The following is a 72,089-nucleotide window of genomic DNA, read 5'->3' as shown; positions in this document are numbered from 1 at the left end:
TGCTTGAGAGAATGTTGAAGATCTCTCTGAGATTTTGTGGGCTCATGACACTCGTAGCTCACTTTCTCACTTCCCGAACCCAGGCTAAAACTCTAGGGAACTCACCGGAAACCTTGCACCCATTTTCTTTCTTTTCTTTCTTTTTCTCTTGGAAGGATATGGACTTTCTTCTTACGCACAAGACTTCTCACGCTCCAAAATTTTTCTCCAAAAATCTTCTTCTTGCACACCCCACTCTTCTCCTCCTTTTATAACAATGTCAAACATCTTATCCAAAAGAAAGGATAAAGATGAGTAATTGCACATTAGAATTCAAATCAAATTTTAAATTCAAATGGACACCAACTCATCCCTTATCCACTAAAGGTGTGAGGCATGGCTTAAATTGTGCATGGAGTGATTTTATGAGAAATCTTTTCTCATGTAATAAATGGGGCGTAAAAAAAGGGATAAGGCGCAAAGATTGATTGCCCATTCAAATTCAAATTTTATTTCGAATTGAATGGCCAACCAATCATCCTTATCCATTCATATGGCACACTAAAGTGGGGTGTGGAGAGGGCTTGGCATGAGGAAAAAATTCATGAGAAGTTCCTTCTCATGAATTTAAATGGGTGCAATGGAAGTTAGGTGGCGCATGGAGATTGGGTCAAGGTGGTTTAATTATTTAAACCAACCTAATTGAACCAAATAAGTTAGATCCAATTAGACTAATTTAAATCTAACTTAATTAGGCTTAATTAGGCTCAATAAAATCTTAATCAAATCAGAATTGACTAAGCCCAACCCCTGATCAATCAAGGATCAAACCATCTTGACGATTAGGTCAACTCTTAACCTAATCGGGTCAAACCCAAGTGAATCCAATTCAATTAGACTTGATCCAAAAATAATTACTCAATCAAATTGAGTTAATTAGTGATCAAATCACTAATTAAATCTCTTATAAATATTGAGTCCAAAAATCCGATGGGCAATCGGGCATCAGAATTCATCGATATGTAACCCTGATCGAAAAGTCCCAACCAGTGGGACTCTTGACCCCGGTACCCACAATGTGTGGAACTCATGATCAGAGAATCCTGATTCTCGATCACTGAGTCCTAAATATGTAGGATTCTATATCAGCCATTAGATCAGATAGAACCTCTAATGTACGTGACCCTGCAGGTTCGAACCTAAGCCGGTAGCACAGGAACCAATTCTGTACTAATCGAAGTAACCATCTAGCAATGGTACCCGATGTTCGGATAGATCGAAGAGTCGCAATCGCAACACTCAAAACATACATGAATATGGTTACTGTATAATTCATCCTTTTGACCCCTGTGTTTAGGATGACTCAGGATTAAACTGTCAAATCTGATCAGATCATCCGAATCGTGCTCAACTCAAATAGTCCTGTGACTCCTCACAAGGACTACCCTGGCTAAGATTTTGCTAAATTGAAACATGACTGTACACAGCTCCTAAACTAGAGTGATCAATCCCATCTTGACACACGCACCGACAAGTCAAGTACTTGACTACACCGAGCAGCCTTCCGTCACTGAATTAAAAATTCAGGTAGTCCAGTGCCTAAGTGCAGTGAGTTGCTTGCAAGTCACCGTGGCGGTCTCAGATCGGAGGGATATTTATACCCATATTCCATCGGAGCAAATCTTGACAGCAGAAATAGCTTCGGAGTCGGTCACGTTCAGTGCAGATGTACCCTTACATCTCACCTGTATGCCATACCAGTATCTCCATACTCATTGGTTACGAGGACAACCAACCTATATGGCACACAACGACCTATGCTTGATAAACATTGTCGTCCTTGGTAACAACGTATTATTTGGTCGCGAACAGATTTAAGAACTAAACGATAAATTCTCCTTTGTCGAGTCTAAACAGTCCTAAGGACTTCATCACAACATAGGAGTTCATTAGAAGATGAAACATTTTATGATGAAAAATACCAAAATAATTTTTATTAATTCATAATTCATGTACAAATACAAAAATGAGCACAACTGTCAACAGACTGACGATTGGCTTTGAGACACTATTTCCAACAATCTCCCACTTGGCCTAGAGCCAATCGGTGTAGTATCTAATACCCATCTTCGACTTGTAGTTGTCGAACTCCTTCACCGCAATGGCTTTAGTGAATGGGTCAGCTAGGTTCTCCTTCCCATCGATCTTCTGAAGATCGATGTCATCTCGATCCATAATTTCTCGAATGAGATGGTAGTGGCGCAGAATATGCTTCGTCCACTGGTGTGCCTTTGGTTTTTTGCCTGAGCAATAGCTCCATAGCTGTCACAGTAGAGCAGAACTGGACCAACAAGGGAGGGTGCTACTCCGAGCTCGGTGATGAATTTTCTCAGCCACACCGCTTCTTTGGCAGCATCTGATGCGGCGACATACTCTACCTCACAAACTGAATCAGCCACTGTGTGCTGCTTGGAACTTTTCCAGCAGATAGCCCCACCATTAAGGGTAAAAATAAATTCCGACACACTTTTGCTGTTATCGTGATCAGATTGGAAACTAGAGTCTGTAAACCCTATAAGTCTCAAGTTCGATTCACCATAAACAAGCCACTGGTCCTTAGTATTTCTTAAATACTTCAGGATAGTTTTAACAACCTTCCAATGATTCTCCCTGGATCAGATTGGTATCTACTCACTATCCCTAGTGAGTATGTCACATTTGATCGTGTACATGTCATGGCATACATGATAGATCCCACTACCGAAGCATATAGAATCCTACCAATATGCTCTCTCTCTTGAGGTGTTGTCGAACAATCCCTCTTTGAGAGAGAAATTCCATGGCCGATCGAAAGATAGCCTTTCTTGAAATTCTCCATGCTGAACCTCTTCAGTATAGTATCAATGTACGTGGACTGAGATAAACTAAGCAACCTTTTAGATCTATCCCTATAGATCCTCATCCCTAGGATGTAGGAAGCTTCTCCCAGATCCTTCATGGAGAACTGTGACGACAGCCAAATCTTTATTCCCTGTAATGAAAGACATCATTCTCGATTAAGAGAATGTCATCCACATACAATACAAGAAATACTACTACTGGACCATTAGCCCACTTATAAATCCATAGCTCTTCTCCGTTCTTAACGAAGCCATACATCTTGATCGTCTTATCAAAATGTATGTTCCAACTCCATGATGCCTGCTTAAGTCCATAAATGGACCTCTGTAGCCTGCACACCTTAGACTCATCTGTGAATATGAATCCTTCAGGTTGTATCATATACACCTCTTCATCCAGCTCTCCATTTAGGAAAGCTGTCTTCACATCCATCTGCCAGATTTCATAGTCCAGATGGGCAGCTAACGCAAGCATAATCCGAATAGATTTGAGCATTGCCACAGGAAAAAATGTCTCGTCATAGTCTATACCATAACATTGACGATATCCCTTGGCAACCAGATGGGCTTTATAGGTTTCCACCTTTCCGTCTGTGCCTCTCTTCCTCTTGAAGACCCACTTACACCCTATGGGTTTTACTCCTTCGGGTGGGTCAACCAATGTCCACACATCGTTGACCTTCATGGACTCTATTTTGGATTTCATGGCCTCCAGCCATTTCTCAGAGTCGGGTCTCTACATTGCATCCATGTAGGTGATCGGATCCTCATCATTTTTATCAAGTTCAATAGAATCACTGTCCCAGACCAAGAAACCATAGTATCTATCCGATTGACGTGGTACTCTACCAATCGCTTAAGGGTGCTTGAACAATGGGCTCCGGATCTGATCTAACCAAATCCAGTTCAGGTTCAGCAATTTATGTCAGTTTTTCCACCTGCCGAACTTCGTCAAGTTCGATCTTAGAGGCAACAGTCCCTTCACCAAGGAACTCCTTTTTCAAAAAGATTGCCTTAAGGCTGACAAACACTTTTTGCTCATCAGCTAGGTAGAAGTAATACCCTTTGATCTCTTTTGGGTACCCTATAAAATTATACTTGTCAGACCTAGGTCCAAGCTTGTCCGTAATTAAATGTTTAACATAACCCGAACACCCCCAAACCCTAAGGTGCGAGAGTACTAGCTTACGTCCTATCCATATCTCATAAGGTATTTTGGTTACAGACTTACTCGGAACTCTATTTAGAAGGTAACAAGCTGATTCGAGTGCATATCCGCAGAGGAAGATCGGCAGACCAGCTAACCCCATCATGGATCGAACCATGTCCAACAAGGTCTGATTCTTCCTTTCAGATACACCATTATATTGTGGTGTTCCAGGAGGAGTCCACTGAGAGAGAATCCTATTCTCCCTAAGATATGTCAGAAAATATTGGAAAGATATTCACCTCCTCGATCAGATCGAAGAGTTTTAATACACTTTCTAGTTTATTTTTCTACCTCATTTCGAAATAGTTTGAACATTTCAAACGACTTCGATTTATGCTTCATTAAATAGACATACCCATACCTCGATAGGTCATCTGTGAAGGTTATGAAGTAGAAATATCCACCTCTTGCACTTGAGCTCATGGGTCCACATACATCAGAATGTACCAAACCCAAGAGTTCACTGGCTCGCTCACCTTTTCCAGTAAAAGTTGATTTGGTCATTTACTAAGAAGACAGGACTCACAGGTTGGAAGTGATTCACAATCACCTACTTCAAGAATTCCTTATTGAGCCAACCTGTTTATCCTATTCTTATTGATATGACCTAGCCTACAGTGCCAAAGGTAGACTTCTGACATATTATCTATTCTAGGGCATTTACCAGAGGTTTGAACCATATTAACAGGTTGTGATAGAAAGTAAATTCCATTATTAAGTTGTCCAACAAATATTGTAACATCATTCAAAATGATATTACAAACGTTTCCTTTTATTAAAAATTGATAACCGTTCATGGCCAAAAGGCCTACAGAAATAATATTTAATAAAAAGCTTGGACAATAGTGACATTCACTCAGAATTATATTTCGAGAATTGATTATAAGATTTGTTGGTGCAAAAATCTGCTTGCGCCGGAGAAGCTGGAGTCGGGAAGCTGCGGTTGCCGTCGGGACCTGCAAGGGAAGTCTAAACCGGAGGTGGGGTTGCTCCGACAAGACCCTCCGACGCTCAAGTCAGTTCTCTGCCTCAACAAGAATGGAGTGCTCGAACGGAGAATTTAGCAGAGTTTTGAGATAAGAAATGAGCTTAGAGAATAACGTATCTGAGTCCCCCTTTTATAGGCGGAGGGGGCAACGGATTGATGGTGACACCTGTAACCGTCTAGTAGTGGGCCGCCCGTGGTCAGGGGAATTTATTACGAGAGGTAGTGGAGCGGAATCGTGGCCATCACCACAGCTCGCCACGTGGAATCAGTTGCAGGGAGTGGAGCAGCGCCCGTTGTCGTGACTTGCCAGCGGATGGGAGAATCGCCCGGTATCCGTCGCAGGAGGTGGAGCAGGTTCGTGGCTGTTATCATGGCCTGCCAGGGGGTAGTGGAGCTGTGCAAAATCCGCCACAGGAAGTGGGGAGGGCGGCGACGGTTACTGCGGCTTGTCAAGGAATGATGGAGCTGCACGGAATCTGTCACAGGAAGTGGAGCAGGATCGTGGCCGTTTTGGTGGCCTGCCAGGGGGTGCGGATCTGCTGATTGAAGCTCGCGACGGTTGGACCCGGCCTCTGTAGAGGTCCGGGAGAGGTCCTCTTGGCGCTGGGGTCGTGGCGGAGTCTGACCTCCGTGGGAGCCCGGGCGGAGCCGTGCTGCAGGGGATGTCGGAGGCAGAGCCCGGCTCCGTAGGAGTCCAGGCGGAGCTGTGCTGCAGCTGATGTCGGAGGCGGAGCCCGCTCCCGTAGGAGTTCGGGCGGAGCTGCTCTGTAGCTGATGTCGGAGGCGGAGCCCGGCTCCCGTAGGAGTCCGGGCGGAGCCCTCTCAGAGCTGAAGTTGCGGGCGGAACCCGGCTCCCGTAGGAGTCCGGGCGGAGTCTTCTGCAATCAAAGTTAGAGGTGAAGTCTGGCTCCCATAGGAGTCCGGACGGAGCTTACCAACAGTCAAAGTTAGAGGTGAAGTCCGGCTCCCGTAGGAGTCCAGACGGAGCTTACCAGTAGTTGATACTGAGAGCAGAGCCTGGCTCCCGTAGGAGTCCGGGCGGAGCTGTGCTGCAGTCGATGTCGGAGGCGAGCCGGCTCCCGTAGGAGTCCGGGCGGAGCCGTTCTGCAGTTGATGTCGGGGGCGGAGCCCGACTCCCGTAGGAGTCCGGGCGGAGCTGCTCTGTAGTTGATGTCGGAGGTGGAGCCCGGCTCCCGTAGGAGTCCGGGCGGAGCCCTCTCGGAGCTGAAGTTGCGGGCGGAACCCGACTCCCGTAGGAGTCGGGCGGAGCTGTTCTGATGTCGGCGGTGGAGCCCGACTCCGTAGGAGTCCGAGCGGAGCTGTTCTGTGTCGGCGGCGGAGCCCGGCTCCCGTAGGAGTCCGGGCGGAGCTGTTCTGATGTCGGCGGTGGAGCCCGGCTCCCGTAGGAGTCCGGGCGGAGCTGTTCTGATTCGGCGGCGGAGCCCGGCCCCCGTAGGAGTCCGGGCGGAGCTGTTCTGATGTCGGCGGGAGCCCGGCCCCGTAGGAGTCCGGGCGGAGCTGTTCTGATGTCGGCGGTGGAGCCCGGCTCCCGTAGGAGTCCGGGCGGAGCTGTTCTGATGTCGGCGGTGGAGCCCGGCCCCCGTAGGAGTCCGGGCGGAGCTGTTCTGATGTCGGCAGGAAGAGCCTGGCTCCCGTAGGAGTCCGCAGAGCTGTTCTGATGTCGGCGGCGGAGCCCGGCTCTCGTAGGAGTCCGGGCGGAGCTGTTCTGATGTCGATGGCAGAGCCTGGCTCCCGTAGGAGTCTGGGCGGAGCTGTTCTGATGTCGGCGGTGGAGCTCGGCTCCCGTAGGAGTCCGGGCAGAGCTGTTCTGATGTCGGTGGTGGAGCCCGGCTCCCGTAGGAGTCCGGGCGGAGCTGTGCTGTTGCCGATTCCGTCGAGGGTTTTGACTGTGGGTATTTTATACCCAACACCAGTCTCCCTACTTTCGAGTTTGAATTTCAAGCGAAGGAAGTACGCAGAGAGAGAGATGGGTACAGTCGGAACCGTCCCTTCGAATCTGCGCACTGCCGCCTCCAGATATTTTGGCATTAAATGAGCGCGTGCCGGAGTCTTTTCGAATTGGAGCGGTACGAGGGGATGCTTCAAAAATCCTGTAGGTACACTGGCCTAGGTACGGCGCAATTATGATCCTGCCAACCGTCAGCCGCTTTTAGCCGTCTGTCAGGGGGAGTGGGACACGTGTCGGATGCAGACTGGCCAGGGGGATTCGCGATCATTATGGCGCCGGATCTCAGGGTCTATTTAAACCCGTCCTCCCCCCTTCAGGCGTCCCACTCCATTCCTGAGTTTTTACTGGTGTCTGTCTTCTCTTCGAGAGCCTGCTCTAGTGAACGTCTTCTCGAGCGTAGGTGCCTCCCGTTTTTCATTCCCCAGGTCCCTCAGAGCAATATAGGTTAGTGCCAACCTTCTTCTCACCGCCTAGGGGCTTCTCCTCTCTCCATTACTTTTGTGCCTCCCTCCGAGTTAGCCTTCGGGTCTCGTTCCCCTTTCGGTCTATCTTTTTAGGGTCCTTTAGGCTCTCCCTCCGAAACTGCTCAAAATATCCTCCGACTCTTCTGCTCCGGTAGTTCGAGAGTTCTTCTGCTTCAAACCCCCAGGTCCCTGTCTCTGCGGACGAACCCGCGTCCGGGCTGGGCCTCGCCCGATTTTCGCATCGGGCGCAATTCCATGCTCGTCGACTTCGAATGAACTCCTTCTGATAAGGGTTCGGTATGGGGTTCCTCCGGAGTACGACCTGGAGCTACCTGGCCCCTCTGACCGGGCCAGCGCTCCTCCTCCCGGCCGCTTCTGTTTGTATCAGGAAGCGTTCCGTGCCGGACTCCGGCTTCCACTTCCTGTCTTTGTTGCTGCCTTCTTCCGCTTCTTGGACATTTCTCTCACCTCCGTAGCCCCGAATTTCTTTAGGTTTTTGATAGGGTTTCTCTCTCTCTGCCACATAGCCGAGGTCCAGCCATCCCTCTCCTTGTTCAGACATTTTTATACCTTCAAACGCCATCCTTCGGCGAAGGACTGGTGGTACTTCTCCCCCCAGTTTGGTAAGAAGGGGTTGCTGAAGGGCGCCCCTTCTTCGATTCACAATTGGAAGGGAAAATTTCTCTTTGTCTACTGCCCGACCCTGGAACTGGCCTGCCCCCTTGGGGGTCTCTGAGGGATTCCGTCCGCCGGGCTCCCAGCCTGGGAGAGGACGACCTCCAGGCCGCCCAGAAGCTTCTAAGTTATCCCACTCCTTTCCTTCCTAATCTTCTGAGGGAGCAGCTTCTTTTCAACATCGGCCTGAGCCCTCAAGATCCAGCAAGTACTTATCTTTTCTTTTCTTGCCTTCCTCTTCTTCTTCTTTACTTTTTCCTTCCCGCTCTTTTCTTTCTCTTTCTTTCTCTCTTCTTTTTTCTTCTTCTTTCTTCTTTTTTTTTTTTTTTTTTTTTTGACTCTGGACTGATCGGTGTCGCTTCTTCTTTTTTTTTTTTTTTTTTAGCAATGGACGTCGAAGCAACGCGGATGCTCGCCAAGGGCATGAGAGCTCAGAAGAGGAAGGGCACGACGGCCTCTGGATCGGCGAAGAGGGCCAGGGCGGAGGAGACGAGCTTGGCTGCGCCCATCCAGGGGCCCCGGCCATCGATATTCCTTTAGATGCCGAGCCAGTGGCCCCCCGGGCTTCCTCAAGGAGCCCACCGACTGGGGCTCCCACCCCGGGGGTTCGCCCCACGGAGGTGCCCGCCGCGGGGAGGAGGAGGAAATCGGTGGCTCACAGGGCGAGCAGCCACCGAGCTGCTGCAGACGAGTCCGTCTGCTCCGAGGGGGGATCGGAGAACCCCTTCAACGACAAGGACCTGATCAGGCGGCTGCTCGATGGCTGCATCCTGTTCGATGTCGTGGAGAGGATCGACCGTGCCGATCCCGAGCAGCGGGCTTGGGACTCTTTGGGGTCCTTCCTTGAGGTAAGCAGATGTTTATTTGCACGGTCACTCGGCCTTTGTTGTAAGTCTCTATCCGTCCTTGCAGATTGGGCACCAGCTCTTTGCCTATGTCGAGGCGACGAGCTGCATGAGAAGGGACCTCCTTCAGGCGGAGGAACGCTGCCAGGCCGAGGTTGCTCGCCTTCAAGCGAAGATGGCCGAAGTAGCCACCCTCCAGGAGGCCCTGGAGAGAGAGAGGCAAGCCCGGGAAGAGGAGAGACAAGCCCGGGAAGAGGAGAGACGAATCTTGGAGGAGTCGGCGAGGAAGGCAGAGGCCGAGGTCGCCCATTTGGTCAAGCAAACTCTGGTTCTGGTCTCAGAGGCCAGGGCCCTTGCGGTGGAGGAGTTCAAGGCCTCCGCGGAGATGAGGGAACTGAACGTCCAGTTCGGTCAGGAGGCGTTCACTAAGGGGTTCGAGCTCTGCCAAGAGAAGGTGGCCAGCAGATACCCCGACCTCGATCTCGGCTTTCTCGAGGAGTCTGAAGATGAGGCTGGCCCCTCATCCGCCACCACCGCAGTCGCACCCCCCGCACCAAGTTATCCACCTCCTGCCCCTGAGGTCTGAGACCTCTGATCCTGTGCCCTTATTTTGTCGCCATATTTCTTTTCTGTTTGTCTTCAAAATTATTCAATCAATAAAGTCGAATTTCTTGTTGTGGATGGCCTCTCCTTCCCTCCTCCTCCTTTCTGCTTTTCTTCTTGTAATGAGTCGATCTTTGACGCTTGCACCTTCCAATGGCAGTGCCCTGCTGAAGCACTCCCCTTGCCCCTGGGGGTCCCGCTGAAATCAACAATCCAGCGGCTGAAAAAGGAGGTCCTCCACCTGACGAAGAAGTTGAAGAAGTCGGAAGGCGAGCTCCGCAAGTTGAGAGAATGTCATTCCGAGGCCGCCGCTGAGGCTGCCCACTTTAGGAGTCTCCAAGTGAAGGCAATCATGGATTACAGCCGGAGGAAGGCGAACTTCACAAAGGAGCTCGAGGAATGCAAGAAGAGCGCCAGCGACCGAACTTGAGCTCAAGAGGCCAGGATCAGTGCCCTTAAGGTGGAGCTATCAGCCGCGAAGAGGAAGATCGGCCAGCTGGAGGGAAACTCATCCCGGCTCCTGGCCCGGGTTGATGACGAACAGAAGTGGTCGCAGAGGGTCTCTGACCTCCAGAAGCAGCTTCAAGATGCCGAGATGAGCCACGACGTGCAGCGGGCCAGCTGGCGCCGGCAAGTGGAAGAGTACAAAGGGAGATTCCGGAAGGCGGTGGACGAGGTCGTTCATCTCCAGAGGCAGCTGGTTACTAGGGCGCAGCTTACTTCCGCCCAAGATACCGAAGAGCTCCAAGCCCTGAGAGGCACTGTCGAAGGGATTTCTGTCTCCCTTGGAGAGAAGACAGCCGAGCTGCAACAAGTGAAAATCCAACTGGCGCTTGAGCGGAAGGCCGTTGCGGACGCAGAGGCGGAGTCCGAAGTTTTGCGGAAGTGGCATCGAGAAGCGGAGGCTGAGAGCCGGCAACTTCGTCAGGCGCTCCAGGATACGCTGCGGAAGAAGGAAGAACTAGAAGAAGCAATGGAGAACCTGAGGCAGTCCTGGTTGAGGGATGGAGGTGATAACCCTAGGTCGGAGGGAGCAGGGCCTCCTTAGAGCTCTTTTGTCTTTATGTCTTATCATGTAGTTACTTTCTTTTTGTCGTTTTGTCCTTCTTTCCCTGGCCGTCCTGGCCCTGTAGTATGTATATCGGAAATGGAAAAAAGAGCGCTTTGTGTTACCTTGTCCATGCGTAGCACTGATATTGTCGTCTGTTGAAGCTTTCTTGTCGTTTGGCTTGTTTGACGTAGATGTCGTCGTGGGGGGGGGGCTCTTTCCTTTCATCCGACCTTGTTACGCGGCCGAGTTTCGCCACCATTATTAACCCTTGCTGCAGAAGTGGCGGATGGAGCCCGGCTTCCGTAGGAGTCCAGGCAGAAGTGGCGGATGGAGTCCGGCTTCCGTAGGAGTCCGGGCGAAGTCTTCCTTGGCGTAGGAACCCGGCTCCCATAGGAGTCCGGGCGAAGTCTTCCCTGGCGGCGGAACCCGACTCCCGTAGGAGTCCGGGTGAAGTCTTCCTTGGCGGCGGAACCCGACTCCCGTAGGAGTCTGGGGAAGTCTTCCTTGGCGGCGGAACCCGACTCCCGTAGGAGTCCGGGCGAAGTCTTCCTTGGTGGCGGAACCCAGCTCCCGTGGGAGTCCGGACCTTCCATTTTGCTCTAGCCGGTGCGAGGTTCTCCTCTCGTTACCAGCCTGGCTTGTGGGGGCGCGTTAGGGCGCTGTATGGCCTCTCCCCCCTCCGGTCTAAAAGAACCGGGCCTTCAACTTTGCTCATGTCAGGACGAGGTTCTCCTCCTGTTCCTGACATGGCTGTGGGGGCACATTAGGGCGTTGCAAGGCCTCTCCCCCCATCCGGTCTAAAAGAATCGGGCCTTTGACTTTGCTCAAGTTAGGGCGAGGTTTTCTCCTGTCCCTAACAGGGCTGTGGGGGCACATTAGGGTGTTGTAAGGCCTCTCCCCCCATCCGGTCTAAAAGAACCGGGCCTTTGACTTTGCTCAAGTTAGGGCGAGGTTTTCCTCCTGTCCCTAACAAGGCTGTGGGGGCACATTAGGGCGTTGTAAGGCCTCTCCCCCCATCCGGTCTAAAAGAACCGGGCCTTTGACTTTGCTCATGCCAGGACGAGGTTCTCCTCCTGTTCCTGGCATGGCTGCATTTTTGGAGGGATCAGATCCAGTCATAATACATCCACGCTAGGTGGGAGGGGCACGTTAGGCAGAAAGAAAAGTAGATTCAAGACGAAATAGTAAGTGATACATTTACAGTTTTCCCGCTCCTTCTTGAAGCCCTCCGGTGATGGAGTCGATGGTCCCGATGGGAGGTCGGTCCCCGGGTTGGTCCTCCCTTTTCTGCGGTTCAGGCGGTGGGAGAGCTTTTGGCCGGTCTCCTCTACCCTCAGGCCTGCGGTGGATGAATCTGTCGAGTCGACCTCGCCGAATGAGCTCCTCGATCTCGTCCTGGAGCTGGATGCATTCCTCCGTGTCGTGGCCGTGGTCGCGGTGGTAGAGGCAGAACTTGTTGGGGTTGCGCTTCCCGGGGTGTGTGCGCATCCTCTCCGGCCTAGGGAGCTGCTCCCTGACCTCCATCAGTACCTGGGCCTTCGAGGTGTTGAGGGGGGCGTAGTTGCGGAATTTCCTGGTGGGGAACCCCCCGAAACCTGCGGTCTGGGCTTCTCTGCCCGCATGCCCGGGGTGGAGTAAGGGCCGCTTATGTCCAGGAGGGGATCAGGAAGTGGCTGGGCTTCCTTTGGCCTTTTCTCAATTACGGGCTTACTCGAATCTCCCGCTTGGCGCTCCCTTGCTGTCTCTTCGTCCTTCATTTTGAAGGCTTCTTCCGCTCGGGCGTATCCTTCAGCCCGAGCCAGTAAATCGGCAAAATCCCTGGGGTACTTCTTCTCCAGGGAGTACAAAAGATCATTCTTCTGAAGGCCACCTTTCAGGGCGGCCATGGCAACTGACTGGTCCAAGTTTCGGACCTCCAACGCCGCGATGTTGAAGCGGTTGACGTAGGCCCGTATGGACTCCCCTTCCCTCTGCTTGATGTTGATGAGGGACTCCGAACCCTTCCGGGGACGCCGGCTGCTGACAAAATGGGCCACGAATTGGTGGCTCATTTGATCGAAGGAAAATATGGTACCCGGCTTCAGAGCCGAGTACCAGTTCCTCGCTGCTCCCTTCAAAGTAGACGGGAAAGCCCGGCACAAGATGGCGTCCGGAGCCGTGAAGCAGCATCATCATTCGGAAGGCCTCCAGATAATCAACCGGGTCCGACGTCCCGTCGTAGCTTTCGAACTGGGGAAGCTTGAAGTTCGGCGGGATCGGTTCCTACATAATCATTTGGGAGAAGGGAGGGTTAGTGCAAATATCCTCACCATAAGCGGGAGGCGCGTGGCGGAGTTCTTCGATCCGCCGGTTCATCTCCTGGAGCCTCCGATCCAGGAAATCCTCTCGACTTTGAGTCTCGAGGGTCCTTTGGCAGAACGGGGGCAGGAACCTTCCAGGGGTGGAGTCGTGGTCCGATTGAGGGCTCTCTACCCTCGGATTTGCCTTCCCGAGAAGGACGGGGCGGCTGGCCCAGGTGGCCCCCCCGCCGTCGGGTTCTGGCATTCCGGAGATGCCCCTTCCGGATGCGCCGACGCCTGCGGTTGCTGCTGTTGCATCGCTTGTACGGCCTCGACGAGACCTCTGACCTGCTGTGCCAGCAGGTCAAATTGCTCCGCACCGACCGCCGCCGTCGGAGGGGAGGAGGAGGTTAAGAAACGGGAGGGGAGGCCGGAGCCTGAGATCTGGCCGCGGAGGCCGTGGACCGTCGGGTGGATGCCTTGCGCGGAGGCATCGAGTGTCGATCTCGCGGGGGAAGATTAGGAGTGGGTGACGGAGAAACGGTCGGAGGCGGCTCCGTTGAACACTCCTTTAAGAACAAGGGTGCTGCGAAGACACAGCCCTTCCTCTAGCGCCAATCCTGTTGGTGCAAAAATCTGCTTGCGCCGGAGAAGCTGGAGTCGGAGAAGCCGCGGTCGCCGCCGGGACCTGCAAGGAAGTCTAAACCGGAGGTGGGTTGCTCCGGCAAGACCCTCCGACGCTCAAGTCAGTTCTCTGCCTCAACAAGAATGGAGTGCTCGAACGGAGAATTTAGCAGAGTTTTGAGATAAGAAATGAGCTTAGAGAATAACGTATCTGAGTCTCCCTTTTATAGGCGAGGGGGCAACGGATTGATGGTGACACCTGTAACCGTCTGGTAGTGGGCCGCCCGTGGTCAGGGGAATTTATTACGAGAGGTAGTGGAGCAGAATCGTGGCCATCACCGCAGCTCGCCACGTGGAATCAGTTGCAGGGAGTGGAGCAGCGCCCGTTGTCGTGACTTGCCAGCGGATGGGAGAATCGCCCGGTATCCGTCGCAGGAGGTGGAGCAGGTTCGTGGCCGTTATCGTGGCCTGCCAGGGGGTAGTGGAGCTGTGCGAATCCGCCACAGGAAGTGGGGCCGGGCGGCGACGGTTACTGCGGCTTGTCAGGGAATGATGGAGCTGCGTGGAATCCATCACAGGAAGTGGAGCAGGATCGTGGCCATTTTGGTGGCCTGCCAGGGGGCGCGGATCTGCTGATTGAAGCTCGGCGACGGTCGGAGCCCGGCCTCTGTAGAGGTCCGGGAGAGGTCCTCCTGGCGGCTGGGGTCGTGGGCGGAGTCTGACCTCCGTGGGAGCCCGGGCGGAGATGTGCTGCAGGGGATGTCGGAGGCGGAGCCCGGCTCCCGTCGGAGTCCAGGCGGAGCTGTGCTGCAGCTGATGTCAGAGGCGGAGCCCGGCTCCCGTAGGAGTCCGGGCAGAGCTGCTCTGTAGCTGATGTCGGAGGCGGAGCCCGGCTCCCGTAGGAGTCCGGGCGGAGCCCTCTCGGAGCTGAAGTTGCGGGCGGAACCCGACTCCCATAGGAGTCCGGGTGGAGTCTTCTGCAATCAAAGTTAGAGGTGAAGTCCGGCTCCCGTAGGAGTCCAGACGGAGCTTACCAGCAGTTAAAGTTAGAGGTGAAGTCCGGCACCCGTAGGAGTCCGGACGGAGCTTACCAGCAGTTGATACTGAGAGCGAAGCCTGGCTCCCGTAGGAGTCTGGGCGGAGCTGTGCTACAGTCGATGTCGGAGGTGGAGCCCGACTCCCGTAGGAGTCCGGGCGGAGCCCTCTCGGAGCTGAAGTTGCGGGCGGAACCCGACTCCCGTAGGAGTCCGGGCGGAGCTGTTCTGATGTCGGCGGTGGAGCCCGGCTCTCGTAGGAGTCCGGGCGGAGCTGTTCTGATGTCGGCGGTGGAGCCCGGCTCCCGTAGGAGTCCGGGCGGAGCTGTTCTGATGTCAGCGGTGGAGCCCGACCCCCGTAGGAGTCCGGACGGAGCTGTTCTAATGTCGGCGGTGGAGCCCGGCTCCCGTAGGAGTCCGGGCGGAGCTGTTCTGATGTCGACGGTGGAGCCCGACTCCCGTAGGAGTCCGGGCGGAGTTGTTCTGATGTCGACGGCGGAGTTCTGATGTCGGTGGTGGAGCCCGGCTCCCGTAGGAGTCCGGGCGGAGCTGTTCTGATGTCGACGGCGGAGCCCGGCTCCCGTAGGAGTCCGGGCGGAGCTGTTCTGACGTCGATGGTGGAGCCCAACTCCCGTAGGAGTTCGGGCGGAGCTGTGCTGTTGCCGATTCCGCTGAGGGTTTCGGCTGTGGGTATTTTATACCCAACAAGATTCATGATTCTTAATGCTAGAACTGAAACTTTGCTTCCATCTCCAACGTTCAGGAATCTATCGCCTTCATCAAATCTCCTACTGATCTGCAGATCCTGCATCAAATTACAAAATGATAAAGACTTCCAGTATCCAATACCCAGGCAGTAATATCACAAATGGAAAAGTTGCAAGGTGTTATCATATAAGTACCTTGTTTCTTCTTCGACCTGTTCGGATCCAGGGAGGCAATGTATAGAGGATAGTTCCTCTTTCAGTGCCCCTGCTTCTTGCAAAAGAAGCACTCTGCCTGGCTCGGTCGGGCTTCCATTTCTTGGTCTGACCCTGTGCAGACATCCCAGCATGCAGCTGCACCTTATTCTTCTTCTTCTTCTTATTCTTCTTCTTTTCTTTCTTAAAGGGTTGACGACCAGAAGAAGACCCTCCCACTAATTCACCGACTCCTTATGGAGCTGGTGATCCTTCTCAAAGTTCTGCAGCAACCCCAACAAGCCATGGTAGTTCACTGCAGGCTTTGTCATCCGAAAATGAGTAAGGAAGGGGAGGAAGGACTTAGGCAATGAATTAAGGATCGCATCCTTACGAGCTGCTCGTGCAGGGGAAAGCCCAGTTTACTTAGGCACTCAATCATTTCGATCATGTATAGTACATGATCAGTGACTGAAGCTCCATCCCTCATCCGAGCATTGAAAATGGCACAACTAGTTTTATGCCTTTCAACGTCGTCAGGCGTGCCAAAGGAGTGTTCAACATTTGAAGCATCTCTTGTGGCTGGGCGTTCTTGAACCTGCGACTGAACTCATCATTCATTGCCGCCAGCATAATGCACCGAACGTGGTGCAGTCGTTGAACCACTTCTGATAAGTGTCTCGAACCATCCCTCTAACATTCGGGGCTGGCTCCTCAGGTGTCGGATCCGTTACTACATAAAGGATCCGCTCATGCTCAAGGATGATTTTTAATTTTTGATTCTAGTTATCGAAATTAGGTCCCATGAGCTTGTCATTATCTAATAATGACCGGAGCGACAAGGTAGTGGCCATAGCTGCATAAAGGAAAATCAGACCTCTATTAGTACATAAATTATAAATACTAAAGACTTGGACCTTAGTCTAAAGTTTCTCCCAGTATTTTTATGAACTGATAGCCTCAACCTCCAGTTCGAGGAATTATTTTAATTCCTTAGTGGGTACTAGAATCCATACAGACTACACACGAGCCCAACATTGGTTGGTCAACCCACGTACATCTATGGGTAGATTCATAACCAGTTGTTTCTCTAAACAACTTTTAGTAATTGATTTTGCCCCAAAACCTAATCAGTAGGCTTTGGCCTCCACTGAAAAGATCTGGTTAGGTCCAACCATTAACATGATTTGATTTGGTGAATCAGATCAATAAATGATCAGGCCCGACTTTGGCCGACCAACCTGATCACCATTAGAAAGACTCAAACTAAATTATCATATTATGAATGATAATTCCATTAGTCAAAAAGCACTAGGCCTTTGGGCCTCCAATGATTATTAAACTAATAGACTCATTATCACTCACTTAATGGGAGGCCATGACTTAGTTATCAATATAACTTAATCATTTTTAGGGACTAATAATTTTTTGAGGATTTTATTAAAGGATAGATGAGAAGAAAATATCCAGCCAATTTCAATCCTCCCACTGACTTCACCAAGTCAGATTAAAAAGATTTAATTAAAGCTGGCATTAGGAGCACCTAAATCAGTCAAACTGATTTACCTAATGACATGGGTGAGCCCTAATCACCAAGTGATCTAATCAAAACCTAATTCACCAGGTTGACTAGGTAAGTGAGATCAGTGGTGGGGATAAGCCATTAACTCGTCAGAGATCAAATCACTGCTAGTAGCTCCCACTTAAAAACCACTGGTCAAACTGCCAAACTTACCTTAGACACCAACCAATTTATTAGTTTTAATTTGATCAACTTAGTAAATAGGGTTCCACCGCGTAGCCATGAATTAAGTCCATCTTGGTCTAGTTAAAGACATGGACCCATTCAACTACAACTATTGGAGTTGAGTCTAGAGTATCCTTGACCTAATCTAATTCAACTTTTGATTAGATTTGACCAATTACTCTAATTTAGTCCATTTCTTTAAGCTAACCTTAGGTCTAACCCAATTATGGACCTAATCCATCTAACCCATTGACCCAAAGTTTATGCAATTATCTTAGGTCTTAATTCATAATTCTAGACCTACTAGACAACTCTTAATTCTTTTAATTAAGTATTTGGGCTGATGGATCAGGGTTTGGCATTTTGAAAATAATTTTCAAATTTGAAAAGTTTTATTTTTTGTTCACCAAATATGTTGACTCATTTCACAAATAGATCAGCATATTTCATAAATAGTAATCTTATTGCTAATTACATAACAAAAAATAACTCAATCAAAATAAATCATGAATATTCCTTTAGATCTAATCTAACACATTCATGATAAATTTGTAATTGAATCTTTACAATTAATTCCTTTTGCTGCTTCATCTGTATGGGATATAATTGTAGTGGCACCCCTACCGCCATAGGAGACCCCAATGAATGGAAGGAGAGGGCCTTTAAACCCTACTTTTCTCCTATGACCGGACGGCCATGGCAACCAACCCAATTCGATTACTTGCTACTTGGATCAAGTATATCTAAATATACCAATTTTAAAATTTAAAATTTAAAATTTAAATTTCAAATTTAAATTTTGAATTTCAAATTTTAAATAAATTTCAAATTTTTGAATTTTAAATTTTGAATTTTAAATTTTGAATTTCAAATTTAAAATTTCAACCAAATTTCAAATTTCAAATTTTGAATTTCAAATTTTTGAATTTTGAATTTTAAATTTGAAAATTCAAATTTTAAATTTTAAATTTTAAATTTTTAAATTTTAAATTTCGAACAACTTTCAAAATTCAAATTTTAAATTTTAAATTTTAAATTTTAAATTTAAACTTTTAGATTACAACTTAATCTACACATGCAAATATATATATCATATCTAAGAACCCACTCTGATACCATTATGTGGGAAAATTCGATGCAGGGATAAAATGATAATTTTAAAACTTTTTAAAATCATGATTTTACAGTAAAAAAATATTAATTAATCTAATTAATTAACATGAATTTATCCTACACTAGGATCTAAATATGATATATAGTATGTATATATTTAAATTTAAAATTCGAATTTGAACAATAAACACTTTATTGTAATGTGTTCAGAACACAATACCGTTGTGGGGTAGTAGATCGCTGCAATCTGATCATTGTCGGGAGAGTCTGATCGTTACGATGTAGTCACACAATGTGTCTGACCTCTGTGGATCATCCACACGAAGCTCCTGGTCTGATCACTCCTCACAAGTGCTAGCTCGTTGTAGAGCCCTTTTGACGGCCGATGCTGATCGAACTTCTTCGATCGATGTCTGTCGATTCTTTGGATGCTCTGGATCATCAACAGACATGCTTGAGAGAATATTGAAGATCTCTCTGAGATTTTGTGGGCTCACGATACTCGTAGCTCACTTTCTCACTTTCCGAACCTCAGGCTAAAACTCTAGGAACTCACCGAAAACCTTGTACCCACTTTTTTTTTTTTTTTTCTTGGAAGGATATGGACTTCCTTCTCACACACAAGACTTCTCACATCTCAGAATTTTTCTCCAAAAATCTTCTTCTTCCACACCCCACTCTTCTCTTCCTTTAATAACAACGTCTAACGTTTATCCAAAAGAAAGGATAAAGATGAGTAATTGCACATTTGAATTCAAATCAAATTTTGAATTCAAATGGACACCAACTCATTCCTTATCCACTAAAGGTGTGAGGTGTGGCTTAAATTGTGCATGAAGTATTTCATGAGAAATCTTTTCTCATGTAATAAATGGGGCATAAAAAAAGGGATAAGGCGAAAGATTGATTGCCCATTCAAATTCAAACTTTATTTTAAATTTGAATGGCCAACCAATCATCCTTATCCATTCATATGGCACATTAAAGTGGGGCATGGAGAGGGCTTGGCGTGAGGAAAAAATTCATGAGAAGTTCTTCTCATGAATTCAAATGGGTGCAATGGAAGTGAGGTGGCACATGGAGATTGGGTCAAGGTGGTTTAATTATTTAAACCAATCTAATTGAACCAAATAAGTTAGATCCAATAAGACTAATTTAAACCCAACTTAATTAGGCTTAATTAGGCTTAATAAAATTCTAATCAAATCAGGAATTGACTAAGCCCAACCCTGATCAAATCAGGGACCAAACCATCTTGACGATTAGGTCAACTCTTAACCTAATCGGGTCAAACCCAACTGAATCCAAATCCGATGGGCAATCGGGCATCAGAATTCATCGATATGTAACCCTGATCGAAAAGTCCCAACCAGTGGGACTCTTGACCCCGGTACCCATAATGTGTGGAACTCGTGATCAGAGAATCTGATTCTTGATCACTGAGTCCAAAATATGTGGAATTCTACATCAGCCATCAGATCAGATAGGAACCTCTAATGTGTGTGATCCTGCAGGTTCGAACCTAAGCTGGTAGCACAGAAACCAATTCTTTACTAATCGAAGTGACCATCTAGTAATGGTACCCGACGTCCGGATAGGTCGAAGAGTCGCAATCGCAATACTCAAAACCTACATGAATATGGTTACTGTATAATTCATCATTTTGACCCCTGTGTTTAGGATGACTCAGGGTTAAACTGTCATCCCTGATCAGATCATCCGAATCATGCTCAACTCAAATAGTCCTGTGACTCCTCACAAGGACTACCCTGATCAAGGTTTTGCTAAATTGAAACACGACTGTACACAGCTCCAAAACTAGAGTGATCAATTCCATCTTGACACACGCACCGACAAGTCAAGTACTTGACTACACCCAGCAGCCTTCGTCACTGAATTAAAAATTCAGGTAGTCCAGTGCATAAGTGCAGTGAGTTGCTTGTAAGTCACCGTGGCGGTCTCAGATCGGAGGGATATTTATATCCATATTCCATCGGAGCAAATCTTGACAGCAGAAATAGCTCGGAGTCGGTCACGTTCAGTGTAGATGTACCCTTATATCTCACCTGTATGCCATACTAGTATCTTCACACTCATTAGTTAAGGGACAACCAACCTATATGGCACACAATGACCTATGCTTGATAAACATTATCGTCTTTGGTAACAACGTATCATTTGATCGCAAATAGATTTAAGGACTAAACGACAAATCCTCCTTTGTCGAGTCTAAACAGTCCTAAGGACTTCATCACAACATAGGAGTTCATTAGAAGATGAAATATTTTGTGATAAAAAATATCAAAATATTTTTTATTAATTCATAATTCATGTACAAATATAAAAATGAGTACAACCATCAACAGACTGATGATTGGCTTTGAGACACTATTCCCAACAAGATGCACATGGGTTGACCAACCAAAGTTGGGCTCGTGTGTAGTCTGTGTGGATTCTAGTACCCACTAAGGAATTAAAGTAATTCCTCGAATTAGAGTTGAGGCTACCAATTCGTAAAAATACTGGGAGAAACTTTAGACTAAAGTCCAAGTCTTTGATATTAATAATTTATGTACTAATATAGGTCTGATTTTCCTTTATGCAGCTATGGCCACTACCCTATCACTCCGATCATTATTAGATAATGACAAGCTCATAGGACCTAATTTTGATAGCTGGTATCAAAAATTAAAAATTATCCTTGAGCATGAGCGGATCCTTTATGTAGTGACGGATCCGGCACCTGAGGAGCCAGCCCTGAATGCTAGAGGGACGGTCCGAGACACTTACCAAAAGTGGCTCAACGATCGCACCACCATCCAGTGCATAATGCTAGTGGCAATGAATGATGAGTTCAGCCACAAGTTTGAGAATGCCCAGCCACAGGAGATGCTTCAAATGTTGAACGACTCTTTTGGCACGCCTGACGATATTGAAAGGCACAAAACTAGTTGTGCCATTTTCAATGCTCGGATGAGGGATGGAGCCTCAGTCACTGATCATGTACTGTACATGATCGAAATGATTGAGCACCTAAGTAAACTGAGCTTTCCCCTGCACGAGCAGCTCGGTAAGGATGCGATCGTTAATTCTCTGCCCAAGTCCTTCCTTTCTTCCTTACTCATTTTCGAATGACAAAGCCTGCAGTGAACTACCACGACTTGTTGGGGTTACTGCAGAACTTTGAGAAGGACCACCAGCTCCATAAGGAGTCGGTGAATATTGTGGGAGGGTCTTCTTTTGGTCGTTGACCCTTTAAGAAAGGGAAGAAGAACAAGAAGAAGAAGAATAAGAAGGTGCAGCTGCATGCTGGGACATCTGCACAGGGTCAGACCAAAAAGCACAAGCCCGACCAGAGCCAGGCAGAGTGCTTCTTTTGCAAGAAGCAGGGGCACTAGAAGAGAACTGTCCTCTATACATTGCCTTACTGAACCCGAACAGGCCGAAGAAGAAGCAAGGTACTTATATGATAACACCTTGCAACTTTTTCATTTTGATACTACTACCTAGGTATTGGATACTGAAGCCCTTATCATATTCGCAATTCGATGCAGGGTCTGCAGGTCAGTAGGGGATTTGATGAAGGCAAAAGATTCCTGAACGTTGGAGATGGAAGCAAAGTTCTAGTTCTAGCATTAGGAATCATGAACCATGTAATCAATTCTCGAAATGTAATTCTAAGTGAATGTCACTATTGTCCAAGCTTTTTATTAAATATTATTTTTGTAGGCCTTTTGGCTATGAATGGTTATCAATTTTTAATAAAAGAAAATATTTGCAATATCATTTTGAATGATGTTACAATGTTTGTTGGACAACTTAATAATGGAATTTACTTTCTATCACAACCTATTAATGTGGTTCAAACCTCCGCTAAATGCCCTAAAATAGATAATGTGTCAGATGTCTACCTTTGGCACTGTAGGCTAGGTCATATCAATAAGAACAAGATAAACAGGTTGGCTCAAGAAGGAATTTTTAAAGTAGGTGATTATGAATCACTTCCAACCTGTGAGTCCTGTCTTCTTGGTAAAATGATCAAGTCACCTTTTACTGAAAAAGGTGAGCGAGCCAGTGAACTCTTAGCTCTGGTACATTCTGATGTATGTGGACCCATGAGCTCAAGTGCAAGAGGTGGATATTTTTACTTCATAACCTTCACAGATGACCTATCGAGGTATGGGTATGTCTATTTAATGAAGCATAAGTCGGAGTCATTTGAAATGTTCAAACTATTCCGAAATGAGGTAGAAAAACAAACTAAAAAGTGTATTAAAACTCTTCGATCTGATCGAGGGGGTGAATACCTTTCCAATGATTTTCTGATATATCTTGGGGAGAATGGGATTCTCTCTCAGTGGACACCTCTGGAACACCACAGCATAATGGTGTGTCTGAAAGGAGGAATTGGACCTTGTTGGACATGGTTCGATCCATGATGGGGTTTGCTGGTCTGCCGATCTCCTCTGGGGATATGCGCTCGAATCGGCTTGTTACCTTCTAAATAGAGTTTCGAGTAAGTCTGTAACCAAAATGCCATATGAGATATGGATAGGACGTAAGCCAGTACTCTCGCACCTTAGGGTTTGGGGGTGTCCGCTTATGTTAAACATTTAATTACGGACAAGCTTGGACCTAGGTCTGACAAGTGTAATTTTATAGGGTACCCAAAAGAGACCAAAGGGTATTACTTCTACCTAGCTGATGAGCAAAAAGTGTTTGTTAGTCTTAAGGCATCTTTTTGAAAAGGGAGTTCCTTGGTGAAGGGACTGTTGCCTCTAAGATCAAACTTGACAAAATTCGACAGGTAAAAAATCCGACGTAAGTTGCTGAACCTGAACAGAATTTGATTAGATCAGATCTGGAGCCCATTGTTCAAGCACCCTTAAGGCGATCTAGTAGAGTACCACGTCAACCAGACAGATACTATTATTTCTTGGTCCGGGACGATGATCCTATCGAACTTGATGAAAATGATGAGGATCCGATCACCTACATGGATGTAATGTAGAGACCCGACTTTGAGAAATGGCTAAAGGCCATGAAATACGAAATGGAGTCCATGAAGGTCAACGATGTATGGACATTGGTTGACCCACCCAAGGAGTAAAACCATAGGGTGTAAGTGGATCTTCAAGAGGAAGAGGGGCGCAGACAGAAAGATGAAACCTATAAAGCCCATCTGGTTGTCAAGGGATATCGTCAACATTATGGTATAGACTATGACGAGATGTTTTCTCCTGTGGCAATGCTCAAATCCATTCGGATTATGCTTGCGATAGTTGCCCATCTGGACTATGAAATCTGGCAGATGGATGTGAAGACAGCTTTCCTAAATGGAGAGCTAGATGAAGAGGTGTATATGATACAACCTGAAGGATTTACATCTACTGATGAGTCTAAGGTGTGCAGACTACAGAGGTCCATTTATGGACTTAAGCAGGCATCCCGGAGTTGGAACATACTTTTGATAGGACGATCAAGACGTATGGCTTCGTTAAGAATGGAGAAGAGCCCTGCATTTATTAGTGGGCTAATGGTCCAGTAGTGGTATTTCTTGTATAGAATGTGGATGATATTCTCTTAATCGAAAATGATGTCCCTACATTACAGGGAATAAAGATTTGACTGTCGTCACAGTTCTCCATGAAGGATTTGGGAGAAGCTTCCTACATCCTAGGGATGAGGATCTATAGGGATAGATCTAAAAGGTTGCTTGGTTTATCCCAGTCTACGTACATAGATACTATGCTGAAGAGGTTAGCATGGAGAATTTCAAGAAAGGCTATCTACTGATAGGCCATGGAATTTCTCTCTCGAAGAGGGATTGTCTGACAACCCCTCAAGAGAGAGAGCGTATGGGTAGGATTCCATGGCATGTACGCCATGACATGTACATGACCAGAGTGGCATACTCACTAGGGGTCATAAGTAGATACCAATCTAATCCAGGGGAGAATCACTGGAAGGTTGTTAAAACAATCCTGAAGTATTTAAGAAATACTAAGGACCAGTGGCTTGTTTATGGTGAATCAGACTTGAGACTTATAGGGTTTACAGACTCTAGTTTCCAGTCTGATCATGATGATAGCAAAAGTGTGTCGAAATTTATTTTTACCCTTTATGGTGGGGCTATCTGCCGGAAGAGTTCCAAGCAGTGCATAGTGGCTGATTCAGTTTACAAGGTGGAGTATGTCGCTGCATCAGATGCTGCAAAGAAGCAGTGTGGCTGAGAAAGTTATCACTGAGCTTGGAGTAGCACCCTCTCTTGTTGGTCCAGTTCTGCTTTACTGTGATGGCTCTGGAGCCATTGCTCAGGCGAAGGAACCCAAGGCACACCAGCGGACGAAGCATATTCTGCACCGCTACCATCTCATCTGAAAAATTATGGATTGAGGTGACGTCGACCTTCAGAAGATTGACGGAAAGAAGAACCTAGCTGACCCATTCACTAAAGTCATTGCGGTGAAGGAGTTCGACGACTACAAGTCGAAGATGGGTATTAGATACTGCACCGATTGGCTTTAGGCCAAGTGAGAGATTGTTGGGAATAGTGTCCCAAAGCCAATCGTCAGCCTGTTGACGGTTGTACTCATTTTTGTATATGTACATGAATTATGAATTAATAAAAATTATTTTGGTATTTTTCATCACAAAATGTTTCATCTTCTAATGAACTCCTATGTTGTGGTGAAGTCCTTAGGACTATTTAGACTCGACAAAGGAGAATTTATCGTTTAGTCCTTAAATCTGTTCGCGACCAAATGATACGTTGTTACCAAGGACGACAAGGTTTATCAAGTATAGGTCGTTGTGTGCCATATAGGTTGGTTGTCCTCTTAACCAATGAGTGTGGAGACACTGGTATGGCATACAGGTGAGATATAAAGGTACATCTACACTGAACGTGACCAACTCCGGAGCTATTACTGCTGTCAAGATTTGCTCTGATGGAATATGGGTATAAATATCCCTCCGACCTGAGACCGCCATAGTGACTTGCAAGCAACTCACTGCATTTAGGCACTGGACTATCTGAATTTCTAATTCAGTGACGGAAGGCTGCTGGGTGTAGTCAAGTACTTGACTTATCGGTGCATGTGTCAAGATGGGATTGACCACTCCATTTTAGGAGTTGTGTACAGTCATATTTCAATTTAGCAAAATCTTGGTCAGGATAGTCTTTGTGAGGAGTCACGAGACTGTTTAAGTTGAGCACGATTCGGATGATCTAATCAGGGTGGACAGTTTAATCCTGAGTCATCCTAAACACCGAGGTCAAAAGGATGAATTATACAGTAACCATATTCACGTAGGTTCTGAGTATTGCGATTGTGACTATTCGACCTATCCGATCGTCAGGTACCATTGCTAGATGGTCACTTCGATTAGTACAGGAATTGGTTCCTATGCTACCGGCTTAGGTTCGAACCTGCGGGGTCACACACATTAGAGGTTCCTATCTGATCTGATGTCTGATGAAGAGTCCTAATGCTCGTGGACTATGAGTCCTATGTGTCTGGGACTCTGTGATCGAGAATCAAGATTCTCTGATCATGAGTCCCACACATTTTGGGTATCGTGGTCAAGAGTCCCACTGGTTTGGGACTCTTCGATCAGGGTTACATATCGATGAATTCTGATGCCCGATTACCCATCAAATTTGGACTCAATATTTATGAAAGATTTAATTAGTAATTTGATCACTAATTAACTTAATTTGATTGAGTAATTATTTTTGGATCAAGTCCAATTGAATTGGATTCTGTTGGGTTTGACCTGATTAGGTTAAGAGTTGACCCAATCGTCGAGATGGTTTGGTCCCTGATTTGATCAGGGGTTGGGCTTAATCAATTTCTGATTTGATTAAGATTTTATTGAGTCTAATTAAGCCTAATTAAGTTGGGTTTAAATTAGTCTAATTGGGCCTAACTTATTTGGTTCAATTAGGTTGGTTTAAATAATAAAACCACCTTGACCCATTCTCCCTGCGCCACCTCACTTCCACTGCTCCCATTTGAATTCACGAGAAGGAAGTTCTCATGAATTTTTTCTCAAGCAAAGCCCTCCTCACGCCTACTTTAATGTGTCAAATGAGTGGATAAGGATGATTGGTTGGCCATTCAAATTCAAAACAATGTTTGAATTTGAATGAGCAACCAATCTTAGCGCCTTGACCTTATCCTCTTTTAGCACCCCATTTATTACACGAGAAAATATTTCTCATGAAATCACTCATGCACAAATTAAGCCATGCCCTCCTCTTCTCACGCCCTTAGTGGATAGGGATAAATTAGTTTCCATTTGAATTCAAAATTTGATTTGAATTCAAATGTGCAATTACTCATCTTTATCTTCTCACGTGGATAAGACCTTGGTTGTTGTTTTAAAAGGAGGAGAAGAGTGGGGCATGTGGAAGAAAATTTTTAGAGAGAAAATCTGAGCGTGAGAAATCCTTGTGTGCAAGGTGAAGGTCTATATCCTTCCGAGAGAAAAAGAAAGAAAAGAAAAAAAAAATGTGCGCAGGGTTTCAGTGAGTTCTTCAGGGTTTCAGCCTGGAGTTCGGGAAGTGAGAAGGTGAGCTACGAGTGTCGTGAGCCCACCAAATTTTAGGAAGATCTTCAACATCCTCTCAAGCACATCAGCTGATGATCCAGAGTATCCAAAGAATCGACATACATCGATCGAAGGAGTTCGATCAGTATCGACCGTCGAAAGGGCTCTACAATGAGCTAGCACTCGTGAGGAGTCGATCAGATCGAAAGCTTCATGTGGATGATCCGCAGAGGCTAGACATATTGTGTGACTGTATCGTGATGATCAGACTCTCCCGACGGTGATCAGATTGCAGTGAGCTACTACCCGCACAAAGGTATTGTATTCTGAACACATTACAGTAAAGTGTTTACTGTTCAAATTCAAATTTCAAATTTAAATGCATGCATGCTATATATCATATTTAGATCCTAGTGTAGAGTAAATTCTTATTAATTAATTAGATTAATTAATAATTTCTGCTATAAAATAGTGATTTTGAAAAAGTTTTAAAATTACCATTTTACCCCTGCACTGAATTTTCTCCACAGAAGCCACATGGAATCCGTTATAGAGTGTGGGGTGAGGTAGCAGCCATTATCGTGACTTGCCAAAGAGTTTGGATCTGTCGGATGAAGCTCGGCTGGGATGTCTGATGGAGCGGAATGGCTCTTTATCTCATCGATCTAGGAGAAGCTCGGATGTTTCCAAGGTTGTGATGGGTCTACTGTTGTTGGGTGCCTAGAGCACTGATGCTGCAGGTGGGAACCATCTACTGTAGAAGCTTGGACGAGGACTTTCTGTTGGAGAAGTCTGGTTTCATGAAGAATCTGGCAGAGGGTCGGTCGGCGGTGGACTTCGGATGGCGTTTGGGAGGTTCGTCCGTTGGAGGAGTCTGGGGATCCTATGGAAGTATGGATGGCGTTGTTGAAGTCTGACTGATGCTATTAAAGGTTGATGGCTGGGGAGGTTTGGCAGACACCAAAGGCGATCGATCGTCATAGAAATCCAGCTGCTGGAGCCCGTCTGTTGTAGAAGCTCATCCTGAATCCATCCGCTATGGAAGTTCGGATGGAGTCCGATTCTTACAGAAGGTTGAAAGGAGGCAGCTTATTGTAGGAGCTCGATCGAAGATCGATTGTCGTGGAAGCTCGGAGTGGTGACCTGGTCGGTGGAACCTGTCCCGTTGTAGAAGCTCATCCGGGATTCGGAGTAGATATCCGAAGTAGACCGCCTGTAGTGGGAGATCGGAGTAGACTACTTGCTGTAGAAGTTTGGCTCTCGCAGGAGCTCGGGTGGAATCCGAAAGGCGATCGACCGTCATAGAAACTTGGATGGAGTCTGGTTACTGTAGAAATCTCATCGTTGGAGAAGCTCGGATATTAACGAAGTTCGAAAGAAGTTTGGAGTAGGGTCGTCCGTGGCCGAAAGAAGTCTGGAAGGGATTTGGAAAATAGTTGATCATTGTAGAAGATCGATTGATAGTGAAGCCCAGAGAGCCTTTGGAGCGGCCCAGTAGACAAATGGAGATGCTCATTGTCGGAGAAGTCCAGATAGTATTATGGAAGCTCGGACGGTCGAGGGGGTTCAGAAAGACGCCACACAAGGTCGGAAGCTGAAAAAGTTCTGGAAGGATCGGTCTTTTACAAACTTCGGCTGGGGGTATTTTATACCCAATACCAGTCCCCCTACTTCCAAGTTCATGTTTCGAATGAAAGAAGTATAGAAAAATTCTCACAGCCAAAGTTGTCCCCCTCGATTTTCGCGCTCGATGGTTGCCAGATATTTTGGTGTTTGGCATGCTGGTGCTGGAGTCTTTTCAAATCAAAGCAATCTGAAAAGATTTTTTCAGACTTTCCACTGGGGCATGGCTCTAGGTACGGCACAATAATAATTTTGTTAGCTGTCAGCCATTTTCAGCCGCCTGCCATGATGAGTGGGACATGCGGCGAGTGCAGGTTGGCCAGAGAAGATCCACAATCATAATTGCGTCGGACCCCAGGGTCTATTTAAACATATCCTCCTCTTTTAGGGGTTTCACTTTACCTGAGAGAATCCCTTGGTCCCCCTCCTCTTCTCTGAGAGCTCCAACTTCCTCTAGCATCCTTCTCGGCCTTAGGCATCCTTTGGGTCAACTTTCATCGTCCTTGCCATCTTCCTATACTCCTTGGGCCAACCTAGGTTAGTTTCAGAACTTCTTATCATTTTTCTGTTCTTTCTTCTTCGTATTCCGTTGGTTTAGCTTCCTCGAGAGCTTGTTTTCTATTTTTCTTGATTTTTTTCAAGATTTTTGTGGCTTCCATTTGATCTAAAATATCTTCCGATATCTCTTCTTCTAGCGGTTCTAGGAGTTCGTCAGCCCCAGTTCTCCAAAATCCTTGTACCGTAGACGAACCCGTAGTTAGGATCGAACCTCGTCTGGTCATTGCGTCGGACACCATCCCCAGCTCTTTGACTCTGGATGAACTCTCACTGATAAGGATTCAGTATGGAGTTCCTCCGGAGTACGAGCTGGAGCTTCTCGGGCCAACTAACCGGGCTAGCGCCCCTCCTCCCGACCACTTTTGTCTGTACCAGGAGGCCTTCCATGCCAGACTTTGGCTTCCACTTCCGCCTTTTGTCGTCGCTCTCTTTCATTTTCTGAATATTTTTCTGGTCTCAGTAGCACCGAACTCCTTTAGGTTTTTGATAGGATTTCTTTCTCTTTGTAGTTTAGCTGAAGTTCGGCCGACTCTCTCTTTGTTTAGGAATTTCTACACCTTCAAGCATCATCCCTCGGCAAAGGACTGGTGGTACTTCTCCCCCCAGTTCGATAGAAAGATGTTGCTAAAAGGTGCCCCCTCTTCTATCCACAACTGGAAGGAGAGGTTCTTCTATGTCCGATGCTCGACCTTGGAGCTAGGATTACCCCCTTGGGGCTCTCTGAGGGATTCCGTCCGTCGAGCTTCTAGCCTGGAAAGGGATGACCTCAAAGCCTCTGAAAAGCTCGAGGCCTATCCAGCCTCCCTCCTCTCTGAACTTCTGAAGGAACAACTCTTGTTCAACATCGGCCTGAATCCTCTTAACCCTATCGGTACCATTATATTTTTATTTTTATTTTTATTTTTATTTTTCTTGCTTCTCCTTTTTCTTATTCTATCTCTGAGCCGTGTTGATCTTCTTTTATTGCAGACATGGATGCAGGCATGGCTCGAAGGTTAGCCCAGGGTCTCAAGACCCACAAGAGAAAAGGTGCCTCGACTTCGGGGTCGACGAAGAGGGCCAGGACAGAAGGGACAAGCTCGGCCACACCTGCTCAGGTGGCCATTGCCATCGACGTCCCTTCTGACGTCGAACCCGAAGTCCCCTGAGCCCCTTCAAGGAGCCCCCCGATCGAGGATCCTGCTCCAGAGGCTTGTCCTAAGGGGGTCGGAAGAGCCGCAGCCGCAAGGCTACCGTCGAAGGGGCCGACGGCTCTGAGGAAGACCTGGGGAAAATTCCTTCAACTACAAAATTTAATAAAGAGGCTGGTCGAAGGGTGCATTCTACCCGAGGTCGTCCAGAAGATCATCCTTGCAGATCCTGAGCTGCAGGTCTGGGACTCTCTGGGATCTTTCCTTGAAGTAGGTTAATTCACTTTTTTCTCCTTCTTGCTTCTTTACTTAATTTATTCCTTAGCCTTTATATTGACTCCCTGGCCTCTCTTGCAGATTGGACACCAGTTTGTCACCAACGTCTAGGCGGTGAAGATCGTCAAGAGGGAGGCAGCTCGGGCGGAGGAAGGTCGCCTGGCTGAGGCCGTCTGCCTCGAGGAGAAGATCGTCGAGGTCCTAAGTCTCCAAGAGGTGCTGGAAAAGGAGGGACAAACCTCGTCCGATCTGAGGACCACCTTGGAGGAGGAGAGAAAGAAGGCTGAGGCTGAGGTCTCCGAACTGAAGGTGCAGATTTTCAAGCTACAAGCACAGATCCCATCCCTGGTCTCGGAGGCAGGGGCCTGAGCAATGGAGGAGTTCAAGGCCTCCTCCGAGATTGAGGATCTATAGGTCCAGTTCGGCCAGGATGCCTTCATCAAGGGTTTCGAACTCTGTCAAGAGAAGGTGGCCGGAAGATTTCCCAAACTGGACCTTGGCTTCCTGGATGAGGCATCCGACGATGAAGCCAGACCTTCCGAAGCCGCTGTCGGTCCTCCTCCAGTCGGGACCTCGTCGACCGCTGCGGCCGCCGCTGTCGATCTTCCGGGGATGTCGAGCCCCTTCACTTCTGCTCCAAAGGTCCGAAACCTCTAGTTTTATATTTTTCCTTTGTGGTGACTTTTCTTTGTTTTCTTGTACTTGAAAACTATTTAATCAATGAAATTGGATTCTTCTTTACAGAGAACCCCCTTTTTTCTTCTGTATTCTTTTCCTTCTTTTTTGTCTTTTTGCACTAATTTGAGTCGTGGCGCTCTTGTCTTCCAACGATAGTGCCCTGTCGAAGCTCTTTCCTTGCCAGAGGGGATTCCTCTGAAGTCAATGATTCGAGATCTCTGAAGGAAAGTTCGTCAGTTGACGAAGAAATCTAAGAAGCTGGAAGACGAACTTCACTGACTAAGGAAGAGCCATTCAGAGGCCACTACAGAGGCAACTCGCTTTCGGGACCTCCACAAGAAAGGTTTCATGGAATACACCCGGAGGAAGGCCGACTTCGTGACGGAGCTTGAGAAACTCCAAAATGTGCCAGCGACCGATCTTGGACTCAGGCTTCCAAGATCAGCTCTCTTGAAGTCGAGCTGGTGGCCGCACAGGAGAAGATCGACCAGTTGGAAGGGACCTATCCTGGCTCACAATCCAGGCCAACTGTGACCAAGACTGGTCGAAGAAGTTCTTCGACCTTCAAAAGCAGCTGCAGGACACCGAGGTGAACTACAATGCCTACCAAATTGGCTGGAGCGGACAAGTAGAAGACTACCGAAGGAGGCTCCAGACGATGACCGACGAAGTTGCCCGCCTTCAGAGGTAGCTGTCTGAGAGAGTCCAGCCTGCCTCTGCATAAGGCTCCGACGAGCTTCGCTCCTTGAGGGGGACCATGGTAGAATTATCTGTGGCCCTTGGGCGGGAGGAGGCCGAACTGCAGTGGCTGAAGATTCAGCTGGTCCACGAGCAGCAGGCGATCAAAGATGCTGAGGCAGAGTCCGAGAACCTGAGGAAGAGGCTTCGAGAGTCGAAGGGCAAGAGCCGATGGTTCTACCAGATGTACCGGGATATCCTGCTGAGAAAGATAGAACTAGAGAAAGAAGTCAAAAACTTAAAGCAATCCCTAATAAGGATCAAAACTGAGAGCTCGAAGTCGGAAGAAACTAGACTTCCTTAGAGCCTTTTTTTTATCTTTCATATATTCTTTTTCTTTTCTTGTCATTTCTCTTTTTTGGCCTTCGAGGCTTTGTAATGTACACTTCACTAATGAAATGAAAAAGAAATTTTCCATTATCTTGTCCATTCCTGTATTGAGTTATCGTTTACTAAACTTCTTTTATCTATTTCTCCTTGACCTGTGTTGAGTTTCCTCTTAGCGACTGAGGATTTTTGATAGGAATATCCTTCCTCGTTGAGACGAGGTCCCTCGTGTCTTTGATGCAGTTTGTTTTTCATTTATCGCTGGCATAGTTTGTCACCTTCCCTTCTCATCTCTCTTTTTCTTTCTATTTGGGTGAGAGTTTTCCCTTTAGGCGAGGGTTTTCCCTCTACTCTTAACAGGATTGTGGGGATGTAGAGGAGCCACTGAGGAGGCTGTTCTCCTCATCCGATCCTGATCGATCGAGTCTTTGTTTGTGTTAGGATGAGGTTCTCCTCCTATCCCCGACGTAACCAATTTTAGCTCATGCTAGGATGAGATCTTCTCCTATTCCTAACAGGGCTGTGGGGGCACATAAGGGCCATTGCGAGGGCCTCTCTCCCTATCTGATCTTTAAATAATCGGGCCTTCAACTTTGCTCATGTTAGGACAGGTTCTCCTCCTGTTCCTAACAAGACGGTGGGAGCACATAAGGGCCATTGCAAGGGCCTCTCCCTCCATCCGGTCTTTGAGTAATCGGACCTTTGACTTTGCTCATATTAGGATGAGGTTCTCCTCCTATTCCTAACAAGGCTGTGGGGGCACATAAGGGCCTCTCCCCCTATCCGATCTTTAAGTAACCAGGGCTTCGACTTTGCTCGTGTTAGGATGAGGTTTTTCTCCTGTTCCTAACAAGGCTGTGGGGGCACATAAGGGCCGTTGCAAAGGCTCTCCCTCCATCCGATCTTTAAGTAATCAGGCATTCGACTTTGCTCATGTTAGGATGAGGTTCTCCTCCTGTTCCTAACAAGGCAGTGGGGGCACACAAGGGCCACTGCAAGGGCCTCTCCCTCCATTCGATCTTTGAGTAATCGGGCCTTCGACTTTGCTCATGTTAGGACGAGGTTCTCCTCCTATTCCTACAAGACTGTGGGGGCACATAAGGGCCATTGCAAGGGCCTCTCCTCCGATCCAGTCTTTAAGTAACTGGGCCTTCGACTTTGCTCGTGTTAGGATGAGGTTTTTCTTCTTTCCTAACAAGGCTGTGGGGGCACATAAGGGCCGTTGCAAGGGCTCTCCCCCCATCCAGTCTTTAAGTAACCGGCCTTCAACTTTGCTCGTGTTAGGATGAGGTTTTCCTTCTATTCCTAACAAGGCTATGGGGGTACATAAGGGCCATTGCAAGGGCCTCTCCCCCCATCCGTCTTTAAGTAATCGGGCCTTCAACTTTGCTCGTGTTAGGATGAGATTTTCCTCCTATTCCTAACAAGGTTGTGGGGGCACATAAGGGCCGTTGCAAGGGCCTCTCTCCCCATCCGATCTTTGAGTAACCAGGCCTTTAACTTTGCTCATGTTAGGATGAGATTCTCCTCCTGTTCCTAACATGCTTAATTTTGATTGTATGAGGGAGTTACTTCCTATCGTTATAAGCTCATGCTAAAAGGATAAATATGCAAATATGAAATTTTTATTTAAAACAAAGCTATTGGTAATACATTTGTAGATTTTTTGAATTCCATGGTCATGGAAGCTCTGCTCCTCCGAGCTCTTTTAGGTAGTATGTTCCATGCCAGACTACCTCCTTGACTTCATACAGGCCTTCCCAGTTCGAGGCAAGTTTTTCTTGATTCTGAGGTTGTGAGATAGTGGCACGCCGAAGTACCAGGTCCCCGCCCTGAAGGCTTTGCTTTTGACCCAGGAATTGTAGTAGCGGGCTACTTTCTGCTTGTAAGCCGCCATCTGAACTCGAGCTGTCTCCCACTTTTCTTCTAACAAGTCGAGGTTGGCCTTGAGATCCTGTGGGTTGCACTGCTCATCGAATGCCACGACTCACGTCGATGAAAGCTTGAGTTCAATCGGGATCACAGCTTCTGTCCCAAAAGCTAAGGCAAAGGAGGTCTCCCTTGTGGGCAATCTTTGAGTAGTTTGGTATGCCCATAACACATGATAAAGCTCATCTGCCCAAGTTTCCTTTGTTTTTCAAGTCTCACCTTGATTCCTTGCAACAGAATCCTATTAGTCACCTCGGCCTCGTCGTTTGCCTGCGGATGGGCTACCAAAGTGAAGTTATGGAAGATATTTAGGTCCTCACAAAATTCAGCAAACCTTTCTCTAGCAAATTGTCGTCCATTATCAGTAATGAGGGTTCTGGGTAAGCCGAACCTACAAAAATTGACTTCCAGACGAAGTCCTGCACTTTAGCTTCTGTGATTTTTGCTAAAGGTTCAGCTTCGACCCACTTGATGAAATAGTCTATTGCCACCAGGAGAAACTTCCGCTGCCCGGATGCCATGGAAAAAGATCCAAGGATATCCATCCTCCATTGCGCAAACGGCCATGGGGCACTCAATGGTGTAAGTTCGGAGGTAGGTTGCCTTTGTATATTTGCATATCTCTGACACCGATCACATCTTCTAACATATTCGACAGAGTCATGGTACATGGTAGGCCAGTAATAGCCTTGTCGGAGTAGTTTGTGGGATAAATATCTGACCCCCAGGTGACTTCCACAGACTCCCCCATGTACCTCCCTCAAGGCGAAGTCGGCTTCAGAAGGTCGGAGATATTTTAGGAGGGGCAAAGAGTACGATCTCTTGTATAGCTTGCCTTCGTAAAGGATATATCGGGAGGCCTGGTTCCTAAGCTTTCAGCTTCTTTTGCATCAGGAGGAAGAACCCCATCCTTGAGGTATGCAACCAGTGGGTCAATCCAACTGGGTTCATGGCCGATCTCCATCACAAGCTGTGATTCTTTCGTACTTGGGTGCTTCAGAACTTCGAAAAAGACTTCCTTAGGCAGTTCAGTCGAAGCCAGTGTAGCCAACTTGGAGAGAAGGTCGGCTCTGGTATTTTCTACTCTCGGGATCTGCTTGATGTCAAAGCTGTCAAAGGTAGGGATGATCTCCTTTACCTTTTGAGATACTTAGCCATACTGTCCTCTCGAGCTTCATAATTTTCACTAACCAGTACCACTGCTAATTGAGAGTCATTGTAGGCTTGAAGCCGATCTACTTCTAATTCTTTGGCGATCCTCAGTCCTGCAATCAGAGCTTCATATTCTGCTTCATTATTTGTTGCAGAAAATTTAAGTGCAGTGCATACTCTGCGATAATTTCATCTGGATTAACCAAGATTAGGCCCGTGCCTGCGCCTGACATGTTGGAGGAACCATCCACGTAGAGGGCCCAAAAACTATTAGGGAGATCTGTTCTTTCTTCAGGGGAGTTCGGCTGGAGCCCTGGGCTGTCGGCTTCATCTCGTCCAAGTTCGGCCTCTTCCGGGATAGTGCATTCCATCATAAAGTCTGCTAATATCTGAGCTTTTATCGTCGGTCGAGATCGATAGTCAATGTTGAACTCCGTGAGCTCGACTGCCCATTTTGCTATCCTCCCAGAGGTATTTGCTCGATGCAGAACTGCCTTGATCGGCTGGTCAGTGAGCAGTGTTATGGTGTGTCCTTGAAAGTAAAGTCGGAGCCTTCGAGCTGCAATCAACAAGGCATAAGTTAGTTTCTCAAACTTAGTATACCTGATTTTGGTGTCTCTCAATACTCGGCTTATGTAGTAGATCGGCCGTTGAATTTTTACTTCTTCCTTAATCAGAACTGCTGTAAGGGCCATAGGGGAGACCACCAGGTACAGGAACAACTCCTCTTCAGGCTCGAGCTTTGCCAATAGTGGAGATGAGCCAAGGTAGTTCTTCAGTTCTTCAAATGCTTGCTGACATCCAGCGGTCCAACAGAAGTTCTTCGACTGCTTAAGGGTCTGAAAGAAAGGTAGGCACCGCTCGGTCGATCTTGAGACGAAGCGATTTAGAGCCGCTACCATCTCAGTAAAGCACTAAACTTCCTTTATTGACTTTGGGGCGGTCATTTCCTGGATGGCGTGAATCTTTTTCGGATTTACTTCGATCCCACACCCCGATACCATAAAGCCCAGGAATTTTTCTGAGGCTACTCCAAAAGCATACTTGGCTGGGTTCAGCCTCATCTTGTATTTTCAGAGGGCGCTGAAGGTCTCCTAAAGGTCGACGACGTGGTTCATCGAGGATTCGCTTTTTACGAGCATATCATCCACGTAGACCTCCATGTTGCAGCCGATCTACTCTTTGAAGATCTTGTTTACTAGCCGCTGATAGGTCACCCCTACATTTTTTAGGCCAAAAGGCATGACCCTATAACAATAAAGGCCACGGTTAGTAATAAAAGCAATCTTTTCTTCATCCTCTGATGCCATCCTGATTTGATTGTAGCTGGAAAACACATCCATGAAAGTGAGAAGCTCGTAGCCCGAGGTTGCATCCACTAATTGGTCGATTCTGGGTAGAGGGTAACTGTCCTTCGGGCAGGCTTTATTCAGATTTTTGAAGTTTATACACATTCTCTATTTACCATTCGCCTTCTTGACCAGGACCACATTAGAAACCTAGCTCGGATAGTTGACCTCTCTGATGAACCCGACTTTCAGGAGTTTATCAACTTTTTCGACTATTGCCATTTGTCTTTTCGGTGCATGACTTTGAACTTTTTCCTTCGTCGATCAGTGTTTGGGATCAACAGCCAGATGGTGCTCCACAACTTCAGCATCGATCCCTGGCATGTCCGTCGGAGCCCAAGCGAAAACATCGGCATTCTTTTGCAGAAAATTGATAAGCTATGTCCGCACATCTTTTCCCAAGTTGGAGCCGATCTTCACCACGTGTTCTTCATTCCCATCATTCAAAGAAATTGAGACAAGATCTTCTATTGGCTCACCCCGTTCTTTAGTCAGGTCGTTGCGGGTGTCCAATCTATCAACCGGACAGAGGTCAGGCTGACCACTTCTTTGTAGGGCTATATTATAGCAATGTCTTGCCAGGGCTTGATCTCCTCTGACTTCTCCGACCCCCTGGCTAGTAGAAAATTTCAATTTCAAATGGTAGGTCAATACTACAGCTCAGAGGGTGTTGAGGCCAGGTCGGTCGAGTATTGCGTTGTAGGCAGACGGTGCCCTTACTACCAGAAAATCCACTAGCGCTCTAGATTGTTTTGGATACTGATCTGCAACTATAGTCAAAGTTATTACTCCCTCCACTGGCACAGCATCGCCAGTAAACCCTACCAACAGAGAGCTAATCGGCCCTAGCCGACCATCAAGGATGGACATTTTTGAGAATGCATCGTAAAATAAAATATCGATCGAGCTTCCACTATCAACAAGAATGTGGTGTACATCATAATCAGTAATATTTAAAGAAACTACAACCACAACATTATGGAAGAATTGGATCTCCTGGGCATCTTCTTCAGTAAAGGTTATAGGTCCTTCAGTTCTTTGCCGCTTGAGCGATCCGACCGATCTACTGGCCGCTCCCCTCCGGGGCCCTCCAGAGATGGTGTGATGATCCCGATTGGAGGTCGATCTCCAGGCTATTCTTCCCTTCTTGGCGGCTTCAATTGTGGCAGGGCCCTCGGTCGATCATCTCTACCTTCAGGTCGGCGTTGGATGAATCTGTCGAGCCGACCCCATTTGATGAGCTCCTCGATTTCATCTCGGAGCTGAATGCATTTCTCCATGTCATGGTCGTGGTCATGCTGATAGAGGTAGAATTTATTTGGGTTGCACTTTTTGGGGTGCGAGCACATCCTTTCCAACCTCGGTAGCTGCTCCCTGACCTCCATCAGCACCTGGGCTTTTGGAGCATTGAGAGGGGTGTAGCTGTGAAATCTTTCTGGGGGAGAGCCCTGCCGAACTCTGTGGTCTGGGCTCCTCTACTTACAAGCTGGAGGAGGAGTCTGACATGCCTGTGCCTGGGAGGAGTTCAAGAACGTGGCCGAGCTTCACTTGGCCTTTTTCAGCTGCGGGCTTGCTGGAGCCACCCGTTTGCCACTCCTTCGCAGCCTCCTCATCCTTCAACTTGAAGGCTTCATCTGCTCGGGTATATCCTTCGGCCGAGCCAGCAAATCAGTGAAGTCTCTGGGATACTTCTTCTCCAGGGAGAACAGAAGATCATTCTTTTGAAGACCGCTCTTTAGGGCGGCCATTGCAACTGATTGGTCCAAGTTCTGGACCTCAATGCGGCGGCGTTAAATTGGTTGACATAGATTCGGATGGATTCTCCCTCCTTCTACTTGATGTTGATAAGGGACTCTGAACCTCTCCGGAGATGCCGGTTGCTAACAAAATGAGCCGCAAACTGGTGGCTCATCTGATCAAAGAAAAAGATAGTACCCGACTTCAGCATCGAGTACCAGTTTCTTGTTGCTCCTTCAGAGTGGATGGGAAAGCTCAGCACAGGATGGCGTCTGGCGCGTCATGGAGTAGCATCATTGTCCGGAAGGCCTCCAGGTGGTCAATCGGATCTGAGGTCCCGTCATAGCTTTCGAATTGGGGGAGCTTGAAGTTTAGCGGGATCGATTCCTGCATGATCATTTGAGAGAAAGGAGGGTCAGTACAGATGTCCTCACCATAAGCAGAGAGAGCATGGCGGAGCTCTTCGATCCGTCGGTTCATCTCCTGGAGCTTTTGATTCAGGAGGTCCTCTCGACTGTGAGTCTCGAGAGTCTTCTGGCAGAATGGAGGTAGGGATCCTCCAGGGATGGAATCGTGATCAGACTGAGGGCTCTCTACCCTCGGATTTTCCTTTTCGGGGAAGACAGGGTGACTGGCCCAAGTGGCCTGCCCTACCGTTGGATTTTGGAACTCCAGTGATGCTCTTTCCAACCACACTGATGCCTATGGCTGTTGCTGCTGCTGCTGCATGGCCTGCACTGCTTCGGTGAGGCCTCTGACCTGCTGAACCAGCAGGTCGAACTGCTCCATGCCGACTGCCGTTGCCGGAGGAGGAGGAAGAGCCTGGAAAACTGGAGACGAGGCCGGATCTTGCGGAGCTCGCTGAGATCTAGCTGCGGAGGCTGTGGATCGCCTGGTGGATGCCTTTCAGGGAGGCATCAGGTGGAGGTCTAGAAGGAGAAGGAGAAGAAGATGTCAGAGAAGATGACCAGAGACAGTCTCATTGAGCACTCCTTTAAGAACAAGGGTACTGCGAAGACACAGGCCCTCCCACTGATTTTCATGTAACCACATCATAACCGATATCAGTATAGGATCCTCCCACTGACCTTTATGTAACTATATGATTCCTCATATCACCTCGTTGTAGGTTTTTGGGATCATCCCTATGCTCCCAATCTCTGTCGAGAAATACTTTCTCTAAATTCTTTGTAAGAATACCAAATATCTTTCTAAAGGATGGAAGATTCTACAAAATCTATGATGTGGAGGAGGTGCTACATATACTGGCTCATCTTAAATAGGTTGTACAGATTCTGTGACTCATTGTTCTTAAGAGATTTTCTCTTTGAGTTTACCCTCCCATTATTTTCAAGAAAATAGTATGTGTTGGTGCAAAATTCCGCAGAAGCTGGAGAAGCTGGAGCTTGGATGACCGCAGCTGCCGTCGGAACTTGCAAGGGAAGTCTAAACCGGAGTTGGAGGTGCTCCGATAAGACCCTCCGATACTCAAATTAGTACTCTGCTTCAACAGAAATGGAGTGCTCAAGCAAAAATTTTGGCAGAGTTTCGAGATAGAATTTTGAGCTTAGAGAAGAACATATCTGAGGGTCCTTTTTATAGATGGAGAGCATAACTGATTGATAGCGACGTCTGTAACCGCTTGGTAGTGGGCCGTTCAGAGCCACACGGAGTTTGTTACGGAGAGTAGTGGCATCAGGGGCCGTTTAGGGCCACGTGGAGTTTGTTACAGAGAGTGGAGTAATGTCCGTTATCGCGACTTGCCAGAGAGTGGAGTAAGGTAGTGGCCCTTGTCGTGGCTTGCCAGAGAGTGGTGGTGCCGCATGAAATCCATTACAGAGTATGGGGTGAGGTAGCAGCCATTGTCGTGACTTGCCAGAGAGTTCGATCTGTCAGCTGAAGCTCGGTTGGGATGTCTGATGGAGCGGAATGGCTCTTTATCTCGTCGATCTAGGAGAAGCTCGAATGTTTCTGAGATTGTGACGGGTCTACTATTGTTGGGTGCCTAGAGCACTGAAGCTGCAGGCGAGAACCGTCTGCTGTAGAAGCCTAGACAGGGACTTTCTGTTGGGGAAGTCCGATTTCATGAAGAATTTGGCGGAGGGTCGGCCGGTGGTGGACTTCGGATGGCGTTGGAGAGGTTCATCTGCTGGAGGAGTCTGGGGATCCTGTGGAAGTCTGGATGGCATTGTTGAAGTTCGACTGACGCTATTGAAGATTGATGGTTGGGGAGGTTCGGCAGACACCGGAGGTGATCGACCGTCGTAGAAATTCAGCTGCTAGAGCCCGTCTGTTGTAGAAGCTCATCCGAAATCCATCCGCTATGGAAGTTCGGATGGAGTCCGATTCTTGCAGAAGGCTGAAAGGAGGCCGCTTATTATAGGAGCTCGATCGAAGATCGGTTATCATGGAAGCTTGGAGTGATGACCTGGCCAGTGAAATCCATCCCGTTATAAAAGCTCATTTGAGATCCGAAGTAGATATCCGAAGTAGACCGCCTGCAGTGGGAGTTCAGAGTAGACTACTTGTTGTAGAAGTTCGGCTCTCGCAGGAGCTCGGATGGAATCCAGAAGGTGGTCGACCGTCGTAGAAACTTGGATGGAGTCTGGTTACTGTAAAAATCTTATCGTCAGAGAAGCTCGGATATTAACAAAGTTTGGAAGAAGTTCGGAGTAGGGTCGTCCATGGCCGGAAGAAGTCTGGAAGGGATTCAGAGAATAGTTGATCATTGTAGAAGATCGGCTGATAGTGAAGCCCAGAGAGCCTTTGGAGCGGCCCGATAGACGAATGGAGAAGCTCATTGTTGGAGAAGTCCGGATGGTATTATGGAAGCTCAGACGGTTGAGGGGGTTTAGAAAGATGCCACACAAGGTTGGAAGCTGAAAAAGTCCTGGAAGAGTCGGTCTTTTACAAACTTCGGCTGGGGGTATTTTATACCCAACAGTATGATTGCTCACAATTATATTGTGAACCACCAGAAAGAGAAAGTAACATCCCAAATCCTTTTAGGATACCCCATAAATGAACTCTCAAAGACCTATCCTCTAACTTATCCACCATTTCATATCTCATATGGTGTGGTGAAACCAACTTTAGAGGAAACCTTATTTAGATTTCTGAAATTAAATCTTGTTCCTAAAGAAATAATAATTAAATTAGTGACGTTCACGATGGACTGGATCATAGTTCATACAGCGCCATTGCACCTCATAGATACACCGTTGAGCTAAGGTGTATAAAGAGAATTCCATCATGAAACTATGCCATTCTTTTTAGACAATCGATAAATTTTCTATTTGGTATTGCATCCTCAATCTGATCGAAGCACCTTTAAAATTTTTTTAATTTATCCTTTCTACTTCATATTTGAATTCTTTGAATTTTTTAAAGTCTTTCAGATTTGTATCTCATATACATACCTATACCATGATAGTTCATCAGTAAAGATGATGAAGTAGTGATAATCTCCTAGTCTAGCTCATCAAATAGGCCATGTATATCGTATGTGTACTAGAGTTAGTATCTGAATAGTTCTATTCTTTTAACCCATAAAGAATAGCTTGGTCATTAATCCTCAAAGAGATTATTCATAGACTAGATATGACTTAACAGTCAATGAGCCCAAATGTCCATTTTCTTCAGTCGGTAAATCATTTCTTTTCATACATAATCTAGCTAAAAGAACCATTTGTATACTTCAGGTTATTTGGTTTTGGATTTCTCAGACCTAAGGACATTCACTATTTGCTCAAATAAGTTCACAAATGCATCACCATGCAAATGATCAAGAGCTAAATCCAAAAGATAATCATCGAAGTTAGGTGCCCATGCTCTTAGTGCAATGTTTGCACTATTACCGACTCACAAGAGTTACTTCACCTTCCCTCAGTCTTCTTCCTTCCTTAGATCTTATATTAAAGTATGTAATATGCACTAGAGTCTAATGAAAAAGAGAAAACTGTAAGATCAATTTTGAGCAACTCGACATACCTTCCAAAGGCATGTCAATATTTCTCTAAATTCTCCAGGCATGTACCTCCGAACTTTTCAAGGTCCCTTAATTACCAGCATATTGATCAATTCAGTTAAGGTGCTATAATATTTATTCATATAATAGTTTCACGAACTATCCGTATGAATCAAAAATTATAGGATCAAATTCATTAGCAATTTCTTATGCATGGTCATGTCGAGCCTTTTAAGCTCTTCAATGTCCTTGATCATCGATCATGGATAAATTACCCATCACGCATTTCATGCACTGTGCAACTCTGATCATCTCACAACTATTGCAGATGAATCAATATGTCATTAGCAGCCTACATGTCCTTATGCATACATTGAATTTCGTCAACTATAGAATCTAATTTATAGCACCTAATCTAATTGTCAATGTCTAACCATTTGTCAAGTATAGCTCGTTGATTATAGATTGGACAAGCTGATAACATTGGGTGAACTTGGTCAAGAACATGGCTTAATTTCTAAAAATTAAGAACTATGAGCCAGAATATGTAATTTATTTTGATTAAGTGGTTGATATCTAGGATTCAAGTTAGAGGGTTAGAAGCTAAAGAATTAAGCATAGAGAGTAAAATTTTAATTAGATAATTGTACTTATAATAGTTTATTCTAGAAACTTTAAAATAAACAAAAGGCTTCTACTAATTTTTTGAGTCTCTCACATTCCTCGGATGGAGAAATAAAAAATCTAATGCGATAAGTGGTTCTAGTGGGTGCTGCAGTCCCATCGATGTATGGTACCTTACCTAACAGTTATTGATGACACGCATACCAATATGTGGATAACTCTTTGTCCAGATACTTCTTCAAATATGTTGCAGCAACTTAGTCTCTAAATCTTGTGGCCTCACCTAACTATTATTGGCATATTTTTTAGTTAAGTCCGACCCACCGTTCACCAGTGAGTGCAAAGCCATCATTTAGATTCCTCATCTAGCAGTTATTGGGCCCAACCCCATCTTTATCCTAGAACATCTAATATCAATAGAGTGATTGTACCTTTCTGATGCAACCGAATCACTATAACCAGTCGAGAACGATCAATGTCAGAAAAAGAACCCCCATCTCTACAATAGTGGAAGATCAGTAGACTTAATATTTAGTGAGGAGATTTAGGTTCAAGTCTCTTCTAATTAGTCACATATATCTGATATAATGACTAATCTAGTTTAAGTCAGCACACTTCATGTCTGACCAACCTAGTCGGTATGGGTGAACTCGGATCAACAAGTAACTTAATACAAAACATTATCTCCCAAGATGGCCAAATAAGTGAAGATGAGTGGGGGTCCCCCGTTACTTTTCATAGACACCAATGAATTGATCAGGTCAAATAATAGAATCAATTAAATAATCACCATCTAATACTTTCCTTAGACACCAAATTGGTGGATTAAAATTAATTAGGTTAACCATAGACCCGGGGTCGAACCTTTGAGCCAAATTTGGTCTTGACTTAATCAATTCACATCACATGTGAATTAATTTGACCAACTACAACTAAATTCAATTTTGAGCCCTTTTGATCTAATCTCAACCAACTCTTGATTAGATTCGATCAACTGCTTAAAATCGAAAAGGGTTCTAAACTGATCTAATCAATGATCTTAGTTGTAGTTTAGCCTCTAAACCTAATTTGTTCAACCCATACCCAAAGCCTATATTTTATGTATTAAAATTTAGATCTTAAATTCATAATTTCAGATCTTATAATTTCAAATCTTAATTCTCAATTAAGTGCATCATGTACATGGGTTTAAGTTTAGATCTCAAAATATTTTTTCATCTAAATAATTTTATTGTATCTCATACAATATCGTTGTTTGCAGAATCGAGTCAACTCACTCTCATACATGAATCGATTTGTCACAATGAGTCGGTACAATACTGAGACAAATAGAAAACTATAGACTTCACCTGTACAATTGAGTTGGTTCATCAACAAATGAGCTGACCTACCAGGATCTTGAGTTGACTCCAACAAAAATGAGTCAACTCACCTCAATAACTTGAGTCGACCCAATTGAGAATCAAGTCGACTCCACAGGCATACCAATCACAGTTTCATATTTTATACAAACAGAGCCTAGGATTTTGGATCTAGGATTTTGCAAAAATTAAGTTTTAGATAGTGCGTCAAAACAATATATCACATAATATTTTAGTGATCTAAAATATATCAAAATACATGCATAATCTGATTTAAATCTAAAATATGTATCATATACAAAATTTTCATTTACTATTCATCTTTATGAGAAACATCACAGTTGGCACCTCTGCACATCATAAAAGAGAACCCATTGAATGAGCAAGAGAGGGACTTTAATCCCTTCATCATCTTGTGACCGGACGGCCATAGTGACTATCCTAATTTAATTACTAAGCTACTAAGAATTTAATCTAATATATTACATATGTAATTAATTAAAAATCAAATCTAATTATCTTTCACATGTTAAATATATAAACAATAACATTGAATCTATGCATGTAAAAAAAATTTTAGCAATTATACTAGATCCAAATTAAATCCTAATTAATATTTTTAGATCTAAAACTATCTTTAGATCTAAATAATTAATAATTTATTTTAGATCTAAAATAATTTTAGATCTAAAATAATCCTATAATCATATTACAGCATATAAAAAATTCAGATCTAAACTTAAACAATGTTCTACATCATTCTAGGACAATCGTTCAGTATAATAGGATTATATCAGGACAACCATATTTCAGAATGAGTAGATCATCAAACTAATCTTCAGATCTAATTTTTATAAATTAGATTTTATATTTGAGAGGTTTTCATGTTCATATCAGAACCTATGCTCTGATACTACTATTAGAAAATCGTTACAGTTTCATACGTGAAGTTCAAAAATTTTCTAAGCATCTAAGCTGCGAAAGTACATCAATTAAAATATTTTTAATTAAACTATGTATCAGATCTAATTTGAAAACTATAGTTAGAATCTTGATATGAACATTCAACCATGATCTAAAATTTGAAAAAGAAAAATAAATAGTTAGAAAAATAAATCAGAGATCAGATCTCCATACCTCGGATTCTACGGATGTCCCAGATTCTGATCGAAGCCGCACACGCACCTGACCTCTACTGGTATCCACATAGAGATACCTGATTGAAGCATCGAGATCATCAGTGTGCTAGCACCTTACAGATTCACCCCTCATCCTTGGATCTAGATCTCTTCTTCTAGAACTTGAAGAAGAAGATCGCTACGTAAACTCTTTTACACAGATCCAACAGGATCTGAACGAGATCACCATGAAGAGAAGAAGAACCCTTCTTCTTCTCTTCTTCTCTCTTTTCTCTCCTTTTAGATCTAATCTCTATCAGATCTTAGGCATGGAGGATGAAAGAAGTAAGGAGAGGAAACATTGAAGACCACCCACACGGCAAGGAAGAAGACCCTCTTCTTTATTACACACTCCCTCTCTCTTTTTCTTTTTATTTTTGTCACACAACCACCCTCTTATCTCATGCACACCCTCTCCTTAATGTCCAAAAGATCTCCTCTGATTTAATCTAAGGCATTGAAATTAAATCAAAGATTGAAAAAGTGTGGAGATAATGATGTGATGCAAGAAAGAAATATCTTCTCGCCATAAGCACATGTCCACTTTTCTTTTTTTTTTTGTCATACAAAAAAATAATTTCTTACATGCCCAATTTGATGAGTTTTATCTTATTTTGAATCATATTTAAATAGAAAAAAATTTGGATGAGAAAGAATTCTAGATAAGGTGGGGCACCAACTATTGGCGCCCCCTCTCCTTCATGCGCGCAAGAAGAAAGAAGCAATGAGAAAATCATCACCCACTTTCTTTCTTAGCATGAGATCAGGTGAGAGAGTCTAAGAGAATTTGATCTCTCTGAGTCATGATTCATCAAGTTTAGATTGGGTCTTGATCAGGTTCAAATCGAGTCCGAAATGAGTCGAATTTGAAAAGGCTGTCAAGTCCAATCTAATAAAGCTTGAAATCCAAATCTGATTGGGATAATTGAATTCAATTAATATTAAATTAAATTAAATCTAATTTTAATTAATTAAAACTTAATTTATAATTTAATCGATCTCAAAAAATTATAATATTTGTAATTAAGTCCCTACACTAACAATTAGCAGCTACCAAAACTGTAATGCTTACAAATTAGTAGTTTCTAAAATTCAAACTATTAATTCGATTGATAATTCAAATATGATCCAAGTCATTGGTCAGATCATACACATTTTGTGTGTGACCCCTCAGGTTCTGTTTTATCTGATAGTGAGACATATCATGATCTCCATCACGGCATCGTCAAAACTCTTTTCGATGGACTGAAATGATTTCATCTCACCTCAACAAAGATCATTGATCTGAAAATGATCTTAATGAGTTCTCATGATCCACCAGTGATGTCTAGCAACATGTAGTGGCAATCTAGTAGAATAGAAATATGAACTCGTAGGTGCAGTTATCATGTGATACAATTCCTCTATCATGAATCTTGACTTGACAAAGGTCATGGAAAACTTGTCCAACCCCATCGTCAGTCATATGCTTGATTGGCTTGACTCAAGTTCATCTGTGAATTTCGTGAAATTTTTTTTCAGTATTCACACTTACTTTGGCTAGAGATTTTTTGAACTCAGTCTTATGAATCACATAGGACTTCTTCTTTTCTATCAAGATCTATAGATTCTATCTAGATGCATCTTACTCCAAATAGCGAACCTGAACCTACAATAGCCAAGATATATAGCAAAGATCTGAATGGCTAGGGACCAAGGGAATGTACAGTCAAACTAAGTAGCCTCACTGTGAATAGCCAATACACCATAGGTCAAAGGACCAGTCACACCACTACAGTATCGAAAAAATCACTGACAAGTGAGTAGATATCCAAATGGTTTCTCGTGTTGGTCATGCTCAGTGCAAGTTATTTTCTAACAACCACCTACACTCTCATCTCAATGTCTCTACACCACAAACTCGAGACTCATATACCCTAAAGAGAGGTGATTCATTTATCAATCTTGAATGGATTGATCACTATCCTCCATGATGATTCTTTGATCGAGAGCATTTAAAAATTAACTACTAATAATGTATGTCTCAAATTCTCAACACCTTGAGAATATATAAAATTATCTTTGTTAATTTCTAAGATAAATCATGGACGCATGAGTCATGATTAGTTATTAAGACTACCCATCAAGTATAAAATATATCCTAGAAAAAGATATGTGTCAGTCAAGATTGGCTTCTAAGGCACACATCTAACATTATCAATGCTGCAATCTAGATCTAACCCTTAGATCTATCAAAAATGATTAAACAAGTTTAGAAATGCTTATCGAACTGTAAGCTAATGATCATCACTAGTCCAACACTTGAATAGGTGCTCCTTCAGGTTGCTTACAGCCACATGAAGTCGTTCGACCTCTACAAAATGTCCACATGAAGATCAATGCAGATCAAGCTCCTTGGAAGTGCTAGCTTGCAAGAATCTTTGAGGCTGATTTTTTTCTTCTTCTTTAAAACTCTTAGATGCTCCAAAGGAAGAAAAGATCTAGAAGAGGGAGAGTAGAAGAGACAGAGCTCTAGAGAAAATACAAAACCAGCAAAGGGATGAGTATATGGGGCATCCACAGTTGGAGCCCCCTTTATATAGATAAGGACTAGGGTTTTGGGTCAAGAGGAGGGGCACCGAAGAGTCCACGCTAAAACAAATTTTGAGCATCCCAAAATTTTTAGAAATATATTTTGGCTAATGGCGTTATGAAGGAGATCAGGTCTCTCACACACTCAAAAACTCTTCAAAGAAAATGAGGAAAAATTCAATTGGTGCTACCCTTGTTTCCAAACTTGAAAATCTCTTTCCTTCTCATCTCCTTATCTCTAATTTGAATCATATTCAAATTAAACAGGAGAAAAGATCATGACTCATCACGCTTTGCCACTCACCCTTTCTAGGCCAACTCTCATCACACAAAAGATCTCAAGCCAAAACCAATTTGGCATTGAGTATTAGAGGCATGGGTCTAGGGTGGTGCAAGAGATAAGGATAGAGTCCCTATCGACTTGGACTCTTCATTTTCAAATTAGTTCTAAACCAAATCAAATCTGATTCAAACCCAATAATAGAAATGAACCTAATCTTATTAAGAGCCCAATCATGTCAATAAATTCCTAACCCAATTAGGAATTAGCTGAGCCCAAGTCCTGATCAAATCAGGATCAAATTTTTTTTGCAATTAGGCTTGATCAAATCAAATCCAATCTAAGTCAAACTGAATCTAATTCAATTTGACTTGATCAAAAGATCTTTATTCAATCAAATTAAGTCAATTAGCAATCTAATTAGTAATTAATTCTCTATTAATAGTAGAGTCCTAGTATAGTGGGACTCTCCTCTAGAGTCTCAGTTCCAGTGAGATTCTTCACCAGAGTCACAATCCAATTAGACTCTTCAACCATCAGATCTAATCGAATCTTTTAATGTGTGTGACCCCATAAGTTCAAACCTAAGTCGATAGTATAAGAACAACATTTTATACTAATCGATGTAACCATTTAGTAATGGAATCTGACATCCGGATAGGTTGAAAGATTGCAAAGCAACATTCTAGAACCTACTTGCATATGGTTATCGTATAATTCATCCCTTTAATCTTAATACTCAAGGTGACCTAGGATTTGACTGTCAACCTTAATATAGTCGATCACATTATATTTCAATCTTTCAAATCCATCACATGGATTACTCAAATCAAGATTTCACTAAATTAAAATCCACTGATGCATATCTTCTACTAATTCAGAGGAATCAATTCTATCTTAACTTACACACCGACTTGATAAGTACTTGACTGCACCCAGTTATCATTTATCACTAAATTATAAATTCAGATGGTTTGATATTAAAGTACAGTGAGTTGCTTACAAGTCACCATGGTGATCTCAGATCGGAGGAATACTTATACCCATACCCTTCACGAGCTACTCTTGACAGCAGAGTGCTCGACAAATGGTCATGCTTGGTGTGAATGTACATCTACATTCCACTTGCATGCCATACTAGTATCTCCATACTCCTTGGTTAAGAGGATAACTAACTCATATGGTACACAACGACCTATACTCAATATTGCTATTGTCCTATTAACAACATATCATTTGATCGCGAACACATCTTAAGGACTAAATGATAAATCCTCTTTTGTCGATTAAATATAGTCTTAAAGACTTCATCACAATATAGGAGTTCAAATAAGATGGTTAAAATATGATGAAAAAGTCAAATAAATTTTATTAATAAAAATTTATATACAATTATAAATATGAGCACAATCATCAACAGACTGATGATTAACTTTGAGACATATTGCCCAACAACTTTCACTTGGATTAAAGCCAATTGATATAGTATTGTATACTCATCTTTGACTTGTGACCATCGAACTTCTTGATTCTGAGAGCTTTAGTAAATGGATTGGTTAGGTTCTCTTTTTCATCAATCTTCTGAAAGTCGATGTCATCTCGATCCACGATCCCCTGGATAAGATGGTAGCGACGCAGAATATACTTGGTGCACTGATGGGACTTCAGCTCCTTGGCTTGAGCAATGGCTTTAGTATTGTCGTAGTATAACAGGACAAGGCCATTGACGGAGGGTGCCACTTTGAGCTCGTTGATCAACTTTTACAACTATATAGCTTTCTTCGCAGCATCGGATGCCATGATATACTCCACCTCGCAAACAGAGTCAGCCACGGTGTGCTGTTTGAAACTTTTTTAGTAGATTGCTCTACTGTTTAGGATAAAAATATAATCTGACATACTTTTGCTATCGTCATTATCTAACTGAAAGCTAGAGTTGATAAACCCCACTAGTTTCAAATCAATTTCACCATAAACAAACCATAGATCCTTAGTATTTCTTAAATACTTAAAGATGATCTTTACGACCTTCCAATGATTCTCTCTTGGATCAGACTGGTATCTACTCACTATCCCTAGTAAGTATGCTACGTCTGATCTTGTATATATCATGGCATATATTATAGAACCCACTATGAAGTATATGAAACTCTACTCGTACTCTCTCTCTTGAGGTGTTGTCAGACAATCCATCTTCAAAAAAAAAATTTCATGGCCTATCGAAAAATAGTCTTTTCTAAAATTCTCTATGCTGAATCATTTCAGTACGGTGTCTATGTACATGGATTGAAACAATCAAAGCAACTTTTTTGATCTATCTCTATATATCTTTATTTCAAGGATGTAGGATGCTTCTCTCAAGTTCTTCATGGAGAACTGAGATGATAACCAGACTTTTATTTTTTATAATGCCGAGATGTCATTTCCGACAAAGAGAATATCATTCATATACAAAATGAGGAATACAACCATAGAGTCATTTATCCATTTGTAAATGCAGGGTTCTTCTCTATTCCTAACGAAGCCATACGTTCTGATAATCTTATCAAAATATATGTTCCAACTCCTAGATGCCTGCTTCAATCCATAGATGAATCTTTGAAGCTTGCATACTTTGGACTCATCTGTGGATGTGAAACCTTCAGGCTATATCATATACACCTCTTCTTCTAGCTCTCAATTTTAGAAAAACTGTTTTCACATTTATTTGCCAGATTTTATGGTCTATGTGTGCCGCTATCGCAAGCATAATCTGAATGAATTTAAGTATTGCCACAGAAGAAAATATCTCATCATAGTCAATACCATAATGCTAACAATAATCCTTGACAACCAAATGGGCTTTATTAGTCTCCACCTTTTCGTCTACATCTCTTTTCCTTTTGAAGATCCATTTACACCCTATGGGTTTAACCCCTTCAGGTGGGTCAACTAATGTCCATACATCATTGATCTTTATGGACTCTATTTTGAAGTTTATGACTTCAAGCCATTTATTAGAGTCGGATCTCTACATTGCATCCATATAGGTGATTGAGTCCTCATTATTCTCATCGAGTTCAACAAGATCTCTGTCTCGGATCAAGAAACCATAGTATTTATCCGATTGACATAATATTCTATCAGATCTCCTTAACGATGCCTTTACAATAGGTTTTGGGTTTGACATTGTCAAATTCGATTTTATGGGTTCACTAGACTGTGTCGGTTCTATCTGTTGAATTTCATCAAGTTCAACCTTAGAGGCATTAATCCTTTCTCTAAATTTTTTTTTTTAAAAAGATGATCCTAAGACTAACAAACACCTTTTGTTCATCAGCAAGGTAGAAGTAATACCTCTTAGTTTTTTTGAGATACCCTACAAATTATACTTATCAGACCTGACTTCAAGTTTATTTGTTTACAAATGTTTGACAAAAGTCAGACTCCCCAAACCCTAAGATGAGAGATCCTGACTTATGTCCCATCCATATCTCATATGGTGTTTTATTTACAGATTTACTGGGAACCCTATTAAGCACAAAACAAGCTGACTCAAGTGCATATCCCCAAAAGAATATCGGTAGACTAGAAAAGCCCATCTTAGATTGAACTATGTCCAACAGGGTTCGATTTTTTTTCAGACACACCATTATGTTATGGTGTTCCAGGAGATGTCCATTGAAAGAGAATCTCATTCTCCTCAAGATATGTCAGAAATTCATCAGAAAGATATTTACCTCCTCGATCTGATCGAAGAGTTTTAATATTCTTTTCAGTTTGTTTCTCCACTTCATTATGAAATAGTTTAAACATTTCGAATAATTCAGACTTGTGTTTCATCAAGTAGATATACCCATACCTAGATAGGTCGTCTGTGAATGTAATTGTTGGGTATAAAATACCCACAGTCGAAGTCCTCAACAGAATCAACGATTCCGCCCGCGATGCCGACCTCAAAGGAAGACTCCGCCTGGACTCCTACGGGAGCCGGGCTCCGTCCTCGACATCAACTGCTGGTAAGTCCCGTCCGGAGCCCTATGGGAGCCGGACTTCGCCTTTAACTTTGATTGCAGGAAGACTCCGCCCGGACTCCTACGGGAGCCGGGCTTCGTCCTCGACTCCAACAGCTGCAGACAGACTTCGTCCGGACTCCTACGAGAGCCGGACTCTGACGACAACTCCGACTTCAAGTTGACTCCGCCCGGACTCCTACGGGAGCTGGGCTCCGTCCTCAACATCAACTACTGGTAAGCCCCGTCCGGACTCCTACGGGAGCCAGACTTCGCCTTTAACTTTAATTGCAGGAAGACTCTGCCCGGACTCCTACGGGAGCCGGGCTTCATCTTCGACTCCAACGGCTGCAGACAGACTTCGTCCGGACTCCTATGGGAGCTAGACTCCGTCGACAAATCCGACCTCAAGTTGACTCCGCCCGGACTCCTATGGGAGCCGGGCTTCATCCTCGACTCCAACGGCTGCAGACAGACTTCGTCCGGACTCCTACGGGAGCCGGACTTCGCCGACAACTCCGACCTCAAGTTGACTCCGCCCGGACTCCTACGGGAGCCAGACTCCGTCCTCGACATCAACTGCTGGTAAGCCCCATCCGGACTCCTACGGGAGCCGGACTTCACCTTTAACTTTGATTGCAGGAAGACTCCGCCCGGACTCCTACGGGAGCCGGGCTTCGTCCTCGACTCCAACGGCTACAGACAGACTTCGTCCGGACTCCTACGGGAGCCAGACTCCGCCGACAACTCCGACTTCAAGTTGACTCCGCCCGGACTCCTACGGGAGTCGGGCTCCATCCTCAACATCAACTGCTGGTAAGCCCCGTCCGGACTCCTACGGGAGCCGGACTTCGCCTTTAACTTTAATTGCAGGAAGACTCCGCCCGGACTCCTACGGGAGCCGGGCTTCGTCCTCGACTCCAACGGCTGCAGACAGACTTCGTCCGGACTCCTACAGGAGCCGGACTCTGCCGACAACTCCGACCTCAAGTTGACTCCGCCCGGACTCCTGCGGGAGCCGGGCTCCATCCTTGACATCAACTGCTGGTAAGCCCCGTCCGGACTCTTACGGGAGCCGGACTTCGTCGTTAACTTTGATTGCAGGAGGACTCTGCCCGGACTCCTACGGGAGCCGGGCTTCATCCTCGACTCCAACGGCTGCAGACAGACTTCGTCCTGACTCCTACGAGAGCCGGACTCCGACGACAACTTCAACCGCAAGGGGGACTCCGCCCGGACTCCCACAAGAGCCGGGCTCCATCGCTGACTCTGATTGCCAGTAAGATCCGTCCGGACTCCCACGGGAGCCGGACTTTCCACCTGACTTTAGTTGCAGAGGACTCCGCCCGGACTCCTACGGGAGCCGAACTCCGTCATCAGCTCCGACCACTTTCGGGCTTCAGCCGATGGATCTGCACTCCCTGACAGGCTATTTTAACGGCCATGATCCTGCTCCACTTCCTGTGGCGGATTTCGTGCAGCTCCATCACTCCCTGACAGGCCGCAGTAACCGTCGCGGCTCTGCTCCACTTCCTGTGGTGGATTTCGTGCAGCTCCATCACTCCCTGACAGGCCGCAGTAACCGTCGCAGCTCTGATCCACTTCCTGTGGTGGATTCCGCACAGTTCCACTACCCCCTGGCAGGCCACAATAACGGCCACGATCCTGCTCCACCTCCTAATGGATACCGAGCGATTCTCCCATCCACTGGCAAGTCACGACACAGACGCTGCTCCACTCCTCGCAACTGATTCCACGTGGCGAGCTACGGCGATAGCCACGATTCTGCTCCACTACCCTTCGCAATAAATTTCTCCTGACTATGGGCGACCCACGACCAGACGGTTACAAACATCGCCATCAATCCGTTACCTACCCCGTCTATAAAAAGGGGGGACCCAGATACGTTATTCTCTAAGCTTATTTCTTATCCCAAAACTCTGCTGAATTCTCTGTTCGAGTGCTCCATTCTTGTTGAGGCAGAGAACTGACTTGAGCGTCAGAGGGTCTTGCCGGAGCAACCCCACCTCTGGTTTAGACTTCCCTTGCAGGTCCCGGCGGCGACCGCGGCTTCCCCGACTCCAGCTTCTCTGGCGCAAGCAGATTTTTGCACCAACAGGATTGGCGCTAGAGGAAGGGGTGAACCTTCGCAGTACCCTTGTTCTTAAAGGAGCGTTCAACGGAGCCGCCTCCGATCATCTCCTCCGACACCCACTCCTTATTTTCCCCCGCTGGGTCCACACTCGATGCCTCCATGCAGGGCATCCACGCGACGGTCCACGGCCTCTGTGGCCAGATCTCAGGCTCCAGCCTCCCCTCCTATTTCTCAACCTCCCCCTCCTCCTCCTCTAGCGGCGGCGATCGGTGCGGAGCAGTTTGACTTGCTGGCACAGCAGGTCAGAGGCCTCGCCGAAGCTGTGCAAGCAATGCAGCAGCAGTAGCTGCAGGTGTCAGCGCACCCGAAAGGGCATCTCTGGAATGCCAGAACCCGACGGCGGGGTGGGCCACCTGGGCCAGCCGCCCCGTCCTTCTTGGAAAATAAACCCGAGGGTAGAGAGCCCTCAATCGGACCACGACTCCACCCCTAGAAGATCCCTGCCCCCGTTCTGCCAGAGGACCCTCGAGACTCGAAGTCGAGAGGATTTCCTGGATCGGAGGCTCCAGGAGATGAACCGACGGATTGAAGAACTCCGCCAAGCACCCCCCGCTTATGGTGAGGACATTTGTACTGACCCTCCCTTCTCCCAAACGATCATGCAGGAACCGATCCCGCCAAACTTCAAGCTTCCCCAGTTCGAAAGCTACGACGGGACTTCGGACCCGGTTGATCATCTGGAGGCCTTCCGGATGATGATGCTGCTTCACGGTGCTCCTGACGCCATCTTATGCCGGGCTTTCCCGTCTACTTTGAAGGGAGCAGCGAGGAACTGGTATTCGACTTTGAAACGGGTACCATCTTCTTCTTCGATCAAATAAGCCACCAATTTGTGGCCTATTTGGTCAACAGCCGTGCCCCCGGAAGGATTCAGAGTCCCTCATCAACATCAAGCATAGGGAAGGGGAGTCCATACGGGCCTACATCAATCGCTTCAACATCACGGCGCTGGAGGTCCGGAACATGGACCAATCGTTGCCATGGCCGCCCTGAAAGGCGGCTTTCAGAAGAATGATCTTTTGTTCTCCCTGGAGAAGAAGTACCCCAGGAATTTTGCCGATTTGCTGGCTCGGGCGGAGGGATACGCCTGAGCGGAAGAAGCCTTCAAAATGAAGGATGAAGAGACAGCAAGGGAGCGGCAAGCGGGAGATTCGAGTAAGCCCACAGTTGAGAAAAGGCCAAAGGAAGTCTGGTCGCATTCTCGATCCCCTCCTGGGCATAAGCACGCCCATACTCCACCCCGAGCATGCAGGCAGAGAAGCCCGGACCGTGGGGTTCGGCGGGGTTCCCCACCAGGGAGATTCTGCAACTATGCCCCCCTCAATGCCTCAAGGCCCAGGTATTAATAGGTCAGGGAGCAGCTCCCTAGGCCGGAGAGGATGCGCACACACCCCGGGAAGCGCAACCCCAACAAGTTCTGCCTCTACCACCGCGACCATGGCCATGACACAGAGGAATGCATCCAGCTCCAGGATGAGATCGAGGAGCTCATTCGGCGAGGTCGACTTGACAGATTCATCCGCCGCAGGCCTGAGGGTAGAGGAGACCGGCCAAGAGCCCTTCCACAGCCTGAACCACCGAGAAGGGAGGAGCAACCCGGGGACCGGCCTCCCATCGGGACCATCGACTCCATCACCGGAGGGCCTCAAGGAGGAACCGACCTTCCGCAGCCGTGGAGCTCAGAAAACTTACGGATGTGCTACCAGTGACTTTGTTTTAATCAAAAACCGCATATCCACATGTCTTTGGACAATTCAAACAAACTGTATCGAAAACAAAAAGGCAACCTCATAAAGTCGAAGGCCCGGTTCCATTTAGACCGGATGGGGGGAGAGGCCTTACAATGCCCATATGTGCCCCCACAGCCCTGTTAGGGACAGGAGGAGAACCTCGCCCTAACTTGAGCAAAGTCGAAGGCTCGGTTCCATTTAGACCGGATGGGGGGAGAGGCCTTACAACGCCCATATGTGCCCCCACAGCCCTGTTAGGGACAGGAGGAGAACCTCGCCCTAACTTGAGCAAAGTCGAAGGCCTGGTTCCATTTAGACCGGATGGGGGGAGAGGCCTTACAACGCCCATATGTGCCCCCACAGCCCTGTTAGGGACAGGAGGAGAACCTCGCCCCAACTGAGCAAAGTCGAAGGCCCGATCCTTTTAGACTGGATGGGGGGAAGGCCCTGCAATGCCCATATGCGCCCCCAAGAGGAAAACCTCGCCCTAACTTGAGCAAAGTCGAAGGCCCGATTCATTTAGACCGGATGGGGAGAGAGGCCTTACAACGCCCATATGTGCCCCCATAGCCCTGTTAGGGATAGGAGGAGAACCTCGCCCCAACTTGAGCAAAGTCGAAGCCCGGTCCTTTTAGACTGGATGGGGGGAAGGCCCTGCAACGCCCATATGCGCCCCCAAGAGGAAAACCTCACCCTAACTTAAGCAATTTTGACCGATGGTAAGCCCAGCCCGGACTCCTACGGGAGCCGGGCTCCATCGTCGACATCAACTATGGGACAACCCCGCTCGGACTCCTACGGGAGCCGGTCTCCGCTGACAACAGCAACTGCCGATAAACCTTGTCCGGACTCCTACGGGAGCCAGACTTTGCCTATGAATTTGATTGCAGAAAGACTTCGCCCTGACTCCTACGGGAGCCAGGCTCTGTCCGTGATGCCAAGGAAGGCTCCGCCCGGACTCCTACGAAAGCCGGGCTCCACCCACAACTCCAACTTCAAGAGGGATTCTCCGTCCGGACTCCCACGGGAGCCAAACTTGGCCTCGACTTCAGCGGAGAAAATACTCCAAGCAATAAAGGAAGGTAATGGATCGCAACAGTGATGATTGGAAAACAAGCAGCGCCCGAGGGCAACTGAAGCTCGGGTCTCCGAATTCAAGCCCTAGGAGGGACCCCGGGCCCGAATGGCCCCAAGCGAACCTGCAGTCATTGATGGAAAAATAACAACCGGGTATCTTCGAACGGCGTAAAAGTCGAAAAGGAGCTCGACAGATAACAACCCTACACAGATAAAAGAAGTCGTCGATGACCTTAGAACGACGTAAAAAAGAAGAAGAAAAGGAAGAAGAAAGAGGAAAGGAAAACGAAGAAGCTCGACAAACAACTATTCGATGCAAGATGCAGACAAGGTAGCAAAATCTCCTTTTCATTTAACAAGATATACGTTACAAGACCCGGTGGGTCAAGAAGAAAAAAAAAAAAAGAAGAAGAAGATATACATCATTGCAAGCCTCATGAACACGGTTCGAGAAGGATACACCGGAGGCCGCTTCCGGCTCCTCTCCCCGTCTCTGTCCTTCTCAGCTGCATTCTCCAGTGCGTGTAACGGACCTATCGGCTCTCGCCTCGCCTCGCCTCGCTTCGCTCCATCTCCGAAGTCCCAACCCTAGGGGAAAAGGGTGGGATAGATTCCCGGGAGCGATAAGGGCAACGGCAGCAGTGACGAAGACCTATTTCAAGAAGAGCCGGAGTCACCTTGGAGGCAGCGGTGACACCAGAGATATGCTCCGTCTTCGAATGCTCCACGACAACCGCCACCCAAAATGTTCCGACAAGGTCGGCATGCGCTACTTCCACCATCCCCGCAACAGATTTTGCTGCCCCACCGTCGATGCCGATCGCTTCTGGTCCCTCGACCCCGACGGCATCAAGGATCCCGCCACAGCTTGTGACGACAGCTCTGCCCTCTTGACCGGTATCACCCCGCCTTGCTTCTCCAAAATTCTCGGGCAGAATAACTTTACCGATGGCCCCCGTTATTAAACCCCTGTTGTTGAAGGAATTCTTCCTTGAGCCCCCTTTAAGACGACGGAGATCCTCACCGGCCGCCGTTCTCCTCCTGGCCTTCCTTCAAGCCCTAGACATCCCTTCAAGAATGGCCTCCGGGGTAGAGGACATGGTGTGGAAACCCTCAGAGAAGAATTGGGGGGCTGAAGAAGGCAAGGACTGGTGCGAGGGAGGTAGCTGAGTCGCTAGGCTCTCAGGCGAAAGAAAGGTACCATCCTATCGACAGGATGAAGCCACGAAGGGAGATTAGGGGGTTTAAATAGCCGACGGATCCTAGCGTAGTTATGGCGGCAGATGTTCCTGGGCCAATTGGTGCGTGCCACGTGTCCCGCATGTCCCCCTCACCGCTATCGAGGGTTGACCGTTCACAAATTTTCGTAGCACGATGCTTGGGATCGCGTTCCGACAGAGGTTCCGAAAAGACTCTTTAGGTCACCTTCATCGAAAAATGGGCTCTGACGTACACACATTAAAGGCCAAAATATCTGGGGGTGGCAGTGCGCGGGATTCGAAGGGACGGCTTCGGCTGTGCCCATCTCTCTGTACTTCCTTCATTCGAAATTCAAACTCGAAGTAGGGGGACTGGTGTTGGGTATAAAATACCCACAGCCGAAGTCCTCAACAGAATCAATGATTCCGCCCGTGATGCCGACCTCAAAGGAAGACTCCGCCCGGACTCCTACGGGAGTCGGGCTCCGTCCTCGACATCAACTGCTGGTAAGCCCCGTCCGGACCCCTACGGGAGCCGTACTTTGCCTTTAACTTTGATTGCAGGAAGATTCTGCCCGGACTCCTACGGGAGCCGGGCTTCGTCCTCGACTCCAACGACTGCAGACAGACTTCGTCCGGACTCCTACGAGAGCCGGACTCCGACGACAACTCGACTTCAAGTTGACTCCGCCCGGACTCCTACGGGAGTCGGGCTCCATCCTCAACATCAACTGCTGGTAAGCCCCGTCCGGACTCCTACGGGAGCCAGACTTTGCCTTTAACTTTAATTGCAGGAAGACTCCGCCCGGACTCCTACGGGAGTCGGGCTTCATCCTCGACTCCAACGGCTGCAGACAGACTTCATCCGGACTCCTACGGGAGCCGGACTCCACCGACAACTCCGACCTCAAGTTGACTCCGCCTAGACTCCCACGGGAGCCGGGCTTCATCCTCGACTCCAACGGCTGCAGACAGACTTCGTCCGACTCCTACGGGAGCCGGACTTCGCGACAACTCCGACCTCAAGTTGACTCCGCCCGGACTCCTACGGGAGCCGGGCTCCATCCTCGACATCAACTGCTAGTAAGCCCCGTCCGAACTCCTACGGGAGCCGACTTCGCCTTTAACTTTGATTGCAGGAAGACTCCGCCCGGACTCCTACGGGAGCCGGGCTTCGTCCTCGACTCCAACGGCTGCAGATAGACTTCGTCCGGACTCCTACGGGAGCCGGGCTCCACCGACAACTCCGACTTCAAGTTGACTCCGCCCGGACTCCTACGGGAGCCGGGCTCCGTCCTCAACATCAACTGCTGGTAAGCCCCGTCCGGACTTCTACGGGAGCCGGACTTCGCCTTTAACTTTAGTTGCAGGAAGACTCGCCCAGACTTCTATGGGAGCCGGGCTTCGTCCTCGACTCCAACGGCTGCAGACAGACTTTGTCCGGACTCCTACGGGAGCCGAACTCCGCCGACAACTCCGACCTCAAGTTGACTCCGCCCGGACTCCTGCGGGAGCCGGGCTCCATCCTCGACATCAACTGCTGGTAAGCCCCGTCCGGACTCCTACGGGAGCCAGACTTCACCGTTAACTGTGATTGCAGGAGGACTCCGCCCGGACTCCTACGGGAGTCGGGCTTCGTCCTCGACTCCAACGGCTGCAGACAGACTTCGTCCGGACTCCTACGAGAGCCGGACTCTGACGACAACTTCAACCGCAAGGGGTACTCCGCCTGGACTCCCACAAGAGCTGGGCTCCGTCGCTACTCTGATTGCCGGTAAGATCCGTCCGGACTCCCACGGGAGCCGAACTTTCCACCTGACTTTAGTTGCAGAGGACTCCGCCGGACTCCTACGGGAGCCGAACTCCGTCATCAGCTCCGACCACTTCCGGACTTCAGCCGATGGATCTGCACTCCCTGATAGGCTGTTTTAACGGCCACGATCCTGCTCCACTTCCTGTGGCGGATTCCGTGCAGCTCCATCACTCCCTGACAGGCCGCAGTAACCATCGCGGCTCTGCTCCACTTCCTGTGGCAGATTCGTGCAGCTCCATCACTCCCTGACAGGCCGCAGTAACCGTCGCAGCTCTGCTTCACTTCTTGTGATGGATTCCGCACAGTTTCACTACCCCCCGACAGGCCACAATAACGGCCACGATCCTGCTCCACCTCTTGCAATGGATACCGGGCGATTCTCCCATCCGCTGGCAAGTCACGACAACGGACGCTGCTCCACTCCTCGCAACTGATTCCACATGGCGAGCTACGCGATAGCCACGATTCCGCTCCACTACCCTTCGCAATAAATTCCCCCTGACTATGGGCGGCCCACGACCAGACGGTTACAAACGTCGCCATCAATCCGTTACCTCCCCCGCCTATAAAAAGGGGGGACCCAGATACGTTATTCTCTAAGCTCATTTCTTATCCCAAAACTCTGCTAAATTCTCCGTTCGAGCGCTCCATTCTTGTTAAGACAGAGAACTGACTTGAGCGTCGGAGGGTCTTGCCGGAGCAACCCCACCTCCGGTTTAGACTTCCCTTGCAGGTCCCGACGGCGACCGCGGCTTCTCCGACTCCAGCTTCTCCGGCGCAAGCGAATTTTTGCACCAACAGTAATAAAATAGTGATACCCTCCTCTAGTACTAGTGTTTATGGGTCCACATACATCAGTATGTATATGACCCAGAACATCACTAGCTCGTTCACCTTTTTCAGTAAAAGGTGACTTGGTCATCTTTTCAAGTAAGCATGGTTCACAGGTAAAAAATGATTCATAATCATTATTATCAAAAATTTCTTCTTGAGCTAACCTGTTTATCCTATTCTTATTGATATGACCTAGCCTACAATGTCAAAGGTAGGCATCCATGACATCGACTATTCTAAGGTGTTTATTAGAGGTATACATTACATTAGGCTGTGATACAACATAAATCTCATTGTTCAACTATCCACACATTATAGTAACACCATTCAAAATGATATCACAAAAGTTTTTCTTTTTTGAATTTCATAATTAGATTTGGCCAAAAGACCTACAAAAATAATATTTTTAAAAAAATTATGACAGTAATGACATTCATTAAGAACAATAAAATGAGACTCGAATACAAGCTTAATAATTCTTAAAGCTAGAATTAAAAGTGACTTCCATCTCCAACATTCAGAAATCTCTCACCGTCTCCAAATCTCCTACTGACCTGAAGACCTCACAATGAATTGCAAATGTTAATAGGGCTATCGGTGTCTAATACCCAGGTCATTGTATCAAAAACTGAGAAGTTACAAGGTGTTATCATATAAGTACCTTGTCCCGCAACCGATTGCTTCTTCTTCTTTAGCCTGTTTGGATCAAGAAAAGCTAAGTATTGAGGATAGTTTCTCTTCTAATGACCCTACTTCTTACAATAGAAGTAGTCTATTGACTTTGATTGGTCTTGAACTTGGGCTTCTGGATCTGACTCCCAGCACTTTGCACCTTCTTATTTTTCTTTTTCTTTCCTTTCTTAAAGGGATGACATCCATCTGAAAAAGATCCTCCCACTACATTCATCGTCTTCTTGTGGAGCTAGTGATCTTTCTCAAAAGTCTGTAGCAATCCCAACAGACAGTGATAGTTGACTACAGGCTTCATCATTCTAAAATGATTGAGAAACGACAGGTAGAATTTGGGCAAGAAGTTCAGGATCGCATCTTTCCCTAGCTATTCATGTAAGAAAAAGTCGAGTTTGCTCAGTCACTCGATCTGTTCGAACATATACAATACATGATCGGTGATCGAAGCTTCCTCCATCATTCGAGTATTGAAAATGATGCAACTAGTTTTGTGCCACTCAACATCATTAAGAGTACCAAAGGACTCTCTCAACACTTTGAGCATGTCCTCTAGCTGAGCATCTTCGAACTTTTGGCTGAATTCATCATTCATGGAAGCCCGTATTATGCAATGAATCATGGTGCGATCATTGAGCCACTTCAAATAAGTATCTCGAACCATGCCATGGGTGTTGGGAGCAGGCTCCTCAGGTGTCGGATCTGTAATGACATACAAGATCTGCTCGTGCTCTAGGATGATTTTAAGTTTTTGATATTAGTTATCAAAATTAGGTTCTATCAATTTCTCACTATCTAACAATGATCAGAGCGACAAGTTTGAGACCATATCTGCATAAAAAAAAAATTAAAATCTAATCAGTATATGAATTAATTAATCTAAAAGTTCTTCTACTATCTTATATGAATTGGTAGCCTCTACCTCCAACTCAAGGAATTACTTTAATTCCTTAGTGGATATTAGAATCCACACAAACTGCACACAAGCCACTTTGGCCGACTCACCCATGTGCATCCATGGGTAGGTTCATTAATCAATTATTTTATCAAATAATTTTTAATAATTGATTTAGCCCCAGATTACTTTTCAGTTGACTTAGATTTTCTCTGCAAGTCCTGGTTAGGTCCAACCATTAACATGATCATACTTACAAATCTAATTATCAAATAATCAAATCTGACTTTGACTGGCTAATCTGACCACTAGCTAAAGAGACTCAACTAAGTTATCGTATTATGTATAATAATTTCAATAGTAGATGAGCACCAGGCCTTTGGGCTTTCAATGATCATCATACTAAGGGACCCATTATCATCCAATTTAATGAGAGGCTATGATTTAGTTATTACCATAACTATCTCATTTAAGGTACCTAATAATTTAAAAGATTTAATTATGAATTAAGAGATGAAAAGAGAAGAGATTCATTAGCAAATTGCAATCCTCCCACTGACTTCACAAAGTCATTGAATCGGATTAAGATCATGCTGATTGAAATGGCACCTAGATCAGTCACACTGATCAACCTTAATGGCATGGGTTAACTCAAATCAATTAATGATCTAATTAAAATATAATTCATCAAATTGGTCAGATATGTGAGATCAGTGAGAGGGTCTACTAAGCTTGCCTTAGACACCATCGAAATGGTCAGGTAAGTCACTTTCAATTAAAAATCACTAGTCAAAATGCCAAACTTATCTTAGACATCAATTGGTTAATTAGTTTTGATTTGATCAATCTAAGGATTCGGATTCAACCACTGAGTCATAATCAAAATCCATTTGATCTAATCAAAGACATGAACTTGACTATCTACAACTATTATATTAGAAAAATTCTGATTTAATCTAATTCAATATTTAGTTAGACTTAATCAATTTTTTTATATGATCAATTAGCTCTTTGATTCTAACCTTAGGTCTAACCCAATTAAGAGGATATAATTTGAGCAAACCCATGCCCCATATTTTATGCAATGTCATTATATCTTAAATCACAATTCTAGATCTAATCGATTCAATACTTAATTCTTAATTAAGTTTAGCATCAACATGGTTAAGGTTTTGAAATAATTTTTCACGTAAACTTTTTACATTAAATCATAAAATATTTTTAGATACATCTGTTGGGCATAAAATACCCCTCCAGCCGAAGTTCATGTCAGGAGTGACCCTCCGGGGGTTCTACCGACGTCCAACCTTCGGCGACATCTTTTCGAACCTCTCCGATGGCCGAGCCTCCGCAACATTCTCAAGTTCTGCCGACGAATAAACCCCCACCAGCGTCAACCGGATTCTTCACGACGGACGGACTCCACCCAAGTTTCTACCTGCTAGACTTCATCCGGACTCCTACGGGAGCCGGACTTCATCCCCGACTCTGGCTGCAGGAAGACTTCATCTGGACTCCTACGGGAGCCAGACTTCATCCCCGACTTCAACTGCAGGAAGACTTCATCCGGACTCCTACGGGAGCCGAACTTCATCCCCGACTCCAACTGCAAGTAGACTTCGTCCGGACTCTTACGGGAGCCGGACTTCATCCCCGACTCCGGCTGCAGGAAGACTTCATCCAGACTCCTATGGGAGCCGGACTTCATCCCCGACCCCGACTGCAGGAAGACTTCATCCGAACTCCTACAGGAGCCAGACTTCATCCCCGACTTCAACTGCAGGTAGACTTCATCTGGACTCCTACGGGAGCCAAAATTCATCCCCGACTTCAACTGCAAGAAGACTTCATCCGGACTCCTACGGGAGCCGGACTTCGTCCCTGACTCCAACTGCAGGTAGACTTCGTCTAGGCTCCCACGGGAGCCGGACTTCCACCCTGAACTCCTGTTGCAGGTAGACCTCACCCCGAGCTTCTACTGCAAGCGACCCACTCTGAGTTTTCGCTCAAATGATCTACTTCAAATTTCTACCATGAGCGGTCCGTGCTGGATTCCCACCGTAAGCCTTCACCTGAGCTTCCATTATGGATGAATTCCTTTCAGATTTCTATTGCAGACAGGCCTTGGCTGGGATTCCTCGACAAATGATCCCCATCCGGGCTTCTATGGAGATCGGACTCCGAATGAACTTCTATAAGTGGAAAAATGTCGGGCTCACAGAATCCAGCAGCTGGACCCCTCCGACGGATGAACCTCTCCAGTGCCATCCGACATCCACCGTCGATCGACCCTCTGCCGAAGTCTGCGTGAAATCAGACTACGTCTGCGGAAAGCCTCTGATCGAGCTCCTACAGCAAGTGGTCCTCGCCTGCAGCCTTGACGCCTAAGGCACCCAATAGGATTTGCAACATCCGAGCTCCTCTCAGATGGATAGCTACCTCTCTCCACCAGGTACCTCAACCGAACTTCGGCCGACAGGCCTGGACCCCATGGCAGGCCACAATAATGGCTACGACTCTGCTCCACTTCCTGCGACGGATTCCGTGCGGCTCCATCACTCCCTGCAGGCCACAGTAACGGCCATGACTCTGCTCCACTTTTTGCGATGGATTCCACATGGCTCCATCACTCCCTGACATGCCACGGTAATGGCCACAACTCTGCTCCACTTCCTGCGATGGATACCGCACGGCTCCTCCACCCTTTGACAAGTCGCGACAACAGACGCCGCTTCTGACTCCACGTGGCAGGTCACGATGATGGCCATGATTCTACTCCACTACTCTTCATAACAAACTCCTCCTGGCTCTGAACGGCCCACTGCCAGATGGTTACAAATGTCGCTATCAGTCTGTTGCCCCCTCCGCCTATAAAAAGGGGGATCCCAGATACGTTATTCTCTAAGCTCTAATTTCTATCCCAAAAACTCTGCTAAAATTTTTGTTCGAGCACTCCATTCTTGTTGAGGCAGAAAACTGACTTGAGCGTCAGAGAGTCTTGTCGGAGCAACCCCAACTCCGGTTTAGACTTCCTTTGCAGGTCCCGACGGTGACCGCGACTCCCTCGACTCCAGCTTCTCTGATGCAGATAGATTTTTACACCAACAGGATTGACGCTAGAGGAAGGGGCTGTGTCTTCGCAGTACCCTTGTTCTTAAAGGAGCGCTCAATGGGACCGCCTCCGATCATCTTTTCTGACATCCTCTCCTCCTTCCCTCACTAGGTCTTCGCCCGATGCCTCCCCGCAAAGCATCCACACGGTGATCCACGGCCTCCGTGGCCAGATCTCAGGCTCCGACCTCACCTCCAGTCTCCCAGGCTCCTCCTCCTCCTGCAACAGCAGTGGCATGGAGCAGTCCGATGATCGACCTCCGACAGATTTCGCCAACACCATCTCGGGAGAATCCCGACAGAGAACAACCGACGTATTGGTCGGACCTCCCAAGCGACAAAGGATTGAGGAATCCATAACCTTTACTGAAGAAGATGCTCGGAGAGTTCAATTTCCTCATAATGACACAGTTGTAGTTTCTTTAAATATAGCTAATTATGATGCCCACCACATTCTTGTCGACAATGAAAGTTTGGCCGATATTTTGTTTTACGATGCCTTCTCAAAAATGTCCATCCTTGACGATCATTTGGGGCCGATTAGCTCCCCTCTGGTAGGGTTTACCAGCGATGCTGTCCCGGTGGAGGGGGTAATAACTTTGACTGTAGCTGCGGGTCGATATCCAAGACAATCCAGAGCTTTAATGAATTTCCTGGTGGTGAAGGCGCCATCAGCCTACAACGCAATCCTTGGCCGACCTGGCCTCAATGCTCTCTGGGCCGTGGTGTCAACCTATCATTTAAAATTGAAATTTCCTACCAACCAGGGGGAAAGAGAAGTCAAGGGAGACCAAGCCCTGGCCAGACACTGCTACAACATAGCCTTGCAAAGAAGTGACCAATCTGACCTCTGTCCGATTGATGGATTGGACGCCCGCGATGATCTCGTTGAGGAAAGAGGCGCCCAATCGAAGATCTGGTTTCGATCCCTTTGAACGATGGGAATACGGAGCATGTGGTGAAGATTGGCTCCAACTTGGGGGAAGAGGTGCGGACGCAGCTCATTGATTTCCTACGAAAGAATGCGGATGTTTTCGTTGGGTTCCAGCAGACATGCCGGGGATTGACGTAGAAGTCATGGAACACCGTCTGGCCGTCGATCCAAAGCATCGATCGATAAAAGAAAAAATCCGAGGTCATGCACCAGAGAGGCAGAAAGCGATAGTCGAGAAAGTGGACAAACTCCTGAAAGCCGGATTCATTAGAGAAGTCAATTATCCTGACTGGATTTCCAACGTTGTCCTAGTGGAAAAGGCAAACGGCAAGTGGAGGATGTGTATAGACTTCAAAAAACTAAATAAAGCTTGCCCAAAGGATAGCTACCCTCTGCCCAGAATTGATCAACTGGTGGATGCAACCTCGGGCCATGAGCTTCTCACCTTTATGGATGCATTCTCCAGCTATAATCAAATCAGAATGGTGCCAGAAGATGAAGAAAAGACTGCTTTCATCACTGACCGTGGTCTTTACTATTATAGGGTCATGCCTTTCGGCCTCAAAAATACAGGTGCGACCTATCAGCGGTTGGTGAACAAAATCTTCAAGAGCAGATCAGCCGCAACATGGAGGTCTACATGGATGACATGCTTGTGAAAAGCAAATCTTCCATGAACCACATCGCCAACCTCAAGGAGACCTTCGGCACCCTCCAAAAATATAAGATGAAGCTGAACCCGACTAAGTGTGCTTTCGGAGTGACCTCGGAGAAGTTCCTGGGCTTCATGGTATCGGGGCGCAGGATTGAAGCCAATCCAGAGAAAATTTGCGCCATCTAGGAGATGGCTGCAACGAAGTCAATAAAGGAGGTCCAGCACCTTACAGGGAGGGTGGCAGCCCTGAATCGCTTCGTTGCGAGGTCGGCCGAACGATGCTTATCCTTTTTCCGAACCCTCAAGCGAACGAAGAACTTCTGTTGGACCACTGAGTGTCAACAGGCATTCGAAGAACTAAGGGACTACCTCGGCTCGCCTCCACTGTTGGCGAAGCTCGAGCCTGGAGAGGAGCTATTCTTATACCTGGCGGTCTCCCCTATGGCTCTCGCAGCAGTTCTTGTCAAGGAAGAAGCAAAAATTCAATGACCGATCGACTACATCAGTCGCACGTTGAGAGATGCCGAAGCAGGTATACTAAATTGGAGAAACTAACTTACGCCCTGTTGATTGCAGCCCAGAGGCTCCGACCCTACTTTCAAGGGCACACCGTGACGTTGCTCACCAACCAGCCGATCAAGGCGATCCTGCACCGGATAGATGCCTCCGGGAGGATAGCGAAATAGGCGATCGAGCTCACAGAATTCGACATTAACTATCGACGTAGACCGACAGTGAAAGCCAGATATTAGTAGATTTTATAGTAGAATGCACTATCTCGAGGAAGCCGAACCTGAACAGGGTGAAATTGACGACCTGGAGCCCCATCGAACTCCTCCGAAGAAGAAGCAGACCCCCCCGATTGCTTTTGGGCCCTCTACGTGGATGGATCCTCCAACATGTCGGGTGCAGGCGCGGGCCTGATCTTGATCAGTCCGGAGGGAATCGTCGAAGCGACTCTCAATTGATCAGTCTGCACTTCGAATTCTCTGTAATAAATAATGGAGCAGAATACGAAGCTCTGATCGCAGGATTGAGGATCGCCAAAGAATTGGGAGTAAATCAGCTCTAAGTTCACAGCGACTCTCAATTGGTAGTGGGACAAGTCAGCGGAAACTACGAAGCACGGGAGGGCAGCATGGCTAAGTATCTTGAAAAGGTAAAGGAGCTCGTCCCCGCCTTTAGTAGCTTCCACATCAGGCAGATTCCAAGAATGAAAAATATCAGGGCTGATCTTCTCTTCAAGCTGGCTATGCTGGCTTCGGCTGAATTGCCCAAGGGTGTTCTCTTTGAAGTTCTGAAGTGCCCAAGTATGGAAGAATCGTGGCCTGTGATGGAAATTGATCATGAGCCCAGTTGGATCGACCCACTGGTGGCATATCTCAGGGATGGGGTTCTCCCTCATGATGCAAAAGAAGCTCGGAAGCTCAAAAATCAAGCCTCCTGGTATATCCTTTATGAGGACAAGCTATACAAGAGATCATACTCTTTGCCCCTTTTAATGTCTCCGGCCTTCGGAAGCTGACTACGCCTTGTGGGAGGTGCATGAGGAAATCTGCGAAAGCCATCTAGGGGCTAGATCTTTATCCCACAAGTTGTCTGCCAAGGGTATTACTGGCCGACAATGTATCGTGACTCCATTGAATACGTCAGAAAGTGTGACCGATGTCAGAGGTATGCCAACATCCAAGACAGCCCACCGCCGAGCTTACACCCTTGAGTGCCCCATGGCCGTTTGCGCAATGGGGAATGGATATCCTTGGACCCTTTCCCGTGGTGTCGGGGCAGAGGAAGTTCCTCCTAGTAGCAATTGACTATTTCACCAAGTGGGTCGAAGCCGAACCGCTGGCGAAAATCACAGAAGCTAAAGTGCAAGACTTCGTCTGGAAGTCAATCGTTTGCAGGTTCGGCCTACCGAGAACCCTAATTGCTGATAATGGGTGGCAATTTGCGGGAGCGAGATTCATCGAATTTTGTGAAGACCTAAACATCTCCCACAACTTCACATCGGTAGCCCATCCTCAAGCGAACAGCAAAGCCGAGGTGACCAACAGAACTCTACTGCAGGGGATCAAGACAAAGCTCGAAAAAGCGAAGGGAACTTGGCAGACGAGCTTTATCATGTGTTGTGGGTGTACCGAACTACCCAAAGACTGCCCACGGGGGAGACCCCCTTCGCTCTGGCCTTCGAAACGAAGGCTGTTATCCCAATTGAGCTCAAGCTCCCATCGGCACGAGTCATGGCGTTCGACGAACATCACAATTCGCAAGGTCTTAAAGCCAACCTTGACTTGCTGGAAGAAAAGTGGGAGGTAGCTCAAGTTCGAATGGCAGCCTACAGACAGAAAGTCACCCGCTATTACAATTCTCAGGTCAAAAATAAAGTCTTTAGAGCAGGAGACCTAGTGCTTCGATGAGCCGCTGTCTCGCAACCTCAGGATCGAGGGAAGCTTGCCCCAAATTGGGAAGGCCCATACGAAGTCAAGGAAGTAGTCCGGCCCGAAACTTATTACCTCAAGAGCTTGGAGGAGCAGACCTCCCACGACCATGGAGCTCGAAAAACTTACGAATGTATTACCGATAACTTTATTTTAAATAAAAGTCTTATATCCACATGTCTTCTCTCTTAGCACGAGCCTATATTGATAGGACAGTCAAAACAAACCATGTCGGGAGCAGGAGGAGAACTTCATCTCGACACAATCGAAGGCTCGATTCTTCTTAGGCGGATGGGGGGAGAGGCCCTGCAACGCCCATATGTGCCCCCACGGCCCTGTTAGGGACAGGAGGAGAACCTCCCCTAACTTGAGCAAAGTCGAAGGCCCAGTTCTCCTTAGGTCGGATGGGGGGAGAGACCTTGCAACGCCCATATGTGCCCCCACGGCTCTGTTAGGGACAGGAGGAGAACATCGCCCTAACTTGAGCAAAGTTGAAGGCCCGATTACCCTTAGATCGGATGGGGGGAGAGGCCCTGCAACGCCCATATGTGCCCCCACGGCCCTGTTAGGGACAGGAGGAGAACCTCACCCTAACTTGAGCAAAGTCGAAGGCCTGATTACCCTTAGATCGGATGGGGGGAGAGGCCCTGCAACGCCCATATGTGCCCCCACGGCCCTGTTAGGGACAGGAGGAGAACCTCGTCCTAACTTGAGCAAAGTCGAAGGCCAGTTACCTTAGATCGGATGGGGGGAGAGGCCCTGCAACGCCCATATGTGCCCCCACGGTCCTGTTAGGGATAGGAGGAGAACCTCGCCCTAACTTGAGCAAAGTCGAAGGCCCGATTACCCTTAGACCGGATGGGGGGAGAGGCCCTGCAACGCCCATATGTTCCCCACGACCCTATTAGGGATAGGAGGAGAACCTTACCCTAACTTGAGCAAAGTCGAAGGCCCGGTTACCCTTAGACCGGATGGGGGAAGAGGCCCTGCAATGCCCATATGTGCCCCCACGGCCCTGTTAGGAATAGGAGGAGAACCTCACCCTAACATGAGCAAGGTCGAAGGCCCGGTTACACTTAGATCGGATGGAGGGAGAGGCCCTGCAATGCCCATATGTGCCCCCATAGCCCTGTTAGAGACAAGAGGAGGACCTCATCCTAACCTGAGCTGAAACCGATTACGTCAGAAATAGGGGAAGAACCTCGTCCTGACACCAATTAAGGTCTGGTCATTCAAGACAGATAAGAAAAAGGGAACTTCCCAGCGACCCCTCTGCACTCCCGCGACCCTACTAAGAGCAGGGAGAAAACCCTCACTTGAGGAAAGAAAAAAAAGGAGGGAAGGGGTTAAAAAGGAAAGTGACGAACTACATCAGCGACAAATGGAAAATAAATTACATTAAAAATACAGGGGACCTCATCTCGACGAGGATGGGGGTTCTCATCGAAATCCCCGATCTCCAAAAGAGCTCTCAATGTAGGCCAAGGATAAGATGCTTCCTCAGGATGATGAGAAGCTTAGATCTCCGAGCTCGAACTCTGAAAGGAGGCATCAAACTCGAGTGGTCCCGGATCAATCAGCAGTCATAAACAGAAGGATGGGTCTATGCGACGCGATCAGGACCTCTGAATGGCATCGATATCGAACAAGGCGAAAGCCGAAGGAAGCTTGGCAAATGACAATTCAACACATGAGTAAAAGAGGTAGCGAAAATTTCCTTCTCATGTTATTTACTAGATATGCATTACAGAGCCCTTAAGGCTAAAGAAGAAAGATGATCGAAAAAGCAGGCTGATGCGGCAACGACCAGTAACCTCCAGATGACGTCGATAAAAAAAAAAAAGGGGAGAAGAAGAGAGAAAGAAGATGAAAAGGAAAAGAGGAGGGGAATACAACAATAACAATGGTGAATGAAAGAAGTTTGGCAGGCGACAATTTGATGCAAAGTGCGGACAAGGTAACAAGATCTCCTTCTCATTCTCGATTAACAAGATGTACGTTACAAGACCCTGAGGGCCGAGGAAAAAGAACATTACTACAAGACTCGAAAGGAACACGTTAGGGACCACTTCAAGCTCTCGACTTCTCCTTCCGGTTCCGTCCTTCTCAGCAGTATTTTCCAGTGCGTGTGATAAACCTCTCGGCTCTCGCCCCC

The sequence above is a fragment of the Elaeis guineensis genome, chromosome 9, assembly GCF_000442705.2.
Source record: "Elaeis guineensis isolate ETL-2024a chromosome 9, EG11, whole genome shotgun sequence".
In the NCBI taxonomy this organism is placed as follows: domain Eukaryota; kingdom Viridiplantae; phylum Streptophyta; class Magnoliopsida; order Arecales; family Arecaceae; genus Elaeis; species Elaeis guineensis.
The sequence above is the reverse complement of the archived record's forward strand: the minus strand, read 5'-3'. Positions refer to the sequence as shown.